Source organism: Tachysurus vachellii, chromosome 13 (genome assembly GCF_030014155.1).
Source record: "Tachysurus vachellii isolate PV-2020 chromosome 13, HZAU_Pvac_v1, whole genome shotgun sequence".
Taxonomy (NCBI): domain Eukaryota; kingdom Metazoa; phylum Chordata; class Actinopteri; order Siluriformes; family Bagridae; genus Tachysurus; species Tachysurus vachellii.
The window spans coordinates 10,114,775-10,186,863 of record NC_083472.1 but is presented as its reverse complement, the minus strand read 5'-3'; the positions used below and the strand labels follow the sequence as shown (position 1 = coordinate 10,186,863).

Genomic DNA, 72,089 nt, shown 5'->3' with positions numbered 1-72,089 from the left:
TTTAAAGGTCTTCCTTTTTAATTGGGTATTTGGTGTGTGCTGATGAGAGGACTGTGTCCATCCCTAGGGATCCTTTATGGGGCAATAATGGCGCTCAGCTACAGCTTCGTCTGCTCTCTCTCTAGAAGGCCATAACCCCACATTTGTTCTGAGTGCTTTTCTATTATGCATTGATAGTTGAGTATCAATCAATATGGTAGAAGGAAACAGAAAACCTAGCGAAACCAACTTCTTAAGTGTAAAACGGCTCTTAATACCCGAGCTTTCAAACAACTTAACCTCAGTGCTTTTTTTGTGTCTTGCTCGGCTGGTGGCTCTCTTGGAGAAGACAAATATGGAGACAGTGATAGTTTACTTAGTAAAAAATGAGGGGGTTCAGAGTAAGTACACAGCAAGATAGTGTTTTTCAGCTTTTATAGAGATGTTGATGTATAGACACATACATTTTCACATGCAAGTAAACACACACAAAATCACAAGTGACTTTTTACAGCTTGTGAACTTAATAATCCAAGCGGAAATAAATCATATGGTGATGCAAATGATAAGCTGAAAGCTGTGTGTAAAAAACTGCTAGCATACAGTACGCATTATTTTGACAAAATAAAATCATTAGCTAGGATAGAAATTTGTCTGTTTTTATGTTTTTTCTTTTTTAAAACAAAATAATAACTATGAGATCAAAACAAAACGCATTTTATAAGCTAATTCCATCTGTTTTGTTTAGCTTAAATTGAATAGTATAGAAACGTATATTAAGTGTTTATTTACAGTGCTCAGATAACAGGTACATGCTCAAACAAGACATCAACTATTTTACAGAAGTGATGACACTATGCAAACCAGGAACGCAGTTATAAATTTGACAAATGGAATCAATATATATCTTACCAATACATATATCCACTTGGTTGTCCCTCAAAATCTTCATCATCTTCACTCTCAGCTTCATTGATAGATGTGCTGTGAGCTTCATTTTTTCTTTCGGGTAGCTCTCTGCCTTTCTGAGACCCTGAAAGATTAAAGTAAGTAAGAATTACAGGTGTTGTCATAAAAGGCGATAAAAACTGAGCGCACATTTTTCTGACAAACTAACAATCGGGTTCGAAAAAGCACTCTATGCTCAAGAGACAGCACTTTCAGGAGAAGTGAATGATATTTGAGTGGATCTCCTGTTTGACCCTTTCATTTGGATGCTAGAAACATTTTTCAGAATTTCAACATTTCACAACTCTACACCTCTAGTTTGTAATAGTAAAAAAAAACAATAAATCTCTCAGGGCATTATAAAGCGCAGCCAGTAGGAGCAGGTCTGCCTTGTGTCACCTTTCTCCACTGCCAAGAGTTCCCAGAGTTCATTGCGGTGGCGACATTCCGGGAAATGGCAAATGGGGGGGGCGGGTCGGTTGCATGTGGCATAGATAAGAGGCGGATAGTAGAGATGCAGACCCCCCAGAGAAAGAGATAGTAACCAGACAGTCACACCAAAAGCCTGCCACATAATACACACATCCCTCCACCCCCCATCATCCAAATCTCACTCATCTCCGTCCTCTCCCGACCTCCTGTCATCACTAATACTGTGTTCTTTCAAGAGAAAGTCTGTGACTGGTGTAAAACTATCTGCCGTTCCGTGGGATTTCTCGGAAAACCAAGTTCACCTTTACTCAGACAGAGATGATGGGCGCAGATAGTTAAAGCTCAAAATCGATTTGGCTTCCATTGTTGATTTTCATGCACATCTTTCTCTGCCACAGTCCAGACCGCAAAAAGTGGAAACGGCATGTCACTAACATTTGTGCAAAAAGGACAAAGTGTATTGCATCTTGCATTAATATAAGCTTTCAAACTATCAGGACAGCAGCCCAACATTGTCTTTAAATTAGCAGTAGAAAAAAAAGAATGTGTTTATGGCTTTAATTTAGAGTTCAGTTTAAACTGTGGTCAAAATGCAAATTCAATATATTTAAATTGAGTATAATATAATAACATATAAATTGAGAGAGAGAGAGAGAGAGAGAGAGAGAGCGAGAGAGAGAGATAGAGAGAGAGAGATTTTTCTGTGTATGATTTCGGAAGGCCAGACTTTAATTGTCTGTTCTCTCAGTCAGATGGCCTTTCACATTGTTTGTTAATGGCTTTATGTGTGTGTATCAGACAAACCTCCGTGTATAACCCGTAATCTTGCGGAGGCAGAAGTTTCACCAAAGGTGTTCCTGGCAGCACATGTGTACACCCCGGCAGCATCAGGGCCGACCTTGTAGAGCTGAAGCCAGCTAGTGAGTTCAAAATGCCTCGGGCCTCCATTTGCCTGTAAATACACACAAATGACTCCACCATCTGTATCTTTGAAGCTGTGAGAGTAAACATTCTTCATAAAAATAACTCTATAGAGAAGAGTGCTGATAATATGTGTGATATATCAATACATTGTCCTACTGTAATTATAGTGTAATATAAATAAAATGTGTTTTCATACCTGTATGGCTCTGTTTGAATTCTCAGAAGCAAGGAAAGTACTGTCTCCTTCTTTCTTCCACAGAATGGAGGCCACTGGATATGATGACACCTCACAGGAAAGAAGGATGTTGCTTCCTTCCAGAGCAATGATGTCACCCGGAGCATAGGTGATGACTGGCTCTGCAGCGTTAATACAGGACAAAAATTGGTCATTAATGTTGGTTTTAAAATGAACACAGGCATGCATTAAAAATGGGCTCTGGTCCGTTTTGTGCTAAGCGAGCACTCTATCAATTCACAAAAATCAATGACACCATAGAGGAAGAATTACATGCAGCAGGAGAAATATGAGGGACTGAACAGCAGCTTATGCAGGCTATATATAGTTTCATAGATTTAAGACAAATGAGCTTTTAGTATTTAGGATCAGCAGTCTCAGAAGTTTTCGATTGTTTAGGGTATGTGTGTCTCCATTAATATAGACAGCACGTACACTGCAGCTTTGCTATTATTTATAAGACTGCAGTCGAGAGCGTGGAGAAAGAACAAGAAGGATGCAGGATGAAATAAAAATATAAATGAATGTATGGATTTTCATTGCCATGACAGTTTATAGTTCATTTAAACTATTGTTAAAGTAGTAGAAATTAAAAACTTACTTAGCGTCTATAAGACATAGGGAGGTACAACAAAGCAAGAGAACCATTTAGGTTGTGTATAGCTTTTATTACAATTACAAATTACATTTTGTTTTTGCTATATTTTACAGAATCCTTGCAAATTAAACACAAGAATTTCGAAAGCTGCCAAGATCAAAAGTGTCAATGTCCCGATATAATGACCCACATATTACCCAATGCATCTGAACCAACAATAAACTCTTACTTTTAATATTTTGTGAAAGGGCTACAAAGGAGGTTTACTCACTCGCTCTGCAGGGTCCATGATGTGCCACTGTTACCTTTTTCTGCTCACCCAGCCTGTGCTGCACTGCTCGTAGCTGGCAAATATTCTCATATGTCTTCCCATCAGTACCGCACAGAATCTCCTGCTTGGTGCACACACATACAGGCTTAGGGTCTGCCTTCATTGCGGGGTCCCTTCGTGGGGCTTTACAGCGGAGTCCCTCGGCACACTGACCAAAATACGTGGACCCGGTCCAGGGTTCAGGGTCACAAAGCTGGCCCTCTCCATTCCCACATTCCCAACAACACCCACACAGGTCCCGGACCTGACCCCACTGGCAGCTCTGGAGCAGCCTGGGATCCGGGCACTGTTCGCGTTGGCACTTTGCTGGACATCGCTGACCTGGGCGAATGTCCCTCTGCAAGTCTAAATGCCTGAGATGTTCTAAGGAAAGAGGCTCAGAGAGGGAAGCTAGCAGTAGTGCTATCAGCAACGTTAAATATGGCATTATCTGTTCCCTAGGTTGCATTTGTTGACAAACAACTGAAAAGCAAGTCAGTGTGTTGGAGATCTTTGTTGTGTCTCAAACAGTCGCAAATCATTTCATCTCGCTGCTGGCGGACAAGCTCTTAACAGAGATGAGTGATCCTTAGCAGGCTGCAGGCCTCCAAGTCCCAGACTGCTGGTGTCAATAGTTGGCTGCAGATTTTCCTAAAGTAAAGCCGCTTATCTGCTTTCACTCTTCCAGCCTGAACTCTTCCTATAAACAGAGAAGGGAGATGTCTGTCTTCACCCGCAGCCTAGACAAGCACACAGCTGAGAAAGTGTGTATGCACAAGGGGGATAAGAAAGGGAAAGGAGAAACCTCAGAGGGGAGTATAGTGACCCTTCTTAAAATGCAGGGTGCTACCTCAACATGCAAGAAAGGTGTGATTAGAGACCTGCGGCAGCCAATCACAATGCTGTGTGGGGGGGAGGGGCTGCATGGGCACTGGTCCAACACAAAATGTAACCGTCAGCAGGAAAAGTCATAAATTCAAACGCAACACACCTGGTCCTTACAGATACCCTTGAGGCTTTACAGCTCTAAATGTTCCAGTAAAATATGATTATTTTGTACTCATGTCATAACCTGCACCTCATTTTCTTAGATGAGAAAGTCAAATGGACTATTTAATTTGTGACGCTATGGTTAAAAACAGACACGCTAAATCATAAAGCAATAACATTTAGCAACAGCAAATTATGAACCGCTCTAACATTCTTTTCCACGTTTTTCCAGTTTGAGCTATTCAGACAAATATGTTCATTGAATTGTATTGAAGGCAGCTCGTAGCATACATTCCAGCCTGAGTAATTGAGAAGACATTTATCCCTCCTCTCACTATTCTCTCCATTCTACCTGCAATTCTCACCTCTCTGTGTTAGAGCAAAACAAACAATTAGGGGGCCATTAAGGGCCCATTGTTAATTGTAAATAATCCATCATTAATATTGATTAGCTGCAGTGAGCAGAGCTCATTCAGCTCATGCCTCCTAATGAGTTGGTCTTAGTGGGGCTAATTGCTTCAGGCCATCTCAATGGAGTGCTGGAATGAATGGACTGCTTCAATGTATTGTGTGTGAAGCTGCAGGTAGCTTTCCACTAAGCTGTGGCCTTGTTTTATAAGTAAGGATTTGAAACGAACAGAATGTATTTATTATTTATAAGACTGAGAAAGTGGTTCTTAATGCACAAATGCATTTTCACGTTCATTCCTCTACAGCAAAGTCAACACAGAAACAACGTTTATTGATAATAATTTTTAAAAAGCTACGGTGCTTTCAGAAATATTAGATACTGTTTAATGTTACATATTTATTTTTGTCATTCGCTTGGTTTTGCTCGTCCGTGTCAACTTGTCAGTAGCGTGTCATGGCGGTTAAAAAATTCTAGGTCTATTCTACTTACTAACATGTTCCTATACTACAGTATGAATACATAATATTCAAGGCAAAGTTTCCTTAGTTGTCAGGCACTGAAATTTTACTGTTACTAAATGTGACTCACCTTTACATTTAATACATCTCTTTCTATTCTGTAATGTTTGCACTTTTGGTACTGTTAGGCTATATAAGATAATTGCACATCCTTCTGCTACATGTAACATCTATTACCTCTTCTAATTTCTTATTATTTCGATTCATTCTTTTTTTAACATCAATTGTTTTCTACTGTATGACTGATCGTGGCATTTATTTGTCATTGTATCTTCAGTAGTTTCTAAAAGAAGTTACAAAAATGTATTTTGTTTTTGCCTGAAATGATGCGCAAAATGTAGGTAATGATATCTCTGGGTATATTTTCACAGAGATCAGACTTTTTATCCTCAATTCAATTTCAAATGCTTTCTGTTTGCCCTTGCTGCAGTATTGTTTCAGATTATTGAGCATAACTGAGAATGAAACATGATCCGAAATATAAATCCATAAACACTATCCATAATCCGATAGTGATGCATGTCATGACTAATTGTTACTATGATATGTTATGGGTTTGCTCTAGATAGCAATGTTTAAAAGGGAACGTTTAAAATGTGTGCAGGTTTTAAAGCTAGATTTCAGTTACTGTACCTCAAAACAACAACAAAAAAAAAACAGCCAGCATACACATTATTTAGGCTAAAACATTGCATTTTATTATTATTGCTGTTGTTGTTTACATATATTAAAGAGTTTCAGTAATATACTTGGTTGTAAATGTCCTCTCTAATGGGTTCTTGCATCTTGTGATTCATTTTCAAATGGACAGCTGCTGCTAGAGCTATGAAGATCTATGGCATCATTCCATCTCCTTTCTCTCTCTCTCTCTCTCTCTCTCTCTCTCTCTCTCTCTCTCTCTCTCTCTCTCTCTCTATCTATCTATCTATCTATCACTCTCTCTATCTCCCCCTCTTGTCTCTTATAAAAGCAATATACAAGGAGGCAAATAGGAGGAGCAGCCTCACAGTCATCACGGAGCCGGTGCAAATTCAATTCTTTTGTAAGAGTGTCACAGAGGGGAGGTCACAGCTGGAACAAATGCTTGTCAAACTATAATTCTGGATGTTGTATAGCACATGAATTGCAACTGTATTGTGTTTAGCACAAACAGGGGAAGAATATGCCTAATATGAGGGACTTTTCATACTGCTTCATGATGATATAAAGGGCCATAACACACTTCACTGGAGGAAGGACTTCATCTCTATAGGGCTCTTTTCTGCCTGTAAACTGTTTCGTATACATCAAGGGCTTCACGCATTTTAATGTGATGTATATCTGATTTTATGTGGGAATGGCAGCCTTATTTTCCATATAATAATAAAAATGATAATAAAATTAAATAAAATTAAGCAAAGTAAAAGAAAAAACATGAAATACAATCGAATTTCAAGAATTAAATTTACGTTGCAGAAAATAGATACATTTGGGATGTAATATATAATTATTGTAGTTCTGTAGCCTGTCATACAAACCAAAACAAAACACATACACAAAAAGAATAAATAAATAAATAATTTCTTCACAGACAATGAAAAAAATTCCGATTGGCAGCTCAGGAAGAACATTCTTTTCCATCTCTCTTCCTAAATATCATCTCTTTATTTGTTTGAAATAGTCTTTTGGAAACCGTCAACTATATTAGCCACTAGCCATCGCTAAACCTTCTACACACTGTTATATTCCTTTAAAATTAATTTAAACTGCAGCTTTTTCTTTTATTGTCTTCAGGCTCAAATGATCAGCCAGGGTGCAGGGATTTCACACAAGTGAGCAGTGCATCTGCATGGGGCCTTTTGCAAACTGCACAGCATGGTATCGCTGCTAATTTGCAAGAAGCTGTTGACATCCGATGTTTTAAGTGCATATCTCACTGTTACATTAATCGCATCACTGTAACAGGTAGACCTGGCAGCACGCGTGGTATTTCCCAACAGTCACACCCAATGCCTAGCTAGAACTGAATAATTAAAGTGATTGTGTATACAGTAATTCATTTGAAGTGCTCTCTCATTATTTTTCCTCCCGGGAAGGTCCGAGCGGGAAAAGCAGTACTGTGAAATGCTCTTAAATAAATAAAATAAGCACTCCGCTTCATCCTAATGAGGCTCAGGAAAGATATACAGCTCTCCATAGCCATTATGCAATTTATACACAGCATTTAGCCTTCTAGATAAGCGTGAGTGTGTGTTTGTGTTTGTGTGTGTGTGTGTGTGTGTGTGTGTGTGTGTGTGTGTGTGTGTGTTCTAATTCTTTTCATTACTTCTGTTGGCAACTTTTCCTAGTAAAGGATTTTTGACAAAACAAAAGGAAACATTTACATAAGAATAATACAATGGAAAATACCAACTGGTAGACCAAGCCAGAAATGAAGGTGCATGAGCTATCCAAATTATTGATTACATGTGATTGATATGAAGTAACAGTGACCATAAAAACAATTAATGCCTATTTATATGATGATGAATTAATAAATTTTACATGTTCCATAAAAAACAAATTTTCTTTGTCAATCTTAGAACTACAGAGCTTATATGAGGAAGAAACTTGAAGATATTAAATTCATAAAACAAACCAGATGTTAGCCACTATTACACCCTGTTGGGGTTTTATGGGGAATATCCTTAGCACGTCTATCCATTAATACATGGTGAAGAATCTGAGAGACGTTTGAATACAGTCATCATTGTAGATGATGGCTTTTTGCCATCATATTTTTCTTTCACTCTCTTATATTAGCACAATATTGCAAATGCAGCAATGGTCATTACTTATGTTATTTTTTCTCATCAGGTTAGCTTCATCATTGTTATGGACTTGTTACTCAACCACACCCACCAGATTCATACAGGAGTGATTCCTGCATGTTGAGGAATGTGTGCATAACAAGTTCCTATTGTGACTTATGCTTTAAGAGCTAAAACGGCAGTTCCCTATATTTCTTTTCTCTAATGAAACAACATAAAAGATCCACAGTTTGTTATGTTACCAAGAAACATCTAGCGATGTTGAGCATCCTCAACAGTGTGTTAGGATGAGCCTTAAGTCCTGCAGGAGGACCTGTCCGAGCTTCTGTTTTATTAAGCAACAACATTTGATAAATCAAAATTGAGAACTCAGAGTTACTATATGAATTCTGGTATTCCTGAAAAGGAAACCACACACAGTATTTCTTGTCTTCTAGAGATCAAATAAGGTGAAATACTATCAAATACTATCACCAGATTTTACTATACTCACTGCGTTTCACATTTTTCAGTTTAAAATGACAGCTTATTGCAAATTCCACACCATATCCACGTACATAGCATCTAGTTTCGCAGATGTTTACTTTATCCACACATTCAGAATACATCCATCAACCTTTCAGATTTTGCTATTAGTAAACATTTACTCATGCTGCGATACCCTAATTCAAAATGCTGCATTATGCAAGATGATGTAACATCTCAAAGACAGACAACACAAAAACAAACAGCGAGTGTACATGAAACCGCCTCCCAGGCATGCTGTTGTACACCAAGTTCTTAAGTTACACAAACTTTGCTTTTGCCAGCTCTAAATCAGACCCCTTTATGTGTGCCTGCCATCTGTTCTGCAAGAATCTGTTTCACTCTCCAAGCCAAGCCCAGCCTTTATTGGTCTTAATGGCGCTATCAGCTGAGCCGCCAAACCCAATTACTGCTTAAAAAGGGAGGCCACCCCAGCTAATCATGGCCGTCTAACCTGATTTGGCTGTGATGAAGAGACGGGATAAAGAGCAGTTAATGGAGGGAGAATGATCTCACAAATACAAAAAACTCAATTCATTTCTCTGGGAGGGCAATCTGTCCGATTCAGCTCTAATGGAGTGGAGTTTCATTAGACTCGAGGCCTAAGCAGGCATCCGATCTCCTCTTATCAACCCAATGACAAATACTATCAAATATGTGTGAGTCCTCATTTGGGTAGTGGCTTATAAAGAACATGTATAGAGTTTTGTGCTACTGAGTAATGATTTACCAGGAGTAAAACATAACAAGGTATTTGAACGAATTCAAATGTTTTATTCCCTGACTTACACCCTTTTGAAATAGCAATGGCATTTTGTTGCTACCAAAGACTAAGCTGAGAATGAATAGCTAAAATAACTAAGAAAAAGAAATGTTTATATCCTATCAGATTTTTTTTTAGATACACCAAGCATTTGGACCTGTGTGTCTCTAGTCATTCATAGCCTGTATAAAAAACTGTTAGAAAATAGCATTTACAGACTCATTTTCAGCTGTATATTGTGAAAATAACTGCATTTTCAGCCGTAGACATATACTCAGCTGGTGTGCTTCGCTGTCCCGCAGGCGTGCAGTGAGAAACAGAAGGCCTGAGGAGCAGTGTTGGACTGAGCAGAGCCGGGCCAGGCCATACAGACGGACATTAGGCCAAGCTGGAGTTAAAATCCTATTAGTTTGAGTTGGGAATCGGATTATCGTCGTCGAGAATCACTCGTCTGGCAACTAGGGTCTAATTTGCGCCAATCAACAGCAATTATTGAGGGGAAGGGGAGCATCTATTAGGAAGGCTCATCCACTTAGGCTAATGAATGGGGCAGATTTAATCTCTTGCTGCAGAGACATATTGGGGCGATGCAGCTGGAGGCAAATGCACTGAGTTGAAGAAGCAAACTGTTATTTATCAGTGTGAGAGGAAATGAGATGAACTTTAGTTGGGGTTGTTATTTTTCAAAAGTCAAAAGTTAATAAAGGCCACACTTACTTTTTCATTTCAACTTTTACATCTTTAAAAAAAGGTCTACAAAAGGAATTTAACAAGTATAATAAACATCTTTATCAACTACATGAAAGTTTCCTGTGAATCTGTTTTTGTATTTTTATTTTTCTGTTTTCTCATTATGTCATTCTAATGGAACACTGACAATTGTGCATATTTGTAGATTTTGATTTAAAGAGACCAGAATACCTTCTGGATGAAGAATTTATAACTAACTTAAAAAAAAAAAAAAAAAAAAACAACTGCCATGGTTTTCATTGCATACTTACCAGAAAGATAACTCTGCCCTCTGCTGTGTGAAAATTATAAGTGTACTGCCTCTGAGTATTACAAGTACAAAAAAAAAGAAATGGGCCATTTTCAATTCAATTTACTTTATTTGTATAGCGCTTTAAACAATTTACATCTGTTTTACAAGTATAGAAACAGGATAAAAATTTCAAAGTTTAAAGTTTATAATCTAAATGGTAGAAAAACATACTTTTGTTGTAGGAAACCCTTAGAAACAAATGTATGTATTGTAGAATTATTAATAGTTTATTGGTTTAACTTGATTTACAGCTTGATATATATATATATATATATATATATATATATATATATATATATATATATATATATAGAGAGAGAGAGAGAGAGAGAGAGAGAGAGAGAGAGAGAGAGAGAGAGAGAGAGAGAGAGAGAGATTTTGGATATTTCATTATACTGTAGTGAGAGTGTCAAGAGAACATAATTTAGAACTACAGCATCCTGGATGCTAAAGGTTTGAGAATTGTGTCTTTAGATGAAATGACTATTCTCATTTCAACTGCATTTCAATTTCTATTATAATCATTAATGTTTAGAATAAAGTTACCATGGTCTATGTAAGTTTATCATTTTCTCCATAGGGTAAGTCACCATGTAAATTCTTAAAGGCTTATGTACAGTCTTTGGATATACTGGTCATAGAGGCAGCTTTCACCACCAGTTGAATAATATAACCAATGAAGTTCTCTGTATTGCTTATAAATGCATTTCTTGAAATATCTTAAAATAAAATGATTGTGATCTCCAGTGTTTCTGGCATAGCTAGAAAGTGTTCCAGGAGCGTTGTGGCAGCAGCATGTGTATATTAAAACAGAGATACAAATAAATAAATAAAATTGATAAAATTAATAAATGGGTGGGCACGGTGGCTTAGTGGTTAGCACGTTCGCCTCACCTCCAGGGTCGGGGTTCGATTCCCGCCTCCACCTTGTGTGTGTGGAGTTTGCATGTTCTCCCCGTGCCTCGGGGGTTTTCTCCGGGTACTCCGGTTTCCTCCCCCGGTCCAAAGACATGCATGGTAGGTTGATTGGCATCTCTGGAAAATTGTCCGTAGTGTGTGATTGCGTGAGTGAATGAGAGTGTGTGTGTGTGCCCTGTGATGGGTTGGCACTCTGTCCAGGGTGTATCCTGCCTTGATGCCCGTTGACGCCTGAGATAGGCACAGGCTCCCCGTGACCCGAGGTAGTTCGAATAAGGGGTTGAAGATGAATGAATGAATGAATGAATGAAATTAATAAATTAATGAATTGATGAATTAACGAATTAATAACTTAAATTAAATTAAATTAAATTAAAATGCTTGAAAGATAGAAGGTCGTGTCCTGTTGCAAACTCCAAACCGCTAGATGTCAGTGTTCGAAAATAAAGACGTGTGTGACAAAGCCTGAGCTGTCCTTCCGAAGACAAACGCTGTAGCAGAAATAGACGTTACAGCTGTTCTGGAATCAGATCAAGGTTTCTCCTGTATGTTTGAAAATAAGAGCGGGTTACGAATAGCCGATCCTGTGTCAGTGTAAAGGAGAATCTTATATCGTGAGGTTCTTTTTTTCCCCCCTCAAATATCAAGACTTCAATATGGCGACGGGGGGATTTCAGATAAATAATACAAGCTAGTGTTCTAATGTAATAACTTTGTAACTCGTTTGAAGACTAGTATGCAGGAATCTAGCCGGTCGGTACTGACAGAAACGTACATAAATCTTTAATAATGGAAACACGGGGTATAGAGCAGATGTTTGACTTTCAGCGGTAAGATTCACATTTAACATTAATGCTAGGTTTAGTTATTAGCTAGTTAGCTACGAAGCTAGTTAGCAAAGGTTACCGAATGTACAGAAATATAGGCTAAGGTCAGCTGAGCTTACTGTAGATGTGATATTGATCATTTAATAACTGGTTTAATGGGTATAAGGTAAACAAATGGCTCGTCGAGCTTGATGTTGTTTACTTGTATATCAGCTATATTTTAATACTTAACATACCCTTGTTTGGCAATAACTAGACTGAACTGCTAGCTTTAACTTAGCCACTAATTAGCTGACTGGCATTCTAGAATGTAACTTGTCTAAATAAGAAGCCAAGCTGATACCTATCAAATTATCTTAGGCTTATCCAGTCTAGATGTCTAATATATCTGTAAATAAGCGTCATAATCTGTTTATTCAATATATGTTATAAGAAATATGATGCTAGTTCTGTATGGAGCTAGCAAAAGTTATTGGTTTTAGTTATCTCAATAGCAGAGTGTAGTCTTGAGTGTCTTAGCCTGTTAGCTGTTTTAGTTTTCCTATTGAACTCAGACTTAAAGTTATTATTAGGCAAGTTTATTAATTGTTAATACGGCATGTACTTTTAATAACTATAGTTTCATGTTGGTTAACCTGGGTTTCTTAACTAACTAGCTAACAGATTAGAGGCTGTGTTTTAATGCGACTCAAAGGAATCAAGCAGAGCAGCAGAATTGATTCATTTGCTTTGAATCAATTTTTGAAATTGATTCAGTGAAATGAAAATAGTGCAATAATGAAGACTGCAGCAGTGATAGAAGTAGAGATGTGCCATTCCAGTACTGAATAATTTCTCACCTGTTTTTATTTAAATATTTTATTTATGTACATACAATTTATATTTACACGTATACAATTTCCTTTAAATATTCACTTTAGTTTTTTCCTACTGATATATAGTATGACTTGCTGTACATTTGTAATCTGCCTAACAAAATTAATGCCAACGTTTATATACAGTATAAGTTTATATATAAGTGTTAAATGGGAACTGATTATGAACACTATCCCCATTAATGTTTTTCATCACCTAAAGTCAATTGTGGCATTATTTTTTATTTATTTATTTTTTTTTTTACACATGCCTTATTATTGTCACATCTTGATCTTGGTTAACATCAGCGGATACATTTTCATCAGTTAAAACCGAGTTATGGAGCCACAGCAGAAACTAGTCTGTAATGAAAATAGTGCAATGATGAAGACTGCAGCAGTGATATAAGTAGGGATGTGCCATTCCAGTACTGAATAATGTCTCACCTATTTTTATTTAAATATTTTTATTTCTGACCAAAACTTTATTTGTAGGTTGCCAAGTGATGGACTGATCCTGCTGCTGCTGCTGCTGTACTCCCCCGTTGGCCTTTGCTTAATGATACTACGTATATTTATAGGTGTTCATATATTCTTAGTGAGTTGTGCACTTCCTGACAGTTTTGTAAGACGGTAAGTAGAAAAGCACATAACCATTTACGTTATATATTTCGATTGAAAGCTCTAGGTTATCCCATTTTGATTTGTCCCTGATTTTGATAAATGACAGTACGTTTTCTATACAATCACTTCACAAATTATTTATGTCTACATGCTCTGAAAGTGAAAGCAAAAAAACACAGAATATTTAATCACTTTTTAATTAGCATCACCAGAATAATTTGGTCTACATATACAGAATTATTCAGCCATATTATAAACAGTTCTCCCATATTATTTGGCAGAAGAATACAAAACATTTTGGCATATTTAGACTAAATAAACTACATACTGCAGAGCTTCTATGAACAATTGGCAGGTCTGATAATACAGTATAATTAGATTAATCATCACTGGATTTTGTGTTAGTATAATATCCCTTTGTGGTAATACATTCTGAATACAGAACTTGCAAAGGCCGATAAAATATACATGCAGAGAAATCTAGAAACAGCCCTCCAAGATTTGCTGCCAGTTCCCAGGAACTGTACTTATTTATAAATCAGATATTTTGAGCTCTGCTGTAATGAAGGCGTTGCAGTCTGTGTTACTTATGTTTACAGCTGTAACAAATGTTTCATCACAGAAATCAAACACATTTAACTACATTTAATATATTGTATTACAAATGATCTATTATATGCTCAACTGATTGATTAAGCATGATATGGGTTATACTAATGGTGTTATTTAATAATAATGTTTTCTCATCAGTCAGGCATAAAATTAAAAACACCTGACTAATATTATGTAGGTCCTCCTTTTGTTTCCAAAACAGCTCAGACATTAGCATCCTGGTGCTAATCTCTTCCCCACTTAGGTGACACACATTCACTTAGACGTTACCATGAACATGATTCATCAGACCAGGCCATCTTCTTCCATTTCTTCTTCGTACAGTTTTGATGCACACATGCCTATTGTAGGCACTTTTGGCAGTGGACAGGGATCAGCAAGGGCATGCAGTCATGTCTGCAGCTGTGCACTCTGTTCTGACACCTTTCTCGCCTAGTCAGCAGTAACGTTTTGGTCATTTGTGCTATAATAGGTTGTTTGTGGGATCAGACTTAATGGTATAGCTTTCGTTCCCCTCACACCTCAGTGAACCTTGGGTGCCTTTGACCCCGTCACCAGTTCACCGGTTGTCCTTCCTTGAACCATTTTTGTTAGGTACTAACCACTGCATACCAGGAACATCCCACAAGACCTGCCATTTTGGAGATGCTCTGACCCAGTCATCTAACTAACACAATTTGGCGCTTGTCAAAGTCACTCTGTTTGCCCATTAATCCAGCTTCCAACACATCAACCATGAGAACTGACTGTTTGTCTGCCTAATATCTCAACCCCTAGCAGGTACCATTGTAACGAGATAACATTAACTTCACCTCTCTGTGGTTTTGATGTTATGGCTGATTTTAATTAGTGTTTGTTAAATGCAGTTGTGATGGTGTTTCATTAGCATACTCATCTGTATAATGTTTATTATTGCCAGATAAATGGCTACAGATGGATTCAGAGCTTTTCTCAATGTATTTTTGTGTATCTTTTTTTGTGTTCCAGATTTATAGTCCGAGTCATGTGCTCTGTGTTGGGCCTGCATGTAAAACAGAACAACCTGCGCTTAAGGGACAAAAATGTCAAGTTGTATGTCAGCAATCACATTACTCACTTTGACCACAACATTATTAACCTCCTTACCTCCTGCCACACTGTGAGTGTCCTTCAGTTATCTTAAGTATCTTCAGTTATGTCTGAAGTGGTAACATAATGCAGTCTAGTTTGCTGTTGTGCTCTCTTGCATTGTTTTACACCCATCATTTGATTTTCTACATTACTGCACTCTGTCAGATATTTTATTAGCTCATGTAACGTAATGTAAGCTTTGTGTTAAATTGTGTATTTCATGTTTTTTTTTTTCTTTCATGAATTTCTTCAGTGAAGTTTTTCAGCTGACTTCCGATCAATTTGAAACATTATTTTGGCAGTTAAACTGGTAAATACTGTGGGTATTATTTAAGTACTCATAAAAGCACTAACTCAGACTAAAGAAAACTAAAGAAAAGGGTTTTGAAGTTATAGGTTTTAAATACACACGTGAAATGAGTCACCTGAACTTTACTATTCTTAGTAAGTGTTTTAACTTACTGGCACTTGTAAAAGTAAAACCTTAAGGTTTTGTAATACAGTTGTAATACATGGTGGCAAATGGCAGATATGGGACGTTAACATAAACCAGTGCTATAAAGCCCAGCCCCAGCATGACAATATGAAGAAAAGTGACTTCAACTTTCATCTTCCTACTGAATCTCTATTTGAAATCCTAGTAGTTTAGTTTATTTACAAAATTACTTTCATGGCAGGTATTTGAGTTTGATGTAGAGACGCATGCCAAGATATTTATATTGATTAACTTTTTAAATGCTAGGTCCAATCAGGGTGCATAACAATATATATTATATATTATAACATTATATCTTATTCATCTTTATAAACAACATGGTAGTGAGCACTGACACGTTTCCTTACCCATGGAACTGGATGACCGTCTTTTTAGGTTCCCAGAATGCTAAATATCCCATAGTAGTTAACGAGTGAGCTTGAAGACACAACTGAATAGCAAGCTTGATAACAGGTTAAGGGTTTAGGTTATAAAGTACAACTATAAGATGTTGACTGCACAGTGTTTTTCATTTATTTTCATTCTTATCTCTATACTTTTATGTATCTTTATTCCATTATTAGTGCTATTAGCATATGCCACGTATGATTGCACTTTTAAGAGAAAAGCCACTTTTAAGAGAGGGAGAGGAAAAAAGAAAGGAGTGATTTGAAGGACAAATATACAACCAATTTAGATTCATTTTCATTTCACGTCTACTTTGTTTATTCAGGCAGGTATACATTAGAAAAATAAAAGGTACAGAATTTCATATGATAAGGATTCATTACCAGTCACTGATTGTGTTCAAATTCTCAGATAATACTCTAGATATCAATAAATGACAAGTAATAGCTCAGTCTGACCTCTTTTTAAAATTCCTGATTTTATCATTCCAGCCACTGTTAGAGGGCTCTTCAGGGTTTGTGTGCTGGGCAAGGGGCTTCATGGAGCTGGGCACTGTGATGGGCAGCAGGGCTGAGCTGGCACAGACACTGCGTGGGTATTGCTCTGTTCCTGAAGCTCTGCCCTTACTACTCTTCCCAGAAGAAGACACGACCAACGGACGTGCCGGCCTGCTCAAGTTCAGGTGAAGAACACCATCAGTTCTGTTTCTTTTTTTTTACTATGCATAAACTCAGTCTCATGAGTCATATAGATGAGTTCCAGCCTGTGTGAGATTGTTTGTCATCTCAGACATAAGTGAAAACCCGGTATGAATAATGTGAGAATGGGCAGAAGGCTTTCTGTAAGGTGCTTGGTGTATACACTTAGGTAATTAGAAGCAGATATGTCCTGGGATGTTTGCCAGCTGCTGAATAAGCTTCCTTGAAGCTGCCTGTCTGGGAGACGATTAATCACCCAATGTGAAGCTATGACAGGGCAGTAATGTGTGTTTGCTCATTACAGACTCTGAAAGCTCTGAAAGGATGTCAAATATATTTGTATTTCCCACTCAGTATCAGATTGAATAATTTCTTCAACTTGAATAGATTAATTAGTCCCTATAGTTATTATTACTAGTAGTAGTAGTAGTAATTTGTAGTAGTTTGAGTATGTCAAATAAAAAAAAATAAGTAAGTAAGTGTCTCTCTCTTCTTCCTCATCTTAGCTCCTGGCCTTTCTCTGTGGCGGATGCTGTACAGCCTGTGGCCCTGAGGGTGAAGAGGCCCTTCATTGCTGTGGTAAACATTAGCAAAATTATCATCAGTGTCATAATTGTCACCTTGTGTTTTTATTTATTTATTTATTTATTTATTTATTTATTATATCCAACACAATTGATGTGGTGTGGGATACATTTATGTGAAAGCCTTTGCTTCTCCATGCCTAATGTATCCATCACAAAGACACTCCCAATAAGTGGTTCTTAACTGTTCTTGATTAATGCCACCTTTTAACAACATTAGCAAGTTTAAAAACAGGATGAAAGAACTCACAAGTTTTCATCTTATTCAACAAAGGCTAAACATGAGAAATACACAGGAAGTTGTAATGAGCTCACTTGCATGTTCTGCTTAATACAGCAGTTGGATTATGGACAGTTTATCCCTTTAACGCAGAGCGTCCATTTATAGACAGTGAGTTAAAGGTTCTTTTGTTATATTTTAGGAAAATATAAAGATGTAAATCACTTGAGCATTAGTTTCTATTATCATTCTTAAGCTCTCTAAATTTTATTGTTCTCAGTCTTTACTATTTTTCTACATAAAAAGAAAGGACGAAAGAACTGTAAAAAAAAATTTTGTGACAGACTCCACTGACTACTTTAAAAGCCTGCATCGTTTTAAGTATTTTTTTATAGTAGCTTGCAAGCATGATGATAATAAGTGCCCGAGTGGAATGCTGTGAGAGTTGATGAAGGTCACTGGATCAGTTGGTATAAACTTGCCTGCCTTGTTGTCGTGTTTTCCACAACAGAAAAATGGAGGAAAAAAACAGGAATTCTATTGGGCAACATCCCCAGAGCAAGTTGAATTTAAGCTCCTTGATCACTTACACAGGAATGGCTGATGCCTCCAGCTATCATGAACTTATAAAACCACATCTGTTTGGCCCTTTTTATTTTTCTCCTTTTAGAATGTAACCGAATCTTCGTGGCTGACTGAATTGCTGTGGACGTTTTTTGTCCCGTTCACAGTGTATCAAGTAAGGTACTAAATATTACTGTCTTTCTTCTACAATTTTACTGTTGACTTTTTTCCACCACAATTCCCTGCATGTAGATTAGAATTCCTTGCTAACCGATTCATGCATTATTCATATAATGTCTTTATTGCATTTTAATGACCATCTTTATTAAAATTATAAAAAATAATTCAATAATCTATTAGTAAGTAATTAAATTAACTAAATTAAACAAAAATTTGTTAACAGGAGTGATTACTTTAATCCCACTCTCTTATCTGTCCCTTTATAAAACACTATCAGGTGGCTTCCTTCAGTGCAAAGGCAAGATGAAGAATCACATCAAGAATTTGCCAACAGAGTCCAAGAGGTACCTTCTTAATGTTGCCTTTACATATTTATAAAAGTAATAAATACATGCGTGTAAAAGCAGCAGCGTTTACAGGGTTGCAGTAACTGAAAAATACTATAATCCAAGCACAGTGTGTAGACATTAACAAAATAAATAAAATAACAGTTAGCAAAATCCCAGTTTGAAATTAATTTCATCTAAGGATTACTAAAGCCATTTATGTTCGTTCTGTAATTAAGCTGTGGTTATAGAATGTGGTTATACTGAATGTTGGCACGGCTGTGAATTCTCTGCAGACTCAAGTCCCACAAGGTGAGTGCTGTGGGTAATCACATGCGTGCAGATATTCTGTATAAAGAGCACAATGGTGCCTTTTATACAACAGTTCTATAAACGAGAATATCGAGTAAGTGACATTTTGGACACAATACAGGCAAACGTTCTGTTTATTTTTGTTCCTTTAGCAGAAATAGATCCTGAAAGTAACCACATTCAATTTATAGTGCATTGGCTTGCAAGCTCGCATTGATTTGTACATTTCTGTTAAAGGTGCTTCAGGTGAATTTAACATGCCGTCTTCTTTTTCATTTTAAGTTAAATTCCTGAAGAAGCATTTGCTAACGCTTACTTATGTTACTTAGTTATGTTAACGTTACTGCAGTGGCGTCTTTTGAATTAGGAAGCCGAATTATACATGGCGAAAACAGGCAGGTGGAGTGATACACAGTAAAACCTATCATTGTGGAAATATAGACTCTTTTGTAATGCTGCCCAACCAATCAGCTTCTTTGTTTGTTTTGTTGCAGTTATTGTATTACGTTAAACTTTATACTATGTGTTGTCTTAAACACTGATGCATCACATGAGAACTTGGACAAATAAGGCAGTCTTTCTAGGTTTGATCTTTTTTTTAATCTATTGTTCCTGTCTTCAGATTCTGGCCAACCAGATTGGCGTTGTCTCCACACAGATCACCAAAGCAGACAAAGCTGAGCACATCAAAAGGAAAAGGCACACAGTTTCCCACACCACACACCTAGGTAATTACTGGTTCATCTGGCAGAAACCATACAGAAATATACAACCTGACTTATTGTATGCTGAATAAAGATTTCATGTTCTCTTTACTGCTAACTTTGAAGAGTCTGGATGACAGTTTTTGTCTAAGCTGCCACTTTGTGTCAGAAAGCTTTAATTAGTATTAATCACACTATTTTACCTTATAGATCTGGGAGCCAGGCCCCGAACTGTGGCACAAGGTTTTCTAGGTACGAGCACTGGGGCAGAGGATCCTAGAGTGATAAGGATGGCGCATCAGGTGAAGGAAGTTCTACCAGATGTCCCTCTAAATGTCATTACCAGAGATTTGCGTAAGACGCCTTTACTAATCTCAATCAAACGGCATAATTCATTTCATGTTTCTCTAACTTAGTTTATGCTGTGCATCATTTTTCATTGTGCATTCTAAGGTCTACTTTTGCATTGAGTGTCCTGTATGTCCATTTAGTGCAAACAAACTGTGTGGATACAACTATTACCAACCTGCTGGAGAGCACTGAGCAGTATCATACAACACCAACAGAAGCTGCACCATCAGGCCCATCACAAACTTTAACCTCCACCTCTCCTTCTGTTCCTGCTCCACCACCTACTGTAAAGGTGAGAAGGATTCGGTGATCACACACAGCCACATCACTGTGTGTAAATATCTTGAATATAGTTGAAAAATCAAATGCTTAACCAGTTCACACTTTTATATTACCATTTCCCATAATGTTATATAGCCACGATGGCACCAACGGTACCATTTCTTACTGCACAGTACACGGATCATACATCAAAACATTATTCATTTTTATATTTTGTCCTAACTGGATTAAAATCCTGGATCAGAAACTTTATAAAAGAAAAAGAAATGTGTTGTCCATGTGTAAGAAGAACCTGCTTTTCATGTTGTCTCACGATGCTGTTGTGCAACTTCATCTATGTTTGTTCAGGCAATTTTATTATTTTATTGTTTTGTTTTAATCTACAGCCAGCTGTCAAATCTTTTGGGAAATCACCAGCAGACAGACACATGTCTTTACAGGACAGAAAATCAGCCTTGTATGAATATGCACGAAGGTAAATATATATATTATTCGACAAAGAAGAAGTTTATTTCTAAGAGAAATGAAGCTGTTGGTAATTTAAATTAAATTACTACGGTGTTTTTCTTTTTTCTCCCTCTCTTATAGACGTTACATTGAGAAATATGGCCTGGCCCTAGAGGAAGACTCATGAGTGTGGACACACTTTTCAACACACTGCTCAAGTTAATTGACGGACAGTTTATTGGAGTTCAAACAATGTTCCTAAAAAAAGAAGAAGAAAGCATTACACTGACTTTACCTGCAGCATTTGTGTTCAATAAACATATGAAAAGAAGGATTGGCAATAAGAGGTTTGGAATAAGTTGACTTCAATGGATTTTTATTAATCCTCTTGCATGGCAATCATGCATGTCTTTTTAATGATTTCTCTGCTACAGAAAAAAAAATTATTTTGGTAAACAGTTTGTACTACACCCCAGTACCAGTGGAACATCTCATATTATTTTTATAAAGTTCAGAACTAGAGAGCGAATTAGGAGCTTGGCATTTTGTGGTACTGAACAAAACCCAGCTGAGGTTATGTTGTAAGGATATGTGTTGAACCCGTATCAGCCATTAAAGATCATTTATACATGAACAATCTTTTTGTGTGTCTCAGAAGTGTAATTAATAATGTCTTTATTTTTTTATTTGTTTTGAATAGTGTTGAGTGACAATTTGCAGTTTAATTTAATATATTTGTCTATACTAAACTCGTTTGTTTTAGAAGTCAGTCATGTGCATCATCTGCCATACATTTTCAAGGTATTTGACATTCTGGTGCTTGTTTAAAAACTAACAATGAAACTCTCAGGGCCTGTTCAGTTTACATGACTTACTTTTCAAGGCAGATCAATAATATTTGCAACCAATTTATGGAATCATAAAAATCATGTGGCTAATTGAAAAATCTTAATATTACACTCTTTTCAGTAATATTTTATTATGCACATTCAGACTTATTAATAATACCATGCTCATAGATATGTTGAAAGAAACTGGTAATTGCATACATAGATGAAATACTCACCAGCCTTAAATACCCATGTAAACCACAACAAGCAAGTGCTGTTCATGTCTCCAGAGAAATCATCTTTGCATCAAAGGAAAGAAATGTGGATTCCTTTTCTCTAAAGGGTTGTTTCTTGTTTCTCTTTCTGACTTTAGATCATGGTGAGTGTTTGGGATGTAGTGCTTGTGACAGACTGTCTCTCCTCAAGTTAGCAAAGCTCCACCTTGCTGCTTAGTCACACAAACAGAACGAGGGCCATGGGAGAGATCTACTGTATAACAGAGAACAGTGAACAATCTTTGACAATAACCTCACTCTATGTAATGGCCACAGCAGTGTTGAGGATACATGATAATGTAACGTGCATAAGCTCCTAATGCAGATACTATATATGTTGATGGACATAGACCTGAATGTTACCGCTCTTAACTGGGATAAACATTACATTCAAACAGTTATTTTTTTATTGTTTTTTTTTACTCACTGGTTTTTCATTCTCATTTGCTCTCACTGTTTCCCTCTTTTCTTTGTTCAATGCTTCATTCCCATCTTTTCTGAGACAACTTTGCAGGTTGGGATTAAAAAGTGTAAAGTAGCACAGGGAGAATGTTATCTGCTATTACAAGCTGTGATGTGCAAGAAGCGATGCTTTCCTGTTTTGCTTTGTCCTGGCCTTCCTACTTCCCTGAACCTGAATTCCTGCAGCATGAGGCTCGGCACTTCCTGATGAATGAACTATTGTGAGGTTGCTGTGGCCAGTGCGTGTTGCCAAGCAGATCTCGCTCTACAATAAGGGCTGCCACAGTTACATCGAGCTGCACAGCAAGCAGCCTGAATGCACCCCAAGCCTGAATAAGAGGTCAGGTTCATTATTTATGGGTACCAGGCAAATTGGTGATCATTTTTATTGCAGCAACTATCGTATTTATAAAACAGCTGTTTAATGTGTTCATTTGCATATAATTGCTAAATACAGTAATTGTAACTCATTTTACTTGTGCAAATTTTATTTTTTTTTTTGTGTGAAAGAAAAAGAGTCAGAAACAATTCCTCACAGCACTGACACTGAGTGCCTCATTAGAAAGATATTTATAGCAGTTTGTAGACATGGTGATAAGTGACGGAATGGAAAGATGTCAGAGTTGATGAAGGTCACTGGATAAGTTGGTATACACTTGCCTGCCCTGTTGTATTAAAAACAATCATGGAACATTCTTCTGTTTTGGAAAAAAACACAACAACATGTTAATTATCTATGACTAACTGTGTTTAAAAAGTCATGATTAAAGCAGAGGCAGCTGGTAGGTAGAGATATATGTGGTAACACCCCTAGAGCAAGTTGAAATTAAGCACCTTAATCAGTTACCCAGCACCAACCACTAGAAAAGAATAGGTGATGCGTGGGGCACGGTGGCTTAGTGGTTAGCACGTTCGCCTCACACCTCCAGGGTTGGGGGTTCGATTCCCACCTCCGCATTTTGTGGTTGGAGTTTGCATGTTCTCCCCGTGCCTCGGGGGTTTCCTCCGGGTGCTCCGGTTTCCTCCCCCGGTCCAAAGACATGCATGGTAGGTTGATTGGCATCTCTGGAAAAATTGTCCGTAGTGTGTGATTGCATGAGTGAATGAGAGTGTGTGTGCCCTGCAATGGGTTGGCACTCGGTCCAGGGTGTATCCTGCCTTGATGCCCGATGACGCCTGAGATAGGCACAGGCTCCCCGTGACCCGAGGTAGTTCGGATAAGCGGTAGAAGATGAATGAATGAATGAATGAATGAATTGCTGTGGACCTGTTTTGCCCCATTCACTGTGTATCAGGTAAGGCACTAAATATTTCTATCTTTCTGTACTATATCTATACTGCCTGTAGATTAGAATTCACTGAAACCTCATTTATAGATTTTATTATAATTGCATTTACTATTTCACAGTTCATTCTTGTTACATATTTTTGGATTCCATACAATACATGACACACATATATTATTAGAGCCATTTTATTGTTCTTCGTTTTATAAATATAATATAAAAATAGAATATAGAATGCTTCATCTCACCAAAACATCCACACAGATTTCTTTTTTAATCTCCAAACAGACTTACCATGGGTTTGTTTCAGTTATTGAACTATACACTGTGTGTTGTATTTACACTGAATGAGATGATCATTTAGGTTTGAGCTTGTTTTATGTATTGTTCCTGTCTTTAGCTTGTGGCCACTGAGCTCTGTGTTGTCCCAACACAAATTACCAAAGCAGACAAAGCTAAGCACATCAAACAGACAAGGCACAGAGTTTCCCACACCACACACCTGGGTATGAACTGGTTCTGGGAGAAACTGGATTGTATATTGAAACTGTACCGAAAAAAGCATGATCCACTCCATAGTATTCCGACGTATGGTTTATACTGTTGGACTTTATGTTGGAGTTTATGTAAAAAAAATCTTTTCTTTTGCATCATGGTCCTGTATGTATGTTTAGTGCAAACAAAACTGTGTGGACATAACTATTACCAACCTGCTGGAGAGCAATAAGCAGTATCATACAACACCTACACCTACTATTTCATTGAACATAATTGAAAACAATATATATTTAATTTAAAATAAAAAAAAGATGAGGAGCATTACAGGGAACAAAAATGACAACTGAAAATTAATAAACTTTTTCATTAAGCATAATGAAACAAAATAACTCTAAACTGTTCCAGAGGGAAAACATTATTAACGCATACATTTTTAACCAGTTAATACATTTATTTTTTCTTTCCAGTGTAATTTGAAGAAAGTATAGCTTAAACCATAAAGCATTAAACCATTTACCATAACGTTTCGGTATCTCTATAGCAGGGTTCTCAAAGATGATATGATATGATGACAGGAAAATCTGTGTTGAAAACATTTTTCCAATCAACAATCCCACTTTAAAGAAGAAGTAACCAAAATAAACACACAAACACTATTATACATAAAGAACATTATTAACCATTTTTTTTTATTTTGTTCTAACTGGTTTCTAATTAAAAGGGGGACATAACCAACATGAAAAATAGGAAGTTTCTTTGTATACTCATTGTATCAGGACTCTGTAAAAGTTACCATTCACTTTGTTCACAGACATGCTCAGTTCATAAAACATAAACTGATCAGCCATAACACTAAATTCACTGGCAGGTGACATGAATAACGTTGATTATCTTATCGAAAAATTGCACCTCTCCTGTGGTTGGATATATATTTATTATGCAGGAAGTGAACAGTGACTTCTTAAAGTTGATGAGATGGAAGTCAGTTTGTATAGTCAATAAAAAAAAAACATTTACACATTGCAATATTACATTTGTTAGATATTGTTATTGGTAAGGTTTAAAAAAACTCTTTAGATTGCCATTTGTGTTGTATAAACACATATTGTGTAAAAAACACACATTGGAAAAGAAAAATGTTGTGTATGCCGTTGAAGATTGAAAGCATTATTCTGAGATTCCTAACACATCAGCACATACTGTACTCAGCAATGCAGACTGGCAAGTTCCCAGTGTCAAGAGCTCTGGGGGAAGAAGGATAGAATTATTTGTTGCATTCCACACAAGTCACATTCATAGGTCTATGCATTCATACGTAATGGTCAAAAATCTAATATACTTTTAAGAGGAAATTAAGTATCATCATTTAGCTATGAAATTTTTTGAGGAGTTTTTCTTTTCTCTCCCCATTTCTTAGATGTTACACAGAGAAACATGGTATGAACTAAGACTCATGAGTGTTTGTAAACCGCTCAGTTTCACACAATGTTCCTAGCACACGGAAAAGAAAACATTATACTGAATTTACCTTCAGTATAGCATTTGTGTTTAATAAATATACAAAAAGAAGTTTTGGAAAGAAGGGGTTTGGTATAAGTTGACTACAGTGGATTTTTATTAATCCGCTTGCATGTCATTCATGTCTTTTTAATGCTGAAAAAATATATTATTTTGGTAAAGAGTTTGTACTACAACTCAGTACCAGTGGAACATCTAATCACTTTTGTATAAAGGTTAGAATTTGAAAGCAGGAGCTTCGCATTGTCTTGTACTGAACAAAACCCAGTTTGAGGTTATGTTGTAAGGATATCTGTTAAAACTAAACCCGACATTAAAGATAATGTATGCATGCAAACCTTGCATTATTTTGTTCGTTAAATTGTCTTTATAGTTTGTTTTGAATAGTGTGGAGACAAACTGGCGAATTCTAGTTTGATTTAAAATATCTATATATTTCAATCATTTGCTTTAGAAGTCTGTATTCTACATCATTTGTTATACCTTTTCTCAGCCAAGTGAACTTATGGTGTTCGTAACAAAAACAATGCAACACTCAGGGCTTGTTCATCTTACATGACCTAATTTATCAGTCAGATTATTGAGTAATATTTGCCATCATCTTTGTCAAGGACCTTATATTGACCAAAACAAACGAAAAGTTTTCATGTAGCTAATTTACAAATCTCAATATGTTATAGTAGGGGGCTTAGTGGTTTTAGCACGTTCGCCTCACACCTCCAGGGTCGGGGTTCGATTCCCGCCTCCACCTTGTGTGTGTGGAGTTTGCATGTTCTCCCCGTGCCTTGGGGGTTTCCTCCGGGTACTCTGGTTTCCTCCCCCTGTCCAAAGACATGCATGGTAGGTTGATTGGCATCTCTGGAAAATTGTCCCTAGTGTGTGATTGAATGAGTGTGTGTGTGCCCTGCGATGGGTTGGCACTCCGTCCAGGGTGTATCCTGCCTTGATGCCCAATGACTCCTGAGATGCTCCACAGGCTCCCCGTGACCCGAGGTAGTTCGGATAAGTGGTAGAAGATGAATGAATGAATTCTGTACGAATTCTGTAAGAATGAATGAATTCTTATAATACACATACTAACCAGAGGGACACTGAGTAATTGCTAAGCAGACATTAAAAGTAGTCCATACAGACTGGCCTTGTACTTTTTTTGTACAACTTTTTGTACCCCTTTAACTGTAGAAATGATTTCAATGGACCCCTTTAGTACAGATTTATTTCATGAACGTTATTTAATTGTGTACAATAATATTCTGTCTGTTTGTTGGAGTTTATTGTTGTTCTTTGTTTTGTCTGTTTGCTGGATTCTTCAGTTTTCTGCTCCAGAACACATTAGGTCTAATCTTACATTATTTATAGCCTACTTATTTTAGAGCTTTGGATTAATTCCATTACACCCAATATAATTGACCTGTCAAATAGGATACCTAGAACAACTCAATAATAAATAAAATTTTATAAGAATTCGTTGTAATGTGAACGACAGTTAATGAATTAAAAAAAATAAGGAGGAACCGTTAGAACGTCACAGCTGAGGTAAAACGTGAAACATTTTTGAAAATATTGTTGAAAGAATATCTGCCAATCATAAGTGAGCGTACGCAGTTGCAGCGAATAGTCATACATTTGTTAGTCGTCTCGGAACACTCATTAGCCAATGAAATCATCGAGGAGGCGGGCGCATTACATAAATCAACCAATGGAGGCTTGGGATAGTTCAACAGACTGAATAACTAGATGTAGTTCTCGAATTACCATTTCATTGTTGCAGTGCAGAGTCAGAAGAAAGTTGGGGTTTCTTTTTTTTTTGTTGATCCATTTATTCTACTGCGTACAGAATGAGGGAGATTGTTCATTTACAAGCAGGACAGTGCGGCAACCAAATTGGTGCCAAGGTATGAAGTAAAATACTATCTTTTGTACACGATTTTGTTTTCCCGAGACTGTGTGATGGCCGCGGTCTGTTTTAGCGATAGCTTAATGGAGCTGTTTGTTGTCAAAGTTCGTTATTAAAACTGATTTGATGACAGATGAATGTATTTTTGTGTCACAGGGTCAAAAATCATAACTTTTTATGTGTTAACCCTATTATTTATTTGTTTGTTTGTTTTATTTACTATTATTATTTTTTAAATATGTAACAACTATCGGGCTGCGTAATAAATCCGACATTTGTTGAGTCGCCGATATTCAATCCAAACGTCTACGAACTGTTAATTTGGTCACAGTTGGTTTGCTGTGAATGAACTAATGGCGAAACAATGCAGCTGCTGAAGGGTGTTGGCCAGTGCGCGCGCGCGTCCTGCCGTTAACGTGACCGGTTGAATCTGGATCATGGAAAGAGCTCTGAGCGGCCTGAAAATAGGAGTTTTAAACGTTCGCTGTACGAAAACTAAAATGTTAAACATTGTTATTATTATTATTATTATTAGTAGTAGTAGTAGTAGTAGTGTTAGTATTCAGTGTAAAGACTTTGACCAACCAGCCTACGTCGACGGTTTGTGTGGCTTTCGAGACTAGTGAATCGCTTTGCTGGTTCGGTGCGTCAGATGGGTTTAACGAATCAGAATCAGAAGTTATAACGAATCAGATGGTATAAAGAATCAGAAGATTTATTGCCAAGGAATTTGTTTGCGTCATTTGTATTTATTTATTTATTTATTTATTTTAATTCTCGTCTTATTTGTATTTCCTTTGTGTAATCGAAATACAAATAAGACGAGAATTAAAAAAAAAAAATAATACAAATAGACAAATATTGGAAAACAAGTTGAAAAATATGTAGAATAGAATATGTACTAGGATGGAGCTTTTAACCTGTATATTTATATAAAGATTAGTGCGCATTGTTGTTGTCTATGGGGAAACATTTAACTGTTCAAGTGGTGACTTGAAGCTTCTCCCGTGGTCATGTCAGTCTAGTTTATTTTACGCTTAAGCAAAATTAGTGTTAGGTTTTTTACTTTTTTCTAATAAAACCCCACATTATTGTGTTCTCAGTTCTGGGAAGTGATAAGTGATGAGCATGGAATTGACCCTACAGGAAGTTACCATGGAGACAGTGATCTTCAGCTGGACAGGATTAATGTATACTACAATGAAGCTACAGGTGAGCTTTATCTGCATCACAAACCTGCTTACAGCATTTAAACTTTTTTAAGATATTTAATATTCTAAACTTTTTGATCCTTTTTTGATACTGTCAGGTGGCAAGTATGTCCCCCGTGCGGTGCTGGTTGATTTGGAGCCGGGTACCATGGACTCTGTGAGGTCCGGTCCTTTTGGGCAAATTTTCAGGCCTGACAACTTTGTTTTTGGTAACTATTTCATAGCACACAATTAGATTTCTTCAACTAATACATAGGCAAAGAAGTGACTCTGATACCATCATATCTCTTGCAGTCAAATTTGGGTTCATTTTGTCTGTGCCTAAGTTTGATTTGTGACTTGCTGTTTCCTGCTTCTGAGCTATAAGAGTCATTGCTTCCTCTCCACAGGCCAGAGTGGTGCTGGTAATAATTGGGCCAAGGGCCACTACACAGAAGGTGCTGAGCTGGTGGACTCTGTCTTGGATGTGGTGCGTAAGGAGGCTGAGAGCTGTGATTGCCTGCAGGGTTTCCAACTCACTCACTCGCTGGGTGGTGGTACTGGGTCAGGTATGGGCACCCTGCTCATCAGCAAAATTCGTGAGGAGTACCCTGACCGCATTATGAACACTTTCAGCGTTGTCCCCTCACCCAAAGTCTCTGATACAGTGGTGGAGCCTTACAATGCTACACTGTCTGTCCACCAGCTTGTGGAGAACACAGACGAAACGTACTGCATTGACAACGAAGCCCTGTATGACATCTGTTTCCGCACCCTTAAGCTCACAACACCAACATACGGTGACCTCAACCACTTGGTCTCTGCCACCATGAGTGGCGTCACAACATGCCTGAGATTCCCTGGGCAGCTCAATGCTGACCTGCGCAAACTGGCTGTCAACATGGTTCCCTTCCCTCGTCTGCACTTCTTTATGCCTGGTTTTGCGCCACTGACAAGCAGGGGTAGTCAGCAATACCGTGCTCTCTCTGTACCTGAATTAACACAGCAGATGTTTGATGCCAAGAACATGATGGCTGCTTGCGACCCACGCCATGGCCGTTACCTCACGGTGGCTGCTGTTTTCCGTGGCCGAATGTCCATGAAGGAGGTGGATGAGCAGATGCTCAACGTGCAGAACAAGAACAGCAGCTACTTTGTTGAATGGATCCCCAACAACGTGAAGACCGCAGTGTGTGACATCCCACCCCGTGGTCTGAAGATGGCTGCTACCTTCATTGGGAACAGCACTGCTATCCAGGAGCTGTTCAAGCGCATCTCTGAGCAGTTCACAGCCATGTTCAGGCGCAAAGCTTTCCTGCACTGGTATACTGGTGAGGGTATGGATGAGATGGAGTTCACAGAGGCTGAAAGCAACATGAATGACCTGGTGTCAGAGTACCAGCAGTATCAAGATGCAACTGCTGAAGATGAAGGAGAGTTTGAGGAGGAGGGAGAAGAGGAGCTGGCTTAAATATATATATGTATATTTTGTCAGTCATTGTTTCAATGTTTTTGTTTTTTTTTTCCCACTTTTTGTCCCTTAATTCTGTCTGTTTACTACCAATAAAAATGTGCAATTAATGATTAGTCTCTGGTTTTTTTGTTCCCTTGATAAATCCATGAAGTCTTAACACAATTCTTGTTTAAGACCAGTAGGGCTTTGGTGTGTTCTGGAATTTATTGGTTAGATTTATTAAAATATTTTAGGTAGTTTAAGGTCTTTAACTCCTTTGTACATTTCAACCACCACATGTTCGGCATTCAATGTGACCAACTCCAGTAGTCACATATTGCACAATTTTGAATAAATTGGTAACTGGTAATTATAGAACTTTATCTACATGTATGAAGTGTTTTTAAAGGGCTTTCAGTTCTCTCAAAGAACTGAGGTTCTCAAGGAACTGTGTGTTCATGTTTGCCTTTTTTTCCAGATGATGTAAAAGATTTTTATAAAAACTGGCAGCACATTCAGTGCTGGAAGACAACCAAGAACAAGCCAGAAACAGCAGGTTTTAAGAAAACTGCCTGCGCTTGTGTATTATGGGTTGTTTGAGACTTGTCTGCTTTGTGAAATAAGGTTTGAAGATCACTTTCTCAGATGGTCTGTTCTTGCTTAAATACACATGGAGTTTGAGAGTTTAACCACATGCCACGTGTACCCTTAAGACATTACTAGTGTGTAGAGATGCCCGCTTGCAATTCAATAGACACTTTCTTAAGGCTTATACAAACTGCTTAATCACCAGGGACAAGTAAACATAAGGGAAACATCTTGTTGAAAAATATGCTCAACATTTTATAAATGCATCCATTATTAACATTCTCTTCACAAATGTATCAGATTTTCTTAAAGCTTATTACTCTAACATAGGGACTAAACAAAGTTTGACCTGGACTGGTTCATAAAACAAAGGAAGTGCTAAATTAAGCTGCTCCAAACAGTAATTTCCTATTCTTTCTTTTTGGACAAAGGGGCCCTTGTTCAGCAGGTCCTGGGGTGGAAAGGCTGGAAGCAACAATACTTGCTCCCACATGCCACTTTGTTATCTGGAGAGATTTCCATGGTATTGCACAGAGCTTCTCTGCTCTTGGTAAAGAGATATCTCTGCTTAGGTTTTGGTGGACAATATAGTAAAAAATATTCTGTAAGAATAAATAGTTGAGTATATTATGAAGCTATTCTCATAGTGGCTTCAAGCAGTTCCAGGTGCTGGTGATGATTGGTGTTAAAAAATCTGATTATTCAGCTGACCAGGATAAAGTTCAAACTCCTTCTCTGCTTCTTCGCTGTATGAATCACCTACAACACAGATAATGATGATGAATAATGAGCTAATCGGTGGTATAATGTCAAGTGAAAATTCTGAACATCTTAGATCCATCCGAACAGGGTTAGTAATTAATTACCTAAGTGGCATTTATGAAGCCAGATTCGATGGCCGTCATACTTGCAGTTGCAGCGCATAGCATTATTGGTGAAGTCACTTTCTGCTACCTCAAAATTGGGGTTTAGTATAACCTGTGAGACACAAAACCCCCAAAAAATTATTTACATGTTTTTGGAGGAAGAACGTGCTAAATGAATGCATGACTGACAGCTTAGGTTAATATTAAGTAATAAATCCTACAATTTATGCTGTACTTCCTTCTATTAGTACAGCATTGTGTGCTATATCAGTTCAAAAACAGATTACACCCCTCACCTTCCTGAAATAAAAACTACACATGTATTGTTGATTTGCTGTGTTGTTGCAGTATCATATGTCTGCCACACGAGTGCGGTCTCTGAACACCATATTTAACGTTTATCAAACATTTCTTTGCTTGTGGTTCTCCATACCAAAAAACATATTTATGTGGATTGTGTTTGGATAACAAGGATATTTTAAATGGATAAGGTTCTTGGTAAATACCTGTAGTATGTAGTTTCCAGGATTAACATCAGTGATATCAATCCACTGGCAGTCTATATCATGTCTGTACGTGTCCCAGCAGCCAACCGTTATGCCCTGCTCACCAAAGTTGGCACACTCGTATTGTTTTGAAACACCTGCAGCAACAAATTTAACAAATCACGTTACTCATTTTCTGGAGACACGTGACCTAATAACCATCTAACCATGAGTACAAATGTGATATATGGATTCTGTTTGTATGCTGGTGATTACAGTGCAGCTTCCTTATATCTTACATCACACTTGTAAAATGCAAAATCAGACCCAGATGTGCAGCCTAGGGCTCTGCATAACAATAGTGCTATAATCATAACTCCTGTCTTACCTTCATTGCAGTCAGTGTCCTCGAGGCAGAAGCTGGCTTTGTGACCATCTGCCACTTTTGTGCCATTGAGATCCAGCAGGTCGTAGTTGGTAAAGATATCCATGCTGTGATAGTGCCTGGTAGGGGTAACACACACATAGTGAGAGCTGCAGGCAAAATTACGGCAAGATTTATTACTGCTCTCGCCACCATTTCCAGATATAAAACTAGACTAATTCACTTTAATGCCTACGCAAGACACATAAAATACCTCAAATATAACTGGTCATTATGTAGTATGAGGCTTCTATGTGTTTTCCAGAAGCGAATTTAAATATTATCAAACTCTGTAGGTGAGGACTGAACCCAAGGTTTTCCACGATTTCAACTTCTTTGTTTCCCTTTAAATTGTACAAAAATTCTTGCTGAAAGAATCAATCTTTACAATGATGATCAATATTTATTTTTTGTAATCAAATTCTTAGTTGACCTGCTTTTTATCAACACTTTAGTCGTGCAAGTGGATTTTAGACCTTGCTTTATATCTAACTGAACAGACTGATGCAGCAGCATTCGGATCAGGTTACAAAGCTTAAAGATTTATGCTCAAACCAGCATTAACATCATTGTGCTTATAATCATCACAAATGTGTTATATGGTATCTCTGCTACTTTTTCATTGTATCTGTTAACACATTTACCTGTGGCATTCGTGCCACACCCAGGAATGACGGCTCAAACGGGGACGGAAGTCGGCCTGGCCCACGTTATGGATCTCTGAGGAGAAGCGAAGTAGGCGCCTCTGTCCGTATGGCCAGTTGGCATTGGCTGCAGATTTAGAGAGACAATTTTCCTCTGCTGCACAGTAGAGTAAATGCAGTGGCCGGTCTTCTATGTAGACGCTGTGCTCCACCAGAGGGGCATTCAAGACCAGGTCTGGTGCCGCTGAGATTCGGAGGAGATGAGTTTTTACTTACTGTTAATTATCTAAAAGCTCTTGAAGAACAGCTATGTCATTTTTCTGCAACAATAATAAACAGATGCTTAAATGTAAATGTATATACTTACAGTCTGTGCAGATAACTCCAGCAGAAAATGCAGCTCCTGCCCTCTTACAGATGACAACACCATGGTGCTGACACTCAGTTAGGGTCATCTCGTCTCCACGACACTTCACCCCACTCATCACCATCTCAGTCACGTTACTGCTGTCCCAGTACCAGGTTTCCTTAGTAACAGAAGTGATGTTGCTAAGGGCGCATTACAATGAGTTCTTACGAGATCTTGTCCATTGTTATAATAAGGATACATGAGCAGTCTGATTATAATGGCAGATTAAACCTGATAAATAGTGCTTAGGCATTTCTGTCATGTAATTCTTAAGTACAGATTCTATAAATGCAAAAATGGCAGCAGGTGCTCTAGACTGATGAGTCAAAATTTGAAATATTTGGCTGTAGCAGAAGGCAGGATGTTTGTTGAAGGGCTGGAGATTAGTATGATAATGAGTGACTGCTGACAACAGTGAAGCATACTGGAGGTTCCTTGCATGTTTGGGGCTGTATTTCTGCAAATGGAGTTGGAGATTTGGTCAGGATTAATGGTGTCCTCAATGCTGAGAAACACAGGCAGATACTTATGCTTCATGGAATCCTTTCAGTGAGGTGTCTGATTTGCCCAAAATCTGAGGTAGCCTAAGGTACGAGCGTACATCCACAGAAGACCTGTGGTTAGTGCAACCAAGATGTCTGGGATAACCTACCTGCCGAGTTCATTCAAAAACTGTGTGCAAGTGAACCTAGAAGCATCAATGCTGTTTTGCAGGCAAAGGGTGGTCAAACCTGCCTAAAACACTTGCACAGTACTGGATGGATGTATGGATGGATAGATAGATAGTTGGTGAATAGATAAACAGACAGACCTACTGAATATATACATACTGTTTTTACAAAACAATAAAAATCTAAATTGAGGAATGAAAAGGGTTATTTATACAGCAGTCCTCTGTTACTGTGTTTGCATGCAGGACACAGCCAAGGCCTTAGATGCCGGCAGGCCTCCATGGCCTCCCTAGTTCTCCATCTGGAGTCAACCTGTACCTCCGCTCTGCCCTAATGACCTGTCCTGCCCCTAACCATACGGTCCTGCACATGGTACACAATGTACTGAATATAAATTAAAAAGCAATTCTATCTGAAATCATGTTTTTCTCCTAATTAACAGTGTTTTTTTAATGTGTTTAATTGAATAAACAGCATGCGCTAAACATGTGCATGGATTCAATAAGCATTTATTTACATTAATGTGCTTCTGTGTCACTGCTTCCTTTAGTAATTTGAGAAAGATTCCTGCCCGTTAATCTTGATTACTCTTCACCTCACTATAAACATCCCTGAATACATTAGCATAAGAAGAAGCACTTTAGTTAGATTGTCTCACTCACACTGCCTGCAAACAGGTGAAAGTCAAATATACAGTCATGATTCAGCATAACAAAAATCTTTGAGATTTTTGAGAAGTTTCCCTAGAATGAATTTTAATCATAGATTAACAACAGTAGGAGTGCAGAATAGAAATCATATACAATGATCAAGCACTCTGGTCTGTCTTCATCTTCCAAACATTCTCAACATTCACCTAGATAAGTTAAGACTCATGGCCAGCTTAGGTTCTTACAATATTGTGCAATACAACATTGTAGTCAATATTAAGGGAATAAACCATTTTCTGACAGCATCCCCTCTCTGATAATCTGCTGTTCTGTGCCTGACAATATTTAACATATTTGCCAAATGCTTTTCGTGGGTATTATAGTCTGGTTCTGCATTTTCAAAAATAATTTTAATGGTTATAAAAAGGCCATTTGATCTAGTCTTCATTTGACAACCATTCACAACGTCCAACAAAAGAACCCACTCATACAGCTCACTTATTCATGAAAAAGACCACTAATTTGACTGTTTCTAGTATGATATTATACTACAGCAAGTGCTTAAGGTTTACAGTTATAGACATGGCAGCCTTATTATACTTGCTCTATCTGGAACCTGTCAGTCCACAGCTTGTATATATAAATGAAGCCTGTTTTCTATCGCACTTTAGTCTGTATGTGCTTTCTGTCTTGTCCTGAGATAACTCATGCTACAGTCTCAGCATGTTGTCATAGACATCCACTCCTGTTTCATACTCTGTTTATATCATACATTGGAGCTGATCCATGTTCCTCAATGCACTTCAAATTTAACCCTGCTAATTCTGCATACCAAGGTTTTGAAGTACATCAAGACCTTTGAATGATACTGTTAGAGACTGTATACTGTCTCTGACAATTGACATATGCCTTACAATTAATGACATATTGTCTATGTCATATATCTGACAATTCTATGGGTTTTAAAATACTGAGCTATAAAGTTTTTTATTATTCAATAAGGTTTGTGTTAAACTTCTCACATCTGCCAAAAAGATTTCATGGACTGAATAATAAAATAAGTCTCTGGTAATTGAGCTGGGGACATCTGATATAACACACATGATTTTGAAATTCTTCTTACTCTCAGGCCGCTGCTGGCATGTCCCAGTCCCAGCTGCCTGCATGCCACCATAGCCTCTCGAGAAGTCCAGTCATCCCCACAGATCAGACCCCACTCCCCTAAAACACCAGCGTTAGTAGCCAGAATCTCCACTCGGCCCTCCAAATGCGTACGGCCTCCAGTCAGACGGATCTGGGATGGGTTAAAAAAAAAATTTAATAGTTCAATTTAAAGTCATTCGGTAGTGCAACTATGAAAATCATGGGGTGATTCTACAATTAAAGGTATGCTAAACATTAGTCCATAAAGTGGAAATTACATTGTGCTTTTTTTTTTAAATAAAAGTTTCAATATTTCCACTGAGTTATGTTCAATGTTTCCACTCTGTAGTTTCCATCATTAAGAATTACATTTTAGATAGGAATAATTACTTTGTCAACTAATTTAGGGACAAAATGTATACTTTTAAAAAATTCTAATTAGACTAGACTGATTTTCAATTTTCAATTGAAAATGTATTTCATTTGGGAAGCAAAACAAAACGAGTGTAAACTCTGAGCTGACAAACGTAAGTGAGAAAAGATGTGCAGAATCAAATCTTTATTTGAAAAAAATCTAATTTAAATCTGTCAACCAGGAAAAACATCTTCTATGGATTTACCACAAGTAAGTTATTAAGCGCAACTAATCCTATGCCTCTAAAATGAGAGATTCTGACCCTTTTTTCAAAGCCCATGTAAGGGACGTTGCACTTCACTGCGGTGTCCTCCATGTGTTTGCATTTCGAAGTGGTAATGTTGTTATGAGGGCAATCCCACAAGCTCTTCTCATCCCCACGGCACCGTACCTCATTCATGTAGATGTGTCCTGTGCCTATGGAAAGGTTAGCATTACACATTTTCTGGTTATATCACCAATAAAGCCAAAAACCGATTTAGAATAGAATAGTCGCATGCAATCATGGTCTATACAGAAAGCTTACAAGGACATTCGCAGTATTGCATTCTTTTAGCCCATAATGAAATTTTATAAACACTTCATGAACATTTTCTGTCCCAGCTAAAAGTTAGGTGCTCAGTGCTCAGGGTAATCCACCTTGGCCCATGCGTGCATCGGTCAGAGCCTCTTTAGCAGTACCGAAGCCCAATTCTCTGCATAACACGTTAGCCGACTGCAAGCTCCAGTGGTCATCACACACAGTACCCCACACAGAGCCCTTCAGCACCTCCACCCGGCCTTCCCCTGTCCTCGCACCACCCTTTAGACGCACCTTAATCTGGGTCAGAGACAAAGAATTACTCTGATTACTGTTATAAACTTAACTCGTTTAATGTGTGATGTAGTGTTTGTATGGAGTTTTGTTTTTAAAACCACCAACGTTACACAAATGAAAATATTCAATAAATAATACTCTATATTGAGCTTTTAACACAAACCCATTCCATTCTTTTCTAAGCTTTGAGAAAGGTAAATGGTTATAGTAAAATTACTTTCTATATTGTCTACTGTTCTGTAAAGAGGTAAAAAGTGTGATCTTACAGGACGATTTTGCTTGCCCTTGTGACTGTGACCTTGAGCGAACTGGGGTCCAGGCCAACATCTGACTGCAGCAGGGCTTCCAGCAGGACAGGGAGTGCTAGTGTTCTTACTGAACACCATAGTACAGGCAGACAGATGAGCTTCATTCCCACTGCAGGCCACTGAGTGAATCCTATACACGCTATTGTGACTGGGAACAGTTATCACATAAAAGGATTAATAAACAAATCATCAACCAACAGGAAAGAATAAAACTAATGTATCACTATCTTTAAAAAATAAATAGAATAGATATACAACAGATGTTTGATTTAAAATAGTCTAATTGGCTGATATTTCTTTTCCAGGTCATTGTGAGCAACCTGGATTAACCCATTTGTCAAAACTGACCCATTTCTTACAATTTAGCCTCTTACTGACAAGAATACAGTGTAACGTTCGAATGGACCTGATGTTAAAGGGTCTAGAAATAATATAGCCTTTCATTTTACGCATTAAGTATAAGCTATGCAGTGTGTTTGTTTCCGCCTCCCTGGCACATGACACATATTTGCTTTAGTCATGCTCAAGCATTTTCCCAGGCTTATTTAATTAAGATTAAATCTCAGCGTCTAGAAGAAGAGATTACATAGCCATGGAAAATCTGTGATGACACAAAAGGTGAAGGGTCATTTTGTCATTTTCATAAACAACTTTGCATCAGCCACAGAGCAGAAAAATTCTCAAGGCAATAAAACCTAGAATGAAAGTCCTGGCATCATGTCAACGTGGGTAACTATGCTACCTCGCAAGTTTAGGGTCCCTGATTCAATCCAGAGCATAAGTTACTGTCTCTTTGGAGTTTCATGTGTTCACCTTATGCGTCATGTTTCCTCTGGCTTCACCATATTCCATATTTCCACCATATTTCCTTCAGTCTTCAGAAAAACAGTTGGTGGACTTCCTACACTTAATTGCCCTTAGGTGTAAAGATTGTGTGATACAGTGTGATAATGTGTGTATGCACGGTGCACTGCAATATACAGCCATCCAACCCATGGTGTATCCCACCTCACATCCACCACAACCGTGACCAGGATAAAGTGTTTAGTGAAGATGAATAAATGAATATTTTTCAAAAAATGTAAATATCTTTTACGAACCATAACACTACCATTTACCACCTCTTCTTAACTAATCAGGTAAGAGCTTCACATTAAAGGGAGCCCTCTGGATTGGACACAACCAGATCTAAGTCACTGTTATAGAAACGACCAACAGCGGTGAGCAGAAGGAAGGTACAGTGTGGCACGAGGCCATAAATGTGCTGTGGACAAGTGTGAAAATTGTGTACATGTAAGACTCCTGTGCAAATGTCTGTGTAAAATGTAACTCCGTAGTATCACAGCTCAGAAGACTATTATTCTTAGTTTCAGCTACGTCCCTGATAGTTCAGTACAGTCATACAGATAATTTATGTACCTTAAATAATCTTTAAAGATGCACTATATTCTTGTATACTATACTCCAGATAAAACAAGTACTAATTTTAAGAGTATATATATTTTTAATATGGCTCTTAATTAGGCAATTTTTCCTTTTTGCTAATATATACTCATAGTACCTTGCTCAGTAAGCTTATCGTTTGATAGACTCAATCAGCTTCTTTTTGGCTAAGCTCTGTTTTTTTTCCATTCCCTTTTTCATTTACAATCTTTTTTCCACCAGTTCATTCCCGTGCACTCACACACATCTATCACTCACGAACATGGCTTGTCTAGCACAGCACTCTCTGCTTACTCTTCACCATCTGGTGCGAATCTGCGAAAGCGCCTCTGACGTGGACCGTAGTTTGAGAACAGAAATAGAGAGTGAAAGAGACAGAAAGACTGCGGGAGTGGGGCTAGGCAAATACTTCAGAAATTTATCAAAAATATATTACACCTGAACAAGCCTCAGAAAAGCAGCAAATTCCCCTAAGCAATATTTTAGCATGTGGCCCACAGATGAAAGATATTAACTGTCAAGGACCATGCAAATACTAATAATATCAGAACAATACCAGGTTTTTAGAAACTCTTAGAATGAGTCATAGTCTAGGATAGGACTAGAATTGAACTAGGAGAGAACTACATGTTTCTGTCTGCTATGTTCCATATCTCACCAAGCTTCATTACAAGACAGTGACACCAAAGTCTACACACACTTTTTTTTAACTACAAAGTAAACACACACATATCTCAAGATGAATGTCAAATAATTACATAAGATGTGTTCTTTGAGCATCTACTCCACGATGCACTAAATTAAGATAAACACTCACCACTCAATGACTAAAATTAAAATATATATAAGACTCAAAAAGCAGCCAGCAGCTGAACGCTCTTGGTTGGTTCCTGTTTCCCTCAGGCTCCAGCTATGCATTCAACACTTCTCATAATTATTCCTAACACTTATAACTTGTTTGTCCCTTTATCATATGTTTAGAAATGTCATGTTATGCTTTCTATGCAGTATCAGTGAAAAGTTTGGACAAATCTGGACCTGACAAAATCAAGTCATGAAAAACTATGAAATAAGACATACATATTTTTAATGAATCATCTTCAGTAATCATTTTATCCTGCTAAAGGTTGCAGTGGATCTGGATCCTTTCCCAGGGAATTCTGGACATCAAGCAGGAATACACCCGTGATGAGAAACCAATTCATCACATGGCACGATGCACCGCTTTACAGTAATTCACCTTCCAGCATGTGCTTGGCAAATGGAAGGAAACTCCCACATGGTGAACAAGAGAAACTCCACACATATGTTTTAGCACAGGAATGCTAATTGTAAGGGATGTGCACCATTTCAAATAATATTTATAATATATAGTATGCCTGGGAATCCACTGTAGCCTTTGATTCCTGTTTTGACTAATATAAATGAATCCTGGTATGGGCTTTGGAGTCCATTCATATCCAGCTTAAATATGTTGAACCTTCGAAGTGGGTATTTGAATTTCTCAGAAAATCAAATATCCAAAAATCAACAGTTCATGAAATGCCTCACTCAAAACATTTAGATGTTTAATGAGAACATTTCAAGATGATCTTAACCTGTACCAGCATGATTTTATACATAGTGCTACTGCCAAATGATTGACACCTTTGGGCTGAAATGGATTGTCTAATGTGAGACAGGGCTTCTCTTTCAACACCAGTGCCTGCTTTGCAAATGCTCTTTTGTCTAAATTCCCACAGACACACTATAAAATCCTAGAAAGCCTTCTCAGAGAAGTGGAGGCTGTTATAACCATGGAAGTGGACCATCTCCATATTAATACGCATGGTTTTGGAAAGGGATGTCCAACACACTCATATATGTGTGATGGTCAGGTGTCCACATACTTACAGTATACATAGACATATTGGATTTCTCATTTAAAGCTGACTAACATTTAATTCAGTTAACAAATCTTTTCATTTCCTAGGTTATTCATTCCTTCATGTTGAATACTCATCATGGGAAAAATGATTTGCCTCCATTACCTACATGTAATGTCTGATTTTATACCTGTGTTTCCTCTTAGCCATGGTCTTGCCTGAGGGAAATCCCATCATACCGCAGACCACACGAGAGTTTTTGGTGGTCCAGCCAATGTTGCAGATGTGAACCCAGCCTTCTTTATCCTTCACCTCTACCACACCCTCTGTAGTAGGCAACTGGGCACTGACAGGATGCAAGCGGATCTCTTTCAACATGTTTTCATCCACCTGCATCTGAAACACACAGCTGTGTTAGTAAGACAAGTATTTTGTTGTATGGAACAGCACAAGCTGCCTCTTTAAAAATCCGTCTAAAGTTCAGTGGTTTGAACAACCGGCATGCAGATTACTTTGCTATGATAACACACTTTTTTTGAGAATTCAGTCACTTGCAGATTATATTACATTAAGTCTAGCCATTAATAAACCTCTTTTGCAGATGTAGCCCCTTAAATTCCCAGGACGCAATGATGGGTCAAGACTCACATTCTTCACTTGTGTAACTACATAACGTTCCTATTAGTTTTACTTTGGTTACTGAATAATTCATAGTAGTTTCTGACTAATCTGCTTTAAGATGAATATATGAATAAAAAACAGGGACTTTAAGTGAGTTAAGGAACCAAATCTATCTAAGTTTAATAAACATAACTGGGCTTTTCAAACCACAGGCTAATATTGCATATCAAATCCCTTCATAAAAGCAAGAAATCGCAACAACAAAAAGGCTAGGCAAGAGAAACAATATATTACTAATTTATTATTGTGGAAAAAATAAAAGTTTGATAATCAAATCTGTCATATATGAGAAGATTTCCCAATACATATATGCATATTTAGACAACTCAACAGATTCTTACAGCGCTGGGATGTTGTACTGTTAGCATGTAGCAGGAACAAAATGGAAACGTAACTGTGTAGGAGTTCAGCATGTGCTTACAGTCTAATTTTAATATTTGAATCTCTATTGTGGTGCAATCAGGAATCATTTCCCACTGCAAATTAAACTTTCCCCCTGTTATTGGCAGTGCACAAGTCGTGTGATTGACATATGTAATACGGAGAAATGTTATCACCAGGCCAAATTAAGCTCAGTATTTCAGACTGTAAAATACAAACCATAGAGGAAAGTGGTGTAAATATATCTGGATTACGAAGCTGAATGTGATTCAAGTGGTAAACACAAAACAGTATTCCACATAAGAGCAGCTGGTATGAATGTAATGGGTCATGATGCAGTTAGGATCTGAGAACATTCTGGAAATGTTTGTTTTTGGTTCTTGAAATCTTTTATCAGGAAAGATTTCGTTTTACAGAAAATTCCCATTTAATTACATACATATAGTTCAATGAATTCCTTAACCTTTAAATGATTAAATTAAACCTTTTACTTTAACATTTGTATATAATAGAATTGCACAGACACGCTAACACTATAATACTTCACATTGCATAATACGTCAACTGAATATAAAATTCTGATAGTTTCAGAATAGTGTTTGTTCACTTTACCCATCATGAGATAAAACCATATAAAACTGCAGATACATGAATGCCTGTAGTCACTAGTAGGAATATCAAATAATATTACTGAAAACTGATTCCATCTTTAACAATATACAATATATTCTGGGAAAATGACAATGCCATACAAGTTCTACTAACTGCAGTAGTTAATGGGCAAAAATATCTTTTGTAGATAAAGTTTATAAAAAAAAACCTCTACAATACACTATGTGCAAATTGCAAATATATTTATTATTATACTGATATTGCTAGTGTTGTGGTACATGACTGGATGTACAATAACTAAATTTAGCTTTAAAACATGCGAACAACTGTGTATGAAAAAAATCGTTTGTCTCAATGTTTGGTGAGAACATTTGCAAGGACACACACACACACACACACACAAACACACACTCTGTGGAATCTGTGCCGTGGTATACTGGTCCTTGCAGAAGAGGACATAATAAAAACCTCATCCTTTCCCTGTGCATCTGTTTTTGTGTTTCTTTATAAGTGTGCATTTGTGTGTGTGTCGCTGACTTTGGGTATTTGTTTGTAAGTGGCTTTGTGGTGAGTTTCCAGTCCCGTTGTTTTCTCTTTTGACGGTAAACCATTTTCCCATTTTTGAGATCATGTCTATTTAGTGAGGCTTCATATCATACAACACATACTTGTTCACTGTAGAATATATGCTAAAAAATATCTCCCTCAAATCTCTATTATGCAATATTCTATCTATGTATGTGTGAAGTAAAGATCCAAGGCAGCTGTTTTTCGCCCACTCCTTCTCTCTTACTACTACACTCTCCTTCTTATGTGAGGATGTGAGGTCAGTACACAGGCAGCCAGATCATGAGAAGCTAATTTCTTGCAGAGGCTGCAGCGGCATGCACAGCTTGCACTAGCAAACAGAATTCTCCATGTTCTACTCTATAGTCCTAAAGACCATCCTGTAGAAGTCAACTGAAGAAAGAAGGATAAAGAAGCATGAAGAGAGAATGATAGACAATAAAACACTGTTAGGTCACATCACAGACAGCAAAATCGAATGATCATTACAATTCAATAGTTCTGCAAATTAAAAAAATAATTGGAGTTTTAAGTATGTAAAAAAGAAATACATGAATAATATTCAGTGTAACAAAAATAAATCACAACAATGGAAAAAAAATACATCTTTTGTGTAAGAAAAAAATAGTCATAGTATTCAAATAATGGCATTGCTTTGATAGACCTCGTCCTATTGTATTCTTTTTTGCACATTCTGAGTCATTGCTTTAATTAATGCAAATTGCTCAGTTTGAAGCACGATAATTGGCTCCAGCATGAGGGCACGGAAAGAAAACATAAAAAGACAAAAACCACTTGAAGCACAATGTACTTGTCTTTCAAAGTTCGATTTGACATAAGCAGCAAGTACATTAACGTACGCTAAATATTTTGCCGAATTAGAAAAGAAATAAATGTCTTTGAATGAGATTTTTATCTTAATGTCTCACATTTTTAGTAGACTTTGGGGGTCTGGAAAGTCTATGCAAAGAGCATATCACAGCCACATCCTCTCTTCCTCTTGACATATTCAGCTTACCTCAATGATGTTGTCCAAAAACCCAGGGAGCCTCTCATCTTTACAGACGACCCCTGCATCCTCGTCATGCGTGCAGTCACTGTTGCCCCACCCTCGAGACACACAATTCTCAATGCTGCTTTCGGAGCTTGTGCATATTAGGTTATCCAGCCAAATCTTACCTGTGGAGATAGTGAGGTGGAGCATGGTTAATGAGCCTGCTAATATGGCAAGCCAAGTGGAAACAGGGACAGAACAAAACAGATCCAAGAACTTAACAGTGTTTATATAAAATAAAAGTCAATTTTTATTGGTCACATACACAATCAAACACAATACCACATGCAGTGGAGTGCTTTCTACAACTGTATGTTTTATAAATAAAAAAAAGAAAGAAAATCAAATGGAATAGGGACAAAAAGAAGAATTTTATCAAACTTATATATAATTTAATAAAATTACATAGAATGAGATCAAAATACAAATGAGTAGAGAGAAAAGTAGAAAGGCAAAGGAAATAATGTGACTGTGGTATAAATCAATTTAAAATTATGGTCTTTTTCCAATTTTTTTTACCACACTGGGTATATGTCTTTACGCTTGAACTAAATTTTGCAACAGACATGCTGTGTTCTCATTTCAGAATCACTAAGGGAAACATCAGCTGTTACACCAACCTGTGCCTGCTCCATACTTGGCACTATGTGACCAACTGATAGCATTCACAAATCCTAGATGGCGACACAGCACATGGGCATTAGTCAGAGTGAAGTCATCATCACAGATCGTGCCCCACTCGCTGTTATAGAAGATCTCCACCCGTCCCTCGTTGTGTTTGCGCGGGTAGCCAGCAAGACGGAACTTCAGTTTGCCAGCTTGAGGAGAGACAGTCTGACACAAGCAGGAGTGGAGCCACATACAGCCCAGTGTCAGTACTATATCCCAAACACTCACCATGATCTAAAGTCAGAAAGAGAACCAAGGACAAAGAATAGTTTAGTAATGATCAGTGATTAGTGGTAGACATTTATGGTTAAGTGCAGTACCTTCTGTTCATTCTTTGGTATCAATAATATATATTAATTAAAAAAAAACCTCAACATGACATTTACATACAGTCAACTCAAAACTAGTCACTTTCCCCCTAAAACAAGAAAACTTCACAACTCAACACAGCAGAATCAGAGAGATCCCCACTGAAGCGCATCCAATCCAGCTTTACCAAAACTTTACTATTAACCATGCTAGTTGCTAGAAGCTTGTCACTATGCTGGAGGTGGGGGTTTAACTTAGATCCTTAAACTTAATCTGCAACAGGTAATAAGGCAAAACAAAACTCATGAAAAGTTTCTTCTGTAATTTCTCTGACAGGTTCATTCAGCCATTCACTGACCAGTTCCTCTGTTAGAAGTGTGATGTTGCACACAACATAACACCCCTTTGTCATGTCTTTAAAACAGCCACAAAAAATAACTGTCGGATACATACAAAATAATATACCTTCAAGTATAATAACGATATTATTATTATTATCATTATTATTAATAATGATAATAATAATAATAATAATAATAATAATAATAATAATAATAGTGGGGGGCACGGTGGCTTAGTGGTTAGCACGTTCGCCTTACACCTCCAGGGTCGGGGTTCAATTCCCGCCTCCGCCTTGTGTGTGTGGAGTTTGCATGTTCTCCCCGTGCCTCGGGGGTTTCCTCCGGGTACTCCGGTTTCCTCCCCCGGTCCAAAGACATGCATGGTAGGTTGATTGGCATCTCTGGAAAATTGTCCGTAGTGTGTGATTGTGTGTGTGAATGAGAGTGTGTGTGTGTGTGCCCTGCGATGGGTTGGCACTCCGTCCAGGGTGTATCCTGCCTTGATGCCCGATGACGCCTGAGATAGGCACAGGCTCCCCGTGACCCGAGGTAGTTCGGATAAGCGGTAGAAGATGAATGAATGAATGAATGAATAATAGTGATAATAATGAATGCGGAGCAGCGGAGGAGTGGCCCAAGATCTCTCTAACTTCAAAATTTCACCATCTGCATGTTTTGTTCTTTTGCCAGTAATTCAACAGTTAACAGAGTTTTTTGCATATGATATAAAAATACAGAATTATATATGATGTGCAAATTGCACAATTGTGCAATTGTACATTGTTGGCAAAATTAAGATTTGAAATTAGTTAGAATCAAGCAAAATTCTTAAACAGAAAGAACAAGTCTTAACTCATCTGTGACCTGGATCATATCAGATATTAAGATAAATCGCATGCTTTCATAAACATTATTTATGTCTTAACTGTCTAACTATAACTGTCTTATTTTCCATTGTTTACACCGCAGTTTGTCTTTTACATTTCTTTTTTTTTATTGTGTTGCTGTTTTTGTATTTTTCTTTCTCAGCTCGTCTGATCTCCTCTTCCATTTCAGAGTAAAGCAACTTGAATCTACAATATGTTCATGTCCTAATTCAATGGATTCCTTTCTAAAGCTCCATCTGTATCTATTATATTCTGAGCTGCCACTGGAATGTAATGCAATGCAAAGTTTATACAAAACTTTATTTCAGCAAATATTTGACCTCTTTCTCTACACTTACTGGAAATGTTGAACAGAAAAACACCTAGTTCCTCCTACCTGTATTTATAAGTGCTGCTTCACATCTGCTCAGTTTTCCTTAATGGTACAAAAGGAGTTTTCTGTAGACTTTGTTCGGGATCTGTGTTCAGGTTCAGTGGCGAGAGAGAGAGCTGATTGGAGACAGAAGTTGCTCTGGGATTGTGTTAAGAAGTTCACAGAGTCCTCACTGCCTCCAAACTGGGCGGTACAGACTGTTCCATGTGTTTGTAGTATGATAGTGTGATGGAAATGATGGATCTTTTTTAGTGAGTCAGACCACTCTGTTCAACTCGGCAAGTTGTGTTGTGTTACAGTTGTGTTAATTATGACATACAATCCAAAATAAGGTTGTACCACTACGGGTTTGGATGAATACGCTGCTGTATATTTACAGATATATTTACAGTTTTATTGTATTTTGATGTGTCTACTAAACTTCTGATGATCAATATATTTTAATTGAGTGTAAAAAAATCTCAGTATACTACATGTGCCTTCACCTTATGTGTCATGAGTACCGAATATTGATAGACTTTAAGCGAAAATCTCACGAAATCCACACTATTTCTCTCGTTCCAATATAAAAAAAATCCTCTTCAGAACTGCGAGTCGACTCCCAAAATTCATCCTAAAGAGTCGGTTCAACTGAACCGACTCGTTGTATAGAGTGTGTTTCAACAGAAAAAAGAAAAAAAAAACATCTGTTCACGTACAAGTTTCGCTTCATAGCAAGAGGAAAATGTTAATTTAATAGTAATGCAAGGGATATTTCTGAAAGTTCGGGTATTAATTAATTAATTTTTTTTTTTACTCCATATAATATATTTTGTTTAATTCCATATAATTTCAGAGCGTTTTGGTCACGTGATGTATGTGAGACAACATCAAATCTTTAGATTTAGATACTACCTTAGTACCTCGCTCACATTTTGAGGATTGCCCTCATGGGAGACCTTTTTTTTGTTTTTTCTTTTGCAGTTTTCTTACATGTGTCCATTTGGCCCACGATTGAATGGCAGGTAAAACCTAAGCCATAGGAACTGTAGTAAAAAAATATCTTTCCAAGTGCTAGAGGTAGAATATCTATTTGAGGAATTGTGCAAGAATGTTGCAGGAGCTAAGAAAAAAAACTGCAGTGCATGCCAAGAGCTACAAGTTACATGAGGTTTAGAGAGTACAATTCAAGGATATGAAATACAAGAGGAGAGGGGAAGAGGAGGACAGAGAGATGTTATGTAACCGAAACTATCACTGTTATGCAGCAAGCCTTGAAGCAGAGAAAAATGAGTTACAGGCGATCAAATATTCAGTTAGAGCTTTGAGAGATGCTCTTGAAGTTGTAAGACATTTCAGCAGATGAATGAAAAGTGGTTGAGGTCAAACTTGAAACCATGTAATGAAGAACATCAAACATTGTTTATCCTCAGACTGTAGTGGATGGGTTTTGTTGTTGTTGTTGGAATCCATTTTCATGCTAGATTAAAGGAAATTAAAACTCTAAAATTCTATTTTTATTTTTTTTAGGTTATTCATAAATGTTTTCAATTCACTTATATTGGAAGTTCAGAAGTATCTGACATATAACAGACAGAAATAGTATATTAGCAAAACTTGTGACCATGCACTTAACCTTGTAGCTCATGCTTACATCTCTGCAGCCTTTAAGTATTGGAGACATTTAGTAAAAATTTTGGTCATTCATTCTCTATGAAAGATCAGTTCAGATGGATTCAGTGGCGTTTCAGCAGTAATTATGATAGTATTGAAGTATGAAGTATTACCATCTTTGACAGGGCGAATTGGGAAATCTATTTAACAATACCTTGTATCACAAAAATACATGTTTTACATAAATGCTTCCTGATTACCTCAACAACTGCCTTGATATTTCAAGTAAACCGTTTTTGCCTAAATTACAAGCCACTGGAGCCTTTGTTTATTGAGTGACGTGTAGACATGAGATGAAGAGGGTTTGCAACAGGAGCTACACTGCACCCACAGACAGATGAGTTCTGATATTCCTTGATATTATTTCAAGAGGGAATTTGCACAATTGACAGATCTGCAAAGTGGGCTCTGATGATCAGCTGGCCAACAAACATTATGACATTCCTTGAGGACTTTAAAAGTGATATTGATATGATTTTAATAAGAATGTCATGGATTGCAGCACATAAAAAGCTTGGATTACAAAAGCCGTGTTTTTATGGTGTTGTTCCCGAGGTTCACGGTGTACAAACCTGTGAAATCAGTTCTGCATTACTTTCCAAATATGTGTAAAAGAGATCACTTGATTAGAGATGCCAATCAACATTGTTCACAGTAATCTATTCAGAGTTTAACTTAATGATGGTGAATTTTGCTCTTTTTCATTTATTCATTTAAGTCCTTCATTTTATTAATATGCCTTGTTGGCAGTAATGTTAAATATGTACCCAAGATGTAGCGTAGTTTATGTGTGTCATGTATTTTGGTGTTATGAATGTGTTCAGCTGTGTTCTTGCTTGTAACATCAATATTTGAAAAGACGCTTTGACCAACTTTGCACAAAATCTTTTATTTTCTGCTCACACGTAACGGTGTGTGTTTGATTTGTATTAGCAATAAAAATAGCCAGAGGCAAAGCGGTCCCCTGCTAAATGTTAACCTCCATTTTAACCTTGGTGAATGCCAGCCTAACCAGCCATGCTCATGTCTTTTTTTTTCTCCCCATCATTGCTCCCAGTGTGAGAATGACATGGGCCTTGCTTCTTTGCAGGCCTTCATGCCTCATGAACAGAGAATGTCTCATCTCAACTTGTCATTCTTTTCTCCCTGCTGAGGGCAAAGCAGATTTGCAGCATAGAGAAGGACTTGTTTAGGACCATCAGGCCAGATTTTTCATTTCCTTTCCACTCTCCCACTCTGTATCTGCAAAAGAGAATATCGCAGCATTATTCATTCATTCATTCATCTTCTACCGCTTATCCGAACTACCTCGGGTCACGGGGAGCCTGTGCCTATCTCAGGCGTCATTGGGCATCAAGGCAGGATACACCCTGGACGGAGTGCCAACCCATCGCAGGGCACACACACACTCTCATTCACTCACGCAATCACACACTAGGGACAATTTTCCAGAGATTATTGCAGCATTATATCATATATAAATATTTAAAGTGATTAAATGTATTTGCTGCTTTGAAACTTTTTAATATGGTTTGTGCTTATTGTTGTTGCTGACTTTTTTATTTTGTTCAATTATACTGGTAACACTGGATTATTTATATCACATCAGGATGAAAATGACACCTTTTCCAGTCTCCTATGAGGCGCAGCATGCTTCAGAGTGCGCTTGATACATTTTGACATTTACCATGTCATTGGCCACACTCTGTTACCCTGCTGAGCAGGAAGTTTGCTTCATGAGCACTGCATCCAGCAGGCAGGTTAATGTCACTGATTTGCTTCCAGACTCATAAAAGCAATAATGCATACTTCCTTCTTGTGAGAGGGTCAGCCCCTTGCTTTAACTAGAAATTTAATCAGTGGCGAGAGTGTGGCATGCACAATGGAGTATAAGAGAGCTGATTGACTGGAGATTGGATGTGTGAAAGAAGGATAATCGTCTGGCATAGAATCGGTGATCACATTCAGTCCTTTGATTATACAGTGAGCCTGACCTGGGTTGCTTTTCTCTCTCCTTTGCTAGCAGAATCACTTCATCTTCTGCATATAAACCTGCGAGCTACAGATACGTGTTTACACCCCATCTATCTCCATCCACCTGATTAAATTCACAAAGGACATGGTAATTAGTGCATCAGTTGAGGTGTGTAAGAGTGAGGCAACGATTAACAGTGCAGGTGGAAGAGGGCTGATTTAAAATCACTGCAGTATCAAGAGTTCCCTTCTGTGTTTGTAATATTGATACCAAGGACAAACTGGCTATTAAGGAGATGTCAGACCATGAGACAGTAATTAATATCAAGGCACTTGGTGTACATGTACATATTCACTGTCAGAGCTTCAGGTCGGATGTCATGTAAGCTGTCCTTGCCTATGGACTGAGTCGACATACTGGTTATATTCAAGCAGGAGCCTTGGGGGAATCATTAAGCCTGATCAGTCAACATATTCATAGTTCCAAAGCAGTTACTGACCAGTATGTGTCACTGTTAATAACCACACCGACAGCGTATCGACTTGGCATAATTACTACTCTGTGAATTAAAACAGCCAGAGGAAAGGAGGTAGTGATTAGCAGTAAAATAAATAAATAAATAAATAAACCAAGATGCTTATTATTTCCCCTGCAGAGTATGGTCAGACACGGTAGCATTTTCAAAGTAACTCTGACAAATGACACTGAGGTTATTAGTTTTTCATATGGAAAGGTTATGAATGTTCTTATCCAATACTGAGTATTGAGGCATCATGTCTGACATGGACCTGAAACACCTAACTGGTATCAAATCTGATTTATGTTATTTTCTCATCTAATCCACTGACGTATATTATCCAATGAATACAAATTATGTTTTATGCCTACTAGGACAGCAGCAAGAAATTTTGAATAATGAGTGTGTTGAGCTCTCTGGGAGTCATTAATGAGGTGTTATGATGTTTACTATGTTACCCGGGTTACAAGGCTCAGGTAGGAGACAGCTTCATGTCGTTATTGTTACCACAAATAGTAGATATATATACATATATAATAATCTAAGTCAGTTGTAAAAGACGTGGGCCACTTTTAGTGATATTGAAGCTCAGATATTGATTCAATTGTATCTGAATGTCAGTTTTATTTCACTTTTTATATTCAGGTCCAAACCTGGTTCAATACAATACATTTGTTGTTATGAATGTCCAGTAGATGGAGCTGTGGTATACTAGGTGTGTGTGTGTGTGTGTGTGTGTGTGTGTGTGTGTGTGTGTGTGTGTGTGTGTGTGTGTGTGTGTGTGTGTGTGTGTGTGTTTTGTAATGGATTGGCAGAGACAATGTGAGAAGCAGAGCTAATCTATCTTTATTCTCCAGAGAATATCAAATTACATGCCTGTTTTTATCACTCCTGTGCCAGAACATGAAAAGGAATTCAGCCTGACAACATACCAGCTTTGTGGCAGAGGCCGTAATTGTACGACACTCCTACAAACAGACCATAATGTACTGAAGTTTACTATTTTAATCAGGAACTGATTTATATTAGAGCTTTTTTTCAGAAGCTTTACTAATGTACTGATGCTTTACTGCTCCTTTAAAAGGCAGAGCTATTTGGCTGCTCCTCCCCCTGAACTGTGAATGATGTCATTGTGGCTTCCCCAGACCATGGACAAATGATGTGAAGCTTCTCAGTGAGATTTTACACTCTCCCTCTCCCTCTCCCTGTGCCTCTCCCTGTGCTTCTCTCTTCCTCTCGCTTTCTATCTTAAGTTGCTGGAGCTGAAGCAACTAGGCTACTCTCTCTCTCTATCTTTCTTGTTTCTGTCTCTCTCAGTAGAGATGTAGCCTACTTTCATACCTCAAACTTTCATACCTATTTGCTGAAGTGCTAAAGCCGTTTCTTAGCTCCATCTTCTTCCAGTCCAAGTCAGTCCTCTGCTACTTCATGGATCTCCTCAGTCCTGCTCTCTGACCTCCTGTGTTCTTTCAGCTGTAGCTTTTCTCCTCCTGCTTCTCCAATCTGGACCATGGCCATGAAGGAGACGGTGCTGCCCATCAGCGAGGTGTGCAGCCCCTTTCCAGAGGTGATCGAGCTGAATGTTGGTGGGCAAGTGTATGTGACAAAGCGCACCACTCTGCTCAGCTTTCCTGACACCACTCTTCATGCCATGTTTGCACGGAGGGCACCTGGTGAGCTGCCCCGTGATAGCCGTGGCCGCTTCTTCATTGACCGTGATGGTTTCCTGTTCCGATACGTCCTGGACTTTCTGCGTGACCGGCACGTAGTTCTGCCCGAGCACTTTCCGGAGCGTGAACGCCTACAGCGTGAAGCTGAGCACTTCCAGTTAAATGAACTGTTGAGGCTGCTGGGTCCACCACGTATTGCGAAGCAGGGCTCACTCAATGATGAAGGCTGCCACAGTGACATTGAGGAGAGCTCTCAGAGCAGCGAGCTGCCTGGACGCACTCCAAGCCTGGATAAGAGGTCAGGGTTCATCACCCTTGGCTACCGTGGCTCCTATACCACAGTGAGAGACAACCAAGCAGATGCCAAGTTCCGGCGTGTGGCAAGGATCATGGTGTGTGGGCGCATCGCTCTGGCCAAAGAGGTGTTCGGTGAGAGTCTGAACGAGAGCCGTGACCCAGACCGGCCACCTGAGAAGTACACGTCCCGCTTTTACCTGAAGTTCACCTATCTAGAGCAGGCCTTCGACAGACTGAGTGAGGCTGGCTTTCATATGGTGGCTTGCAATTCCACAGGGACATCTGCCTTTGTTAACCACTACAGAGACGATAAGATTTGGAGTAGCTACACTGAATACATCTTCTTCAGTAAGTAATGAACAAATCCTTTGCCGAACATCACAAGCTCTCCTCACTCTTTTATTTAGTTCTTCATCCATGCTTCATCTTTTACATATTGATACACCTCTCTTTTTTTACTTTTGATACATTTCTGTTGAAATCCTCTAATTATTGTGCCCACTTTTAATCATCATCTTTCCTGTTTAACACACACATAGAGTGTGATAATTAGAGCCCTTTTTGCCACAGGCATGAATAAGTGAAAGTGTATAAAAGCCCATAAATTGCATTAGTAGTGTTACCTTGCACTCTAACCAATAAGTAACAAATATCATCCCATTCTTTGCTGGTCTTGTGCAGTAGTCTGCTCATTATATCGTTTTCCCTCAGGTATCAAATCAATCAGGAGTGTATGGTAGTGGTAGTGGTGAGGTCGGCTTCAGGGTGGATTTTAATTATGGATTTTTGCATGAGACCTATTATGTGTTACTATATCCAACTTGAACTTACTACCTAGCTACCATATCACACATATATTAAAAGGACAGGAGAAGCTTTATATGCTCCTCTTCGCTCTTCTTTTCGCTCTGTGTTAGATTAGAGCTTCTCTCTCTCTCTCTCTCTCCCCGTTTGCTCATGTCTAACCCAAACTTGATAAAACACAAAAAAACAACCCACTGCTAGCACTTTTGTGTGCAGTACATGGTTTGTAACCACAGCAGATTCAAGCCTGAATTCATGTCTGACTTGATGTTTGACAGAGACTGAATTGCAGTTCTGTGGTTAAATCTGTGCTGTCAAGCTCTGTAGGATTCAAAGTGTTTCAACAGAGCTATGTGTCCATATAAAGATATGTGTGTGTGTGTGTGTGTGTGTGTGTGGGGAATTACAAGATTGAGTGTGCGTTGGTCTGCGAGAGTGTGTACAGAGATAAGGCTCCCTTGTATGAATAGGCAGCATGGAGGAAACACACAGATAAAAGTGCAAGTGACTGACTGGAAGGAAGCATGTCTGTGGTTTTAAGAAAGTTAATAAAACTTCAGTGTTAATCCCACCACTGCACAGCACAGATAACCAGACGGCGTGTGTCTTTAGTGTTACATCATGAAGTTACAACATGAGTAAAAATCACAAGCATTTTTCTTCCTCACTCTGCCTCTGTCTTTCTCAGTCACTCTTTTCTGAGCCTCTGAAGAGAGACCCATTGAAGGCTCTCACACCCATAACTCTTTCTTTACCTCTGACAGTCTCCATTGTGAAGGTTCAGTACACTTTATGCAGTCTCAGAGACAGTCAGAGGCAGCATGAGGAGTGGAAAACAGAGTGTTAGAGAATAGAGGTAGGAAAGTGTACAGTCAAGGAGCCAAATCTTTAATAGAAAAATGGAGGAAAGTGCAATAAAGTGGGATGGCATGGGAGATGGAAAAGGAAGAGAGGGCACAAACTGAACATTGCATGAAGAAGTAGATTAAAGACAGATATGGGACTGCGAGACAAGAGCATAGATAGAAAAAATGAGGAGGAAGAGGAGAGAGAGAGAGAGAGGAGTATTTTGAGAAGAGCGGTCACAGGAGGCCTTGTCATCTGAGTTTTAAATGATGGGTGTGCCTCATGGGTAGCCCTTTCCCTGCTCCCTCACTCCCTCCTCATACATACTCGATTAGCATAATGATGGCTGTCCAGGGAGCTCTGAGGAAGGGCACTGACTTGTTTTGGCATGTCAGAGATGGATGCAGTACAGGGAAAATTGGTAAATATTCAAAATTGCTGCCTAATGGGGGTCACAAGAACACTAATGTACAGGAACTGAAGCTGGACAGTCAACCAGAGTGGCCAGTTTAAAGATTCATTCATATTAGGGATGGATAAGTCGATCACTTTTCTAAATTCAAACACTAAATTATAATACTTTGAGAAGACAGGTAATGTCAGTACAGACCCATTTCAGTTTGGTAATTAGACTGAAAAACTGAACAACAAAATATGTTATTTTCAGTCCATTGCCATTTTATTTAATTAGACAATAAATAAACATTGCAGCTAAATATCACGATGGATGAAACATCACTGAATAGTATTGTCATGATATTTTTGCCATATTGCCCATGCTCATACAAAATAAATTATTAAGCAAACTCTTTTTAGATTTACATATTTATGGACATCTTTTTGTACAGGTTCTTTCTATCTTAAAGCAGTGTATTGCATATTCTGCTTAATCTCCTGGCATTACTCAATACACACTTGTTTTAAATGTTTTAAAATTTGGAAATTTGTGTATGTCTGGAAAGTAAGCTGAATAAATCTATCAGTGCCTAATCTTTCTCCTGTGGAAAATACATTGTCTAATTACAAAGCTCATTTTATCTACTAAATTGATATTTAAAAATTAACGTTTATATCTGATACATTGATTTTTAATAGTTAACAATTACCCCATTCTACAATTTGTTAATCAAGGCCTTACACCTCTGTACAATCTCATATACATACAGTGTTGTCTGTTTACTTATTCTTTCTTCTTCTTTTTTTTATGTAATAATTGAAATTTCTCTTAGTGTGTTATGTTTAAATGTCCTCCATGCTGTCTGAGAGGTGCAACACAAAATTTTGTTGTATTGTATACGACAATAACTTACCTTTACCTTACAAACAATGCAATACCTTACCTTACCTACCTTACTTTACCTTAATAGCTAATTACCAATTTCATAACTTTGAGTTACCTACATGTAATTTACTATAAGTTTAAATGTTAATTGCGAAAGACTAACGATCAGTACATTGTATAAAATATATATATAAACATTTTTGTATAAAATGTCTGCACTTACCCCAGCTTTCAACTGCACCACTCTGAATCTGACTGAATAGGTAACATTAATGTTCATGCAGCTTTAACTGTGCATTACGGTTTCAATTATTGGTAGCTTTTAGCAGGACTGAGAGATCTGCCAATCATCACAGAGAGAAGCTGAGCTTCGTAGTGGAATAAAATCCATCTACTTTGTATGCAAAAGTACTCTTGATCGGCTTATTGCAGCAGTTTGCCGGAGCCTGATTTATTTTTTTTTTTTTACATGAGTAATGTAGTCCTGCTGTTAAACATTTCCTTGTGGCATTTTTTTGAATAGAATATCTAGGGCAGCTGTGCAATTGCCGTTATACTGCACATATCCGAAAGGTCATCTTTAGATGCAAAGACAGGTGCCAAGCATCTGTTAGCTTCAGTGCTGCATATTTGCTGGGATGTTCTTGTGTGTCTGTGAGTGAGTGTGTAATAGGGTGGTCCTTACCCCAGTGGCATATCGTCATGTCTCATTATTATTCCACTGAATGAGTGACTGATATGCATGGGTGAGCGCTTTGTCTCTGTGGGTGAACGTAAACTCTGATTGCATCTCTCTCAGCATGGAGATTGCACAGACACATACACAGGAGGCTGACAAATAAATCCTTGTCATCTGTCAGACATGCTCATCCTCCAGGTACCTTCACACACCCTTATGATTAAGATGGCAGTTGTTCTTCCAGTTCCATCCCGGGTGGTGGGAGCTGGTCCTAATCAGTCGTAACTGTCCGCAAAAGTAAATGACTCTGCCTGTTTTCATTACACTCTCTGCTGGAGTGCTTTTGTCAAGATCTCCTACCTGACAAAGCAAATTGAAATGTATGATGAATGTTGACTGAATATTTCCATTCACCACCAAAAAAGAAATGGCAAGAAATGGTGACTGTTTAGAACTTCAGTCTTAACCATCTAAATGACATAGCAGCCAAAATGAGAGCAGAAATTCGAACAAACAGCTCAATTTTTTGTCAGTGTGAGCTTGAGGACTAGATGATTGTGGTGGTCAAGGCTCAGTGCATATAAAAAAAATCAATCATCTTTGATGATAAGCATTAATGGACGGTGTGAAGACTTGATATAGAGACTAAAATATTTATAGACATAAGTAGTATAGCTGAATATCGACCTATTGATTAAATAGAGTCTGCACATCATTCCCTTCACAGCATTTCAGTGCTTTAGTATGTAACTTGGTAATGATGCCAGGACTATGTGCAAAGAACAATTTTTTATTCAATTTTATATTGGTTACAGAATTCTAAAATTATACGCATTTTTTTTCCCCAAGCTGCAGTGTTGGCTGTGCTGTAGTCCAGACAATAGGCTCCATAAAAAAGCTTGATTGCCTGTTTCACAAAATATGGACCCTTTCATCAGAAATGATTTTTTTTTTTTTTGATAAAAACAAGGTCATATTCATGACTTTGCCTATGGAACTACGAATATTTTGCGGCCAGATATTTCTACCTGGATGTGCATAATAAAAGGTTCCAGGGATATATATATATTCCACAGAATAGTATATTGTTTGTAACAAAACAGCTGAAACACTGAACAGGAGAGTTAAGGCTGCTGCTGTGGGACAAATACGTCAAAAATGAAGTTTGTCCTTTACGGTTGTTCACTCATGCAAGAAATCAGGTAAATATTTATTTACCTAAAGTTTTATTTATTTAATTATTTATTCTCATGAGGCATGCAGGAGTTGTGGGTTCTCACATGACAATTCATTTATAATTAAACAGTGTTTGACCTTTTTTATTCGCATGTTTTTGGATGGTTCATGATGGTTCATCTTTTCATGAGAGGTTATTCCATACAATATCCAATTTATGTGCATCATCTTTATATCTTGATAAAATTCTATTATGCAATTAATGGGGAAAAAACTGTAACTGTGCTATCAAGTATTTTATCTATTCATCTGTTATTTATTTATGTTTCAGATTCTTCTCCGAAGGCATTGCATAACGATAGTACAAATTTAACATATTACAGTAATGCAGGCTTATTTATGTGTATATCCTTTCAGTAAAATTAGCACAGCTGTACCTATGACTGTGTTTAAATGATCTTCATTTATTTCATTCCGTTTTATTATAAGATAAGATAAAATAAGATAAGATAAGATGAGGTATACCTTTATTCGTCCCACAATGGGGAAATTTCTCAATATAATTATAGTGTCAGCAATAGACTTAGACAATAAAGCTTTACAAAAATGCAGATGTTGCGTTAGATCTTGTAAGAAATACATACACAACCATTCAGTGCTACAAAGGTCATTAGTAGTATTTACAGTGCAAATGTGTTTTTGTAGAATTTTATTCAGCCCATGTGAATTAAAAAAAATACTACTAACGTTGCTGCTTAACATTTTTACACTGTCTAGAATTTTCAGCATGTTCAAAGCACATCATTTGCCAAGTAGTTACTACAAACCGCTGTATATCGTGCACTCTGTGGTACATCTTGCACTGTGGCTGGTTTGACCACAGTCTGAAACAAGAGTTATAAATCAATGCCTGTGTGTAGTATTTGATGTAAGTCACACTTGTGTGTTCAAACAATTCAGGAGTATGTTGTGTGTTGTGCTAACAATGGTGTAACCAGAAATTAATTCAGAGGTTGGATGATGAAATATACAAAATAAAATCTCAATTTTTTTTGCTAAGTGTAATGCAATCATGTACTAAGAGCAATGATGACAGTAATTTGTTATTTATTCACTGTAATTATTTAAGGCACATTATTTCCATATGAATATTTTTATTTCCGTGTTAATAACGTCATTAAACACCTTATGTCATTTCCACTTTGAAAAGATGAAATAAAATCTTAACAATAGAGAAAATTAAACTTTATATTATAAATCTTGCTCTGCTTTGGTTTTGCAGTAAACAGATCTCTCACCTCTGTGCTTAGAGTGTAGTTATCTGTCTATTAGCTTTCAAACAAAAACAGAAAAAAACATAATTCCAATTAGCTGATTCTGTTTCTCATTACAGCAGCTGGTATTAAATAAATGAATGAATAAATAAATAAATAAATAAATAAATAAGGAATACATTGTATTCGTTAAAAATACATTATAATTAAATGTTATTTCCTATTTGTGCATAGACATTTACAGCTTCTGTCAAGAATGTTGTTAAAGTGTGTGCGTGTGTGTGTGTGTGTGTGTGTGTGTGTGTGTGTGTGTGTGTGTGTGTGTGTGTGTGGGTGGGTGTGTGTGTGTGTTTCTGTCATTTTAGTCATACTCATAAAGACATGATTCACTTTGGTAAATGTATATAATCCCACTCTCTAATACATTTATACATTTAAAATATTTATTCCAAATTTAGATATTTCTGTAAAGAAAATATACTGTTAAATGTTTAATACAGGTTAAATGTGCTATACAAATAAAATTATTCCAAATTATCTTTGTGCTGAAAAATAATCTAGGATTATTTTCATTGTCCATCATTGTTCATCCTTTATAACAGATAAGAATAAGAATAGGAGCCTTTCTACATCTTCTTTATCTTGACACCATTTATATTCAAACCTGGTCTGTTTTTGTGAGGTTACTTTTCCCGCTATTGATTTTCTTCCTGTTTTAAACTTGGGACTAGGTTGATTGTAAATACCACCTTGAAATACTTTATCATTTAGAGGCCCGGGCACCATCATGAAACAGCAATCATCCTTTGTTATTTAGTGTTAGAATAAAGTAGTGCTACTGAAGAAATAAGGAGGCATATTTTCAGTTAATGTGAAGGTTGAAGATGCACAGCAAAATAGAAGCTGAATTATTTTGAAAGTTCTTGACTAAAGTTTTTTTAGATTCATCATCATAAGAAAAAAAGAAGACATCCATTACAGCACAGTGGCTGATTTACAGCACAGTGGCTCTTTACATATCCGCGATTTGAAGGTTGGGATCAGAGCACAGGGGCAATTATGATGTACCACCCCGAGGGGTTAAGGGCCTTGCAACGTGGCGGTGCTGAGGCTTGAACCCCTTCCTTTTAATCAACAACCCAGAGCTTTAACCACTTGAGCCACTACTGTCATAAAAAATTATTAAAATTCACTGAATCCCATGTAGAGATCAGTGCACATAATTAAGTGGTAAACCTGTGCTTACCGTATTTAGGTACATTTCTATACATTGATAACTTCCAGTTAACATTAAAATCTTTTTGTTCACTATAGACTTATCGTTCTCATTGAGAAAATAAGAACCATCGGATGGGTAAAATTGTAGAAAGTGTGTAAAATATGTCCGTGTCAAGGTAGTGAGATGTGCCAGCATGATCCCATCACACTGGAAGCTATAAACAGTATATGATCTGGCATTCAGGTTCCACTTTGTGTGGCTGCTTTTAGTTACAATTTTAAATTTCTGAAAAAAAAAAAATCCAGCAAAGATGTGCTGCTGATACATTAATCATGCATACTGACCCCATAGAGAATTTGTTCACCCAGTACTCTGGGACCTGTCAGCATCTGACATCTGATTGCTCATCCATGGAATTTACTTGATACTTGTACGCCACTATGGTACTCATCAGCATTCAAAGAGAGATGGATGTGCTTTTCTAACCGTGGAATGAAATGACACACTGCCATCAAGCAGATAACAAGCCTGCAAGTTGTGTGCTGTAGGTTTTATCAGTTAAATAAAGTTTGCAATAATTTCATTCATTTAGATAAGGATTGCTGGCAGAAGGACAGGAACTGGTAATGAAATGGATGTGCAAAACAAATATTCTTAGCCTTGATTTGTCGGTTTTCCATTTTGTTTCTCTTTTTTTTTATTCCACATAGCAGAAAAAGATTCAAAAGGACAGTAGGCAATGAGGTAATGCTAACAATAGTTTGGACTATCTCTATTCTAAATTAAATTTCTATGCTAGTTTAAAATCTGATGACTTTATATGCTGTACATTTATGTATTATGATTGTAAAAGAGTCATGTGTCAAGTCAAAAAGTTTTTAATGTCATTTCAGCTGTTTATAGCTGATTCATAGTAAAAACATCTCTCCAGGACCACAGTGATACATAAAGACACAGAGCTACAAGAGACAACACAGAACTAAGGGTTCAAAAGTCAAATGAAACTTTTGACCTAAGTGCATGTGTACAGACAGTGTAAGATTGTTAGGGTAAGGATCAGAGTTTAAGTTAAGAGTTATGGTTTAAAGTTAGGATTAGGGATTAGGGTTATGGTTGGGATTAAGGGTTAGGGTTGGGATTAGGGGTTAGGATTAGGGTTGGAATTAGGGGTTAGGGTTGGGATTAGGGGTCAGGGTTAGGGTTGGATTAGGGGTCAGGGTTAGGGTTGGGATTAGGGGTTAATGTTGGGATTAGGGGTTAGGATTAGGGGTTAGGGTTGGGATTAGGGGTTAGGATTAGGGTTTAGGGTTACAATTACGATTAGCGGTTAGGATTAGGGTTTAACTTTAGAGTTAGTCCTAGACAGATACATAAAAAAGTATACAGAATACCAGTATACAGTCTGTGTGGTTTTTAGTGCACATGTTTTGTTTTGTAAACATAGTGTGCTAATGGTTTATTAAAAGACAGTTGAACCCCTATGTGGTTCTTATTCATTATTTTCTGAACTATCAAGGCAGCTTACTTTCTTAACTAATGGATATTTACTGTGCGCTAATTTTTGTAACAAGTACCAAAAGCAAATTTATTAGCTCACAACTGTGGCTTCACACAGGTAGTGAGTGAGGTGACACACATCAGTGGTGATGGTAATTCTAGTTTTTAATTTATTACTATTCTAGCCACATCTGACCGTGTCATTAAAACATTCACATGGCCCATAATTTCAGTTTATATAATTTCTGCTTGGCAGCAACATTGAACGTGGTGTCAACTGGTATTAAGGCTGCCTATTCAAAATAAAGCTATAATCACCACTTGAAGATTGATGATCAAATGATTCTAATACAGCTACCCAAGAAAAGGACTTGGCTATACTACAATTAACCAGTTTCATTAAAGACCTCTTATGTGTATTTAACAGTGCATTGAAGCTACATCCTGGTAAAAGATCAGTCGTACTGCCTGCAGTGACTGATGCAGAAGCCCAGAAGGTTGCAATCAATGCCTCTTGCAGAGCGACCGGTGGCATCATTAGTGGCTCAGTCTAATGAGGTTTTGTGCATCAATACATGCATACGTGCCAAATATAAAGAGCTGACATGCTGGTTTGCAAAGTTTATGGTAACCTGTTAAGTATACATTGGATCTTAATGAGATAATGCCCACAAAAGGATATGCAATGTATACAGAGATCATACAGGCAGTACGCTTAGCTGTGTGATCCATAGCAACGAGATGTTTTAAATTACAGAAAGTGCCGAGTGATCCTGCCATTTATGAAATGAAAAGACATTTATGAAAAGACAAGGATGATTGTGAATGGGTTCTGTGTTGAAGCCTACTATAGAGGATTTCTCACATTTACAGATGATATCATTACCTTTCTTTTGTACATGTTTTTTGTCAATTTTTTCATAGTGGGTTGAATTTTGTCCATATTTCCAGGTGCGAGTACATTTAGCAGTTCACCACAGGTGAGCTGAAAAAAGACAACATAATTGAGTACTGCGCAGGGCATTAAAAGAGAGAATGTAAGGCCTCAATTAGTATCTGCCTTAATATAAAAGGATCAGTAGATGGAAATGATACTCAGCAGTGCAGAAAAAGGAAATGAGAGTCGTTAAAGGACAGCATTTCCTAGTTTAGACCAGGCGTGAATGTGACCACAGATGGAGATTTCTATGGGTTTGATTACTGTGAAAGCATGAGAGAACACATTATGTTTACACAGTTTTGCTGCACACTATTTATAGGACACAATTTTGGCCCTTAGAGAGAATTATTCTGTTAAGGACATCTGCTGCTCTTAAGCACAGGTGATCAGCCTACAGCACACTATTAGCCATGACAAAAGAGTAATACATTACACAATGGTATAATACATAAAACAATAGATCAATTAGGCAAACATTTGTATGTGTGCATTTGTAGGATGATAAAGGTTGTTTTTTATAAATTTCACATTTATACAGTAGCTTGTTTTTTCTCTTTTCAACTGCTTTTGAAAGGTCCAAGTGTAATAAATATCCCTCCAGTCGACCTGGAGACATTTCACATGGATTGTCCTAGATACAATTGAGTAAAAAAATATATATATATTTTCAAATTGCAAGTGCTTGGTCTCAAATTAGTGACATCATTTCAGTATTTCAGCATGTTTATAGATTTACATTTCTTCGTATTCTCATATTCATGTGTCACCCAAAGAAATTACCGCTATTCTGAAATATATATGATTTCTTTCTCATTTTTTCAGTTTTCCATCCTCTTTTGTTTTTTTTTTCCCTCAAGGTTTCATTAGGAACATTCCTTGCATTATAGGTATCTCATTTCACCTACCCCTAACCCCCGTATCTAGCAATTTAGGGCTTTTATGGCTCCAGACTAGCTGTTGTGGAAATGATGAGCAGTTTAGTATTCACATGGAATAGCATTCTGTGTTTTTATTTCTTCTTGTGATCTGATCCACGGCCCATGTGAGGAGAACTCCATGCAGAGTTAACCTACGGAAGGCTGCTGGACCAGACAACATTCCTGCTCAGGGAATGCTCAGAACAGCTAGTGGATTCACTGACATCTTCAACACTGGATTGCAAGTCTCTGCAGCGGTTTGTGAGCACAGCTGAGATCATTGGAGTCTCTCTTCCCTTTATCATGGACACTTACACCACACACTGCATCCGCAAGGCCAACAGCATTGTGGATGACACCACACACCACACACCACTCACACACACTCTTCACCCTCCTGCCATCTGGAAAAAGGTACCGAAGCATTCTGGCCTTCACGACCAGACTGTGTAACAGTTTCTTTCTACAAGCCATCAAACTCCTCAATAACTGAACTAAACTGTACTGAGCACAACACACACATGCACAATCAACTGTATGGACTACAAATGACCCACACCAAATACACACTCTTCCAATTTACATCCATGTCTACAGCATCATCACATCAAACTATTTACATGCTGTTTTGCACACTGTTTTTGCTCTTTGTACATGCTGTCTCACATTTCAGCCGATTGCTGTTTTGCACAATACATTACAATACTTCATGTAATTGCTGCTATAATACTAATGTATTGATTTAAGTATTTCTACACGTAATATTGATTGAACATACAGTATTTACGTTGGTCAGCGCTGTTTTTGTGTATTGTCTTTTGTGTAATGTCTTGTATTTTTTGTTTCACTGTCTTTTGTCCCGCACTGTCTTGTTTGTCTTTTGTCCTGCACTGTTTGCACCAGGTTGCACAGATGCACTTTATGTATCTAGGACTTACTTACTAAGTCCTTGTCTCTGTCTTTGTTTTATGTAGCACCATGGTCCCGGAGAAACGTCGGCTCATTTCACTGTGTACTGCAACAGCTATATATGGATAAAAAGACAATAAATGCTTCTTGACTTGACTTGTTATAGACAAACGGTGAATGCATTCTGGTCCTCACAACTGTGCTAGATATTTCAGCAGTTAGTCTCTGTTCAGATTCAGTGCATTGACTTAATTTATGCTAGACAATGATATTGTTGGATTGATTCCATGTTTGTAACATGACAGCATTAATATGCAAGGCCTCTATCGTACTGCTGTCAGCATACTGATCTAGGCACAGCAGGACAAATAGCAAGCAGCTTTTCTCAGTTTTTTGGGGGGGAAAGTGTTCTAAATAGCACCTCTGTCGAGGCTAATTGGACTTCTCACAGCGATTAGATGGGCGCTAATTCTGTGCCTGCCCACTAACACATTTCTGACAGCTGTGCTGATAATTATCATTTTCTTTAGTCATTATCATTCTTGTAGTGGATTAGAGGGTTTGTTTTTCATATTCTGCATTAACAACTAGGTCTGTAGAATTCAAATCTAGTCTCAGTATGGTATTGGTTTTGACCAAGTTTGTAAAAGGAATGTTTATGTTGTCATCTGCAGTTAAGCCAGTTACTGTACATACATCCATTGTCAAAAGCAAGTTTGCTAAATTGTTTTTGCACATATGAAACTGATGTACAGGTTTGAACTCAAAAAGGATTTGATGGTTTTCAGTCTCTGTCTTGCTTCATTTGGACTTGATCTTGTCTTGGCCTTGTCCCCTTTAAGATTAATTTGGACTTGATAATAGAGGTTTTGACTTATATATTGACATATATTTCTGCTCAAGCTTGGGTTGTACCAAATTTGCACATTTTTCTTCAGAATAGGATTTTACAAGCCTAAAATGAAAAAGAACATGTCCTAAAAGGTTCTGAATGATGCATCCATTCCCTAAGATTGCCAAGTAATCTGAACCAGGAGTCCTAATCAGCAGACCTGGCCCTGCTGGTTCCCCCTGAATGGGAATGCATCACACACTTCACTGTTGAGCAGACTGACCCTGACCAATCACAGAGCCTGTGGAGCTTATTTATACAGAATAGCTAACATTTTCTTCCAGATGTGTTCTGTGTAATGTTACATGAGCAACAATGTAGAAAGCTGAGGTGGCTTGAAAGGGAGCTCATGTTTAGCCTCCACCCCGTCAACACATCTAGAAGGTGGGAATTGGCAAGAATATGTTGGGAGAATGGGGGGCACGGTGGCTTAGTGGTTAGCACGTTCGCCTTCGGTTGGGGGTTCGATTCCCGCTTCCGCCTTGTGTGTGTGGAGTTTGCATGTTCTCCCCGTGCCTCGGGGGTTTCCTCCGGGTACTCCAGTTTCCTCCCCCGGTCCAAAGACATGCATGGTAGGTTGATTGGCATCTCTGGAAAATTGTCCATAGTGTGTGATTGCGTGAGTGAATGAGAGTGTGTGTGCCCTGTGATGGGTTGGCACTCCGTCCAGGGTGTATCCTGCCTTGATGCCCGATGACGCCTGAGATAGGCACAGGCTCCCCGTGACCCGAGGTAGTTCGGATAAGCGGTAGAAGATGAATGAATGAATGAATGTTGGGAGAATATTAAGCCAAAACAGCTAAAACTGGCTTAATAAAGGTGTCAGCCATAATCCATGGAGCATGTGGCAAAAGGTATTCGTCACAGAACCGGATTAATGTATTTTTTCTAAAAACACATTTAAATTGAGCCCTGTAAATGTGATTGTGTGAATGACATGAATGTTTCTCGTGTGGAACAATAAATTGCATTTCTGCTGCTTAACACAAAACCCAACCAAAATACAAAGCACACTGTACTTGATATTATGAAAATGATTTAAATAAATAATTCAATATTCATTTAATATTGAATTATTTTAATATTCATCAATATTCGTTTACTTCATTTTCCATGTGGCCAATAAACTCCAGAAATTGTATTGATGTTTGGTCAACAATCCAAAGAGTGTGGTGTGAATACTTGTGTATTTGTATGTTCGGCTAACTCTACATTTCTGTAGGCTCATATAGAGTAGATCTTCAGGTCCCAGATCCCTCTGTCTCTTCGCGTGACTTTGTCCCTGTGGACAGCACAGCACTGAGAAATAAATGTAGTGTGTTTGTGTGTGTGAGACAGCTGCTCAACAGCTACTGAGGCATGGACATTTATACTATTGGGAAAAAAAACAGTAATGCTAAGAGGAGTTATATGTTATGTTACCTCTGAGGTTTAAAGTTCAAACTCACCCTGTGTTTGCTAACAAGAACCTTAGTAAAGCTAATGGCAAAATGTTCACATTGAAAGCTGGGGGTATTTCTACATAGCCTATGATGAACAAAATTTTATAGTGTGTGTATTGCAGATGTACAGTACTTGCAACATAAGGTACCTCTCTGCATACCAGAACGTGCCACCAAACGTACAATGGTTAAACATATCTAAAAACTTATAGTAACCCAAAATGTCACAGATGCACTAACACCACATATTGGTAACAAAACGTCCATTACGCTTAGTTTAGACACTGCAGGTGGTGGCTGGGATGTGCACTCGGGGTAACAGAAGCTTTCTCCTGAATCATTTTGTTGCCATGTTATGAGGGATATGGAATACGAAGGGTCACAAGTGCCTAAATGTCATGTCATGAACTTACTGTATGGTTTCATTTTTTATTTTCTATGACCTGTCTATCAAGTGCACTTTTCAGCCATGTTTTTACCTTTTCTAACAGAAAATAAAACACAGTTTTAGGTAGAAATGGAATTTGTAGAGGAGAGATTTATGCCCTGATAATATAATAACAACAGACTGGCAGCATAATAGCTCTTTGGTTAGGAGTGAAGTATGAGGGTTGAAGCATGAGGCTGACTTTATAACTTCCTATCAAGGATACACATTTTAGATAGACAGCTTCTTTATTTAGTGTGAATACATGCTTTTTTGCTTGTAAACACCTATGGGTTTAATTATTACAGCATATTGAATCTATTTATAGTTTTTCTATAGTTTTTTCACTACTTTCCTAACCTTTTTTTGAGCCAAGTTGCTCTAGTATGATGGTGTTACAATGAGTCTGTTTGCTCAGTACAGCATAACAATAAGGTTTCATTTGGCAGATAGTTTTTGGTTCCTTGATGGATTTCCATTCACCTTTTCTGAGGTGAATGGAAATCTAAAAACATATGCTTGCCTTTTTCATTAGAAAAATTTTCATCACAGGACAGAATGCTTTTGAACCTGCTGCTTTTAGTCCCACAATCTAATGAGTCTTCTCTTATCTGTATACAGTATATAATAATTACTGTATATATGCACATTCTACTGCTTACTGCACTGGAAAGGCACAGGCAGATACTGAACGCAGATACATCTATTTTTTCAACGTTAGCATCATACTTTATGCATGTTCACGTGTCATCATCAGGCCCACTACAATCAGCAATACAAGTGGTTGGGTGGCATATTACATATACAATTCTTTCTTGAAAATTCTTTCATCACAGTGCCACTGCGGCAGATAGTTAAACAGCACACAGCATGGGACAGGACTTGCAGTGTATCAGGCAGTGTATGATACTCTGAAAAGACATCAAAGAGAGAGAGAGCGAGAGAGAGTGAGAGAGAGAGAGAGAGAGCGAGAGAGAGTGAGAGAGAGAGAGTAGAACAGAGCCAGAGTGTGTGGATTTACATAGTACATAGTATAATGTGATAGAAATCATTTCTTATAAACATTAATTGAACACTTCAGAATTTCAGTCAACGGCAATACAAAAAACACCTATAGCACTGGGTAGTATAATAAATATATTAATAACACCACTATAACACTATTTGAAGTCTCAAATCAGGACAATGCGGCGGTTGTTGTGGCTGATGGGCAATTTATCATTGATGCGTTCAGCATCCATAGCCTAACCCCTCTCTGGTGCCGCCTATGGCCGCATCGCTCGGTTGCTTCAGGGTTCTTTTTTCATATAAATAAATACAGCACAGGGGTACAAAAACCCAATGGCTTTATGCTTATGTGATGTTTATGTGATGTCTGTGTGATTTAATGTTGTGAAAATATTCAGTGTATAAATCATGAACAGACCCATGTGCCATAAGGCAGTGCACCTCTTAGATCACTGAATACCAATACATGATTTAGGTATTGTTTTTTTTTTTAATGAAATGGCTGGAATGCTTGTTGGGATGGATATAATGACAGTCTTGTAAAATCAAGACAGGGTAGGGCAGGCAATTGTGTGTTTGTGTGAGTTGTGTGTCTGTGTGTGGTGAGTAAGTGAGTGAGAGAGTGAGAGAGAGAGAGAGAGAGTGAGAGAGTGAGAGAGAGAGAGAGAGAGAGAGAGAGAGAATGTCTGTTTACAGGCATGCCTCCAGGTATAATTAGCCTAGGGAGAGCGGATCTCTGCTTCCCTGGTGCCTCTGTATCAGCCTTTGATCACCAGTTAGCACCTGCATATGGCATTCAGTGGCTCAGTGAGGTTAAACGTTTTCTGCCAAAAACCTCTTTGGTTCCAGTGCCATATAATGGAGTAACAATAGGAAGAGATTATACAGAATTAACACAATATTTTTGAGCCTGTAAAAAATAACACCATCTTCCACTGGAAATGTAGGTTGCCTTATTTAAAATTTTTTGATTTGTAGAATCCATTGCCACTCTTTGGTTCCCCCATAAAGCATTCATTTCTGTGTTGATTTGTGTAAGAGCTTACAGCAATTTACTGTAAGTCTCAGAAACGCAGCTTACGAGATATGATTCATATCATATCATTCATATTCAATAATGGAGTGTTGTATGCCTGCCTGATTGAGCCTATGAGGGAATTGATAATTGTTTGAGAGAGAAAAAACACAACAGAGTGCAGTACTGTAGCTTTAAATGTTTTATATCAATATATAAATATATCTTGCTTACTGCATGTGTTTTGTATAAAGAAATTATTAAATCTTTATCATCTTAATGATGTTCTTGTTTGTGTGTCAGGGCCCGCCTGCAGGACCGTGTCCCAGAGAGCAGAGTGTGAGGAACCCAAGCCTGAGAAGCTGGCAGACAAGGGCAGTGAAAGTGGAGCTTCCTTGAACGAATTGTCTACCTCCAGCTCAGAGACCCACTCAGAGGCCACATCACCCCAGGATGGAAGCTCCATCGTGGTGCCCCGTGAAGCGGTAGTTGGAGGCTCCCTGGCACCATGTGGAGCCCTGCATTCAGTATCTCGCCCCCCCAGTACCCTCACCCTCGGCAGGCCACCCAAGAAGGGTGCTTCCGTGCAGTGGATGGAGCTTCCAGATAAAAGGCGCAACAGTGAGCTCTTCCAGTCGTTGACCAGTGGCGTGGGGATACGTGAGGGTGGACTCGTGCGCAGAAAAACTCTGGAAAGACCCAATGCTCAAGAGGAGATGAAGCAGTGCATTAAGGATTTTAGCCAAATCAGGATTCCTCAGGCATTCCCAGAACGGAAGCGCCAGTGGCAGTCAGAATTGCTCCAGAAATACGGACTTTAGAAAAGCACAGTCAGAATTTCTGTGACATGGGATTTTTTGCCTTCTTATATTTTTGTTTTCTGATTCTGGTTTTCTGATTTAAATGTATTTATGTATTAACATGTTCCTTAAAACGGTGCAATATTTCTCAAATGGAAAGCAACAAGGCTGTTAAAAACATCTGTAATCTTGGATGAAAGTGGGTAAAAACCATTTGAATTGTCCTGTAGCTCTATATTCAAACTTAAAGCAAAGAGAAAAAAACAAAAGTAAATGAAGCAAGCATCCTCAGCAGAATAAAAAAATATTATTGATGGGAAGGACTGTTTTTTCCTCAGCAGCCTATTTAGCAGACATTGTTGCTAGTAAATCAGTCAACTGTAAACACATTAAATATTCACTTGTTATGTTGCTTTGTCTATAGAAAATCTTTGAACACTTGCATCAGTATAGAGTTTATGTCTTGTATATGTCTTGTACAGTTCCATTGTGCAAATGTGGGCATTTTATACCTCACAATGTTGTACAAATTTTTAATGAGTATCATGAAGCCAGCATGGGATGAATACATACATTTAATGACTCTAAAAGATATAAAATTCACATGCTACATACTGCAGTGATTTTAATGCTGAACTTTTTATTGAACTGCTATGAGTGGATGTGTACCTGATGATATCTAAAGCCGGCGGTCCATATGGCTCACTGTTTAATATGTGGTTTTAGTTTGTAAAGTGGTCTGTGCATAACAATGTTTGTGTATATTTTTAAAAGAATAATTTCAGACAAGAAATAGTTAACACACAGCAAACATACAAAATGTTAGTTTTAATAACGCACGGCAGAAAGTCTTACATTTTAGGGTTTTTGATAGATGCCAAATCACTTAACAGTATGCTTAGAGTGCAATTTACAGTAAGTGCTGGATTGGGATGCTGAAATGTCTCTTTCTAGAACACAGGTTTGAGAAGCACAATGACACTGCTGTCTCTGTGAAACCTTAGTTGCAGTGATTCAGTAAATTTCCAACAAGAGCTAGTGTTAGTTTAATGTAACATGAAATACAAGAAATGGCAATTTTCTTCTGTAATAAAATGTGTCGTGTAAATGGAAAGAGAGAAATCCGTTTGTCTGCTTTGTGTACTGTATGATTTCTTAAATATGTGGTAAGTTAAAATAAACAAGGGCTGATTAAATGTTTCTGAAAGTAATTGATGATTGTTCTAAAATTGTTACACTAATCATAAAATGTATGCATTGTTAAAGACAACACTGGCTAAAATAAAAAGTTTTAAACATGATTGATCGTGGTGATGCAGTAGATACAGTAATGAACCCTGTGTGTGGAGAGTTCCTGTACTTCAAGGGTTTAATCTAGGTACCCAGTCCAAAGACATGCTTTGTAGGCTGATTTGCATCTCTAAATTGTCCGTTTTGAGTGAACAGGCATGTAAGTGTGTGTGCAATGGGCTGGCCACACATCCAGGGTGTCCTCCTTTTTGTGCCCAGAGTCCCCTGGAATAGGCTCCAGACTCCCCACAACCCTGTGTGGAATAAGAGGTACAGAAAATGGATAGCTCGATTGACAGATTTTATGCATAATCATTCTTAAAGACCTTATCTGGAACAGTGTGGATGAAAAGTTATTCTTACAATGTTTAGTTTTAACAGAGTTAGCTCTAAGGATCTGTTAATACTCTGAAAAATACTCATGAAACCTTTATCCCTGGATGAAACATGTACAAACCATGAACAGACTGTGGTTAAATGAGGTGCATTTGAAGTTGTTTATTAAGCACTCTCATTAGTATGCTGAAGGCTGCAGTTTCTAATAGTAAGGTAGTGTATTGTGGTATACAATGTGACAAAATGGCACCG

General features: G+C 37.8%; 5 protein-coding genes across 5 annotated transcripts in view; 3 read left to right on the top strand and 2 right to left on the bottom strand.

Annotated features, from left to right (window-relative positions):
• The window catches only part of kazald2 (Kazal-type serine peptidase inhibitor domain 2), a 12,368-nt gene extending 8,494 nt beyond the window's left edge, over nt 1–3,874 (bottom strand). Inside the window, exons 1-4 of the mRNA XM_060885809.1 lie at nt 3,388–3,874; nt 2,480–2,640; nt 2,164–2,311; nt 892–1,012 (exon numbers count right to left, since the gene is read on the bottom strand). Of these exons, the coding sequence (XP_060741792.1) occupies nt 892–1,012; nt 2,164–2,311; nt 2,480–2,640; nt 3,388–3,874 (917 nt within the window). The remainder of the gene's footprint in view (nt 1–891; nt 1,013–2,163; nt 2,312–2,479; nt 2,641–3,387) is intronic.
• Nucleotides 3,875–11,898: 8,024 nt separating this feature from the next.
• aup1 (AUP1 lipid droplet regulating VLDL assembly factor) lies at nt 11,899–21,598 on the top strand. The gene is made up of 12 exons (XM_060885145.1): nt 11,899–12,213; nt 13,560–13,697; nt 15,288–15,438; nt 16,785–16,975; nt 17,498–17,570; nt 18,466–18,539; nt 18,817–18,883; nt 19,800–19,905; nt 20,092–20,235; nt 20,373–20,524; nt 20,901–20,989; nt 21,103–21,598. The coding sequence occupies exons 1-12, from the start codon at nt 12,173–12,175 to the stop codon at nt 21,146–21,148; spliced, it is 1,272 nt and encodes a 423-aa protein (XP_060741128.1). The 5' UTR covers nt 11,899–12,172; the 3' UTR covers nt 21,149–21,598.
• Nucleotides 21,599–27,567: 5,969 nt separating this feature from the next.
• On the top strand, nt 27,568–30,498 carry tubb4b (tubulin, beta 4B class IVb). The gene is made up of 4 exons (XM_060885985.1): nt 27,568–27,725; nt 28,831–28,939; nt 29,037–29,147; nt 29,328–30,498. Exons 1-4 carry the CDS (start codon nt 27,669–27,671, stop codon nt 30,386–30,388), a joined length of 1,338 nt encoding a protein of 445 aa, XP_060741968.1. The 5' UTR covers nt 27,568–27,668; the 3' UTR covers nt 30,389–30,498.
• Nucleotides 30,499–31,189: 691 nt separating this feature from the next.
• On the bottom strand, nt 31,190–47,113 carry loxl3a (lysyl oxidase-like 3a). The gene is made up of 14 exons (XM_060885984.1): nt 46,976–47,113; nt 45,014–45,296; nt 44,358–44,518; nt 41,289–41,494; nt 37,749–37,938; nt 37,305–37,485; nt 36,928–37,082; nt 36,231–36,401; nt 33,745–33,904; nt 33,378–33,621; nt 32,698–32,813; nt 32,331–32,467; nt 31,825–31,936; nt 31,190–31,717 (listed from the first exon to the last, which is right to left on the bottom strand). The coding sequence occupies exons 2-14, from the start codon at nt 45,291–45,293 to the stop codon at nt 31,644–31,646; spliced, it is 2,187 nt and encodes a 728-aa protein (XP_060741967.1). The 5' UTR covers nt 45,294–45,296; nt 46,976–47,113; the 3' UTR covers nt 31,190–31,643.
• A 5,173-nt stretch (nt 47,114–52,286) lies between these two features.
• Nucleotides 52,287–71,407, top strand: kctd8 (potassium channel tetramerization domain containing 8). Its single transcript, XM_060885858.1, has 2 exons — nt 52,287–53,432; nt 69,715–71,407. The coding sequence occupies exons 1-2, from the start codon at nt 52,628–52,630 to the stop codon at nt 70,230–70,232; spliced, it is 1,323 nt and encodes a 440-aa protein (XP_060741841.1). The 5' UTR covers nt 52,287–52,627; the 3' UTR covers nt 70,233–71,407.
• The last annotated feature ends 682 nt before the right edge of the window (nt 71,408–72,089 follow it).

Bases quoted from the DNA above. Each gene is read 5' to 3' on its own strand.
- tubb4b (XM_060885985.1), top strand. From the start codon at position 27,669: ATGAGGGAGATTGTTCATTTACAAGCAGGACAGTGCGGCAACCAAATT. The intron at 27,726-28,830 runs GTATGAAGTAAA...TTGTGTTCTCAG, and splicing joins GCAACCAAATTGGTGCCAAG to TTCTGGGAAGTGATAAGTGA. The intron at 28,940-29,036 runs GTGAGCTTTATC...TGATACTGTCAG, and splicing joins ATACTACAATGAAGCTACAG to GTGGCAAGTATGTCCCCCGT.
- aup1 (XM_060885145.1), top strand. From the start codon at position 12,173: ATGGAAACACGGGGTATAGAGCAGATGTTTGACTTTCAGCG. The intron at 20,525-20,900 runs GTGAGAAGGATT...TTTAATCTACAG, and splicing joins CTCCACCACCTACTGTAAAG to CCAGCTGTCAAATCTTTTGG. The intron at 20,990-21,102 runs GTAAATATATAT...CCTCTCTTATAG, and splicing joins TTGTATGAATATGCACGAAG to ACGTTACATTGAGAAATATG.
- loxl3a (XM_060885984.1), bottom strand. From the start codon at position 45,293: ATGGTGAGTGTTTGGGATATAGTACTGACACTGGGCTGTATGTGGCTC. The intron at 37,939-41,288 runs GTATAAAATCAG...AACTGTTCCCAG, and splicing joins ATGGCTAAGAGGAAACACAG to TCACAATAGCGTGTATAGGA. The intron at 31,718-31,824 runs GTAATTAATTAC...TCTGTGTTGTAG, and splicing joins GCTTCATAAATGCCACTTAG to GTGATTCATACAGCGAAGAA.
- kctd8 (XM_060885858.1), top strand. From the start codon at position 52,628: ATGGCCATGAAGGAGACGGTGCTGCCCATCAGCGAGGTGTGCAGCCCC. The intron at 53,433-69,714 runs GTAAGTAATGAA...TTTGTGTGTCAG, and splicing joins CACTGAATACATCTTCTTCA to GGCCCGCCTGCAGGACCGTG.